At 38.1% G+C, this 68845-nt stretch overlaps 3 protein-coding genes and 1 long non-coding RNA gene across 5 annotated transcripts; all 4 read left to right on the top strand.

Annotated features, from left to right (window-relative positions):
* The first annotated feature begins 8125 nt into the window (after positions 1-8125).
* LOC117397384 (uncharacterized) lies at positions 8126-13935 on the top strand. The gene is made up of 3 exons (XR_009311132.1): positions 8126-8331; positions 9310-11919; positions 12428-13935. It is a non-coding gene; the product is annotated as an uncharacterized LOC117397384 (long non-coding RNA).
* Positions 13936-23733: 9798 nt separating this feature from the next.
* On the top strand, positions 23734-41534 carry LOC131707342 (tetratricopeptide repeat protein 12-like). Of its 2 annotated transcripts, XM_059009835.1 has the most exons (22): positions 23734-23873; positions 24112-24213; positions 25081-25259; positions 25485-25515; positions 25674-25751; positions 25863-25984; positions 26141-26200; positions 26662-26733; positions 29650-29710; positions 31341-31529; positions 32776-32845; positions 33463-33551; positions 34102-34270; positions 35330-35422; positions 36525-36588; positions 36897-37031; positions 37155-37259; positions 38237-38305; positions 39036-39137; positions 39379-39478; positions 40489-40714; positions 41043-41534. In XM_059009835.1, exons 2-22 carry the CDS (start codon positions 24159-24161, stop codon positions 41110-41112), a joined length of 2139 nt encoding a protein of 712 aa, XP_058865818.1. In that variant the 5' UTR covers positions 23734-23873; positions 24112-24158; the 3' UTR covers positions 41113-41534. The 2 variants fall into 2 exon arrangements, with proteins under 2 accessions (XP_058865818.1, XP_058865819.1); XM_059009836.1 differs by lacking the exons at positions 23734-23873; positions 24112-24213; positions 25485-25515 and having other exon boundaries at positions 25139-25259.
* Positions 41535-42177: 643 nt separating this feature from the next.
* On the top strand, positions 42178-51494 carry LOC117397082 (uncharacterized). The gene is made up of 6 exons (XM_033995611.3): positions 42178-42417; positions 43124-47459; positions 47734-47967; positions 50207-50363; positions 50560-50686; positions 51017-51494. The coding sequence occupies exons 1-6, from the start codon at positions 42276-42278 to the stop codon at positions 51166-51168; spliced, it is 5148 nt and encodes a 1715-aa protein (XP_033851502.2). The 5' UTR covers positions 42178-42275; the 3' UTR covers positions 51169-51494.
* A 1244-nt stretch (positions 51495-52738) lies between these two features.
* LOC117397141 (ankyrin repeat and protein kinase domain-containing protein 1-like) lies at positions 52739-62591 on the top strand. The gene is made up of 9 exons (XM_059009769.1): positions 52739-53073; positions 54141-54423; positions 54777-54928; positions 55572-55621; positions 56066-56221; positions 56660-56781; positions 57342-57384; positions 57784-59040; positions 61976-62591. Exons 1-9 carry the CDS (start codon positions 52886-52888, stop codon positions 62221-62223), a joined length of 2499 nt encoding a protein of 832 aa, XP_058865752.1. The 5' UTR covers positions 52739-52885; the 3' UTR covers positions 62224-62591.
* The last annotated feature ends 6254 nt before the right edge of the window (positions 62592-68845 follow it).

Raw genomic sequence — 68845 nt, 5'->3', positions numbered from 1 at the left:
AATGTGTTCACCAGTATTTAATATACACCTGCACATTTTAAAAGAAGAAAACACCAAACTCCTGCTGACTAAATAAACTGGTGTCCTGAATGGCTCAAACCAGCCTTAGTTTATTATTATTATTATTATTATTATTATTATTATTATTATTATTATTATTATTATTATTATTTATTTATTTATTTATTTATTTATTTATTTATTTATTTATTTAGGTTAATTAATTTTCTTTCTTCACTTGTAAACCCACTTTATTGCAGTACTCTTTTTCTGTATTTTTTTTAATTCTATTTAGTTTAATGGTGGTCAGTAAATTACTCCTGGTGATAAAAAAATATATATTTCACTTTAAACATTTCTACCATAATTCAGCTAAACGTCATTCAAATATTGTTTAATTAAAGTGCTTTACCCATGAAAAAAAGTTTTCAGTCGGAAACTGTGGACTGTGTCTACAGCTGAGGATTGCCATCATTACCCGTTCCTGTAATTTTACTTTTTAGCAGCTGCCATTATTATCAAGCATGTGTTTAACAAGGGCTCCATTAATAGCTTCCATTCAGTTGATGCTCCCCATTATCTTTTGGAGAGACACTCTGAAGACTGGCCTCGTGGTCTGTTATTATTTGCAATGTCTTGTTCTGAGCTCACTGGCTGACAAGTGTATGAAAACAAAACTCTGGACTGTTGGTTCTTTCAGTGTTTTCAGTTGAATTGCAGAATTCTGTTTTTTTCCAGAAGTGATTTGGAGTGTTGTTCAGTTCCATGTAACAGTGCATGTATTCTGCTCAGCAGTTGTGTATATGGAAAATTGGGAAACGTGCCCACTTTCCTCTAAACCAAGTGTGGACTGTTTAAAAGAAGCCTTGGAGTCTAGGTTTCTAGGGTGGTGAGTGTCTGTCAATACCTCTATTTAGTTCTGTGTGTTTTTTTATTGAAAAGGGAAAAGGCTGATGAAGAGAAATTTCGTAAAGTGGCCAGATGAAGGAACGCAACCGTACTGATTTTGAGAAGCTCAATATGGGCAGTTGATGCCAGAACCTTAATTCTGCAATGCATACAATGTAACCATATTTCCTAATTGCTTTCAGATAGATCATTTTGCAATGCGAAAACTTGCATAACTTATCTGTTTTCAGGATGTTTTGTGCAAAAGCCCTTCTTCTTCTTGGGCTGAAAAAACAGGGAAGGGCTTTTTCAGGAAACATCTGAAAATAAAATATTTTGTAATCTTTTAAACCTTTTCTTTCATATACCTTCAATTTTGTACACTGCAGTTGGGGATAACCCTTCAAACTTCAGTTTCCCATGGCTAACACACTCAAGTATTAAAAATTCTTTTCATTTGATTTAGATGAACAGGAGATTTAAAAGTCCACGTGGACGAGTTTAGACTCGAATTGGTATCATGATTATAAATGTAATTGGAATGTTTTGATATATGTGCGTGGTTGGCTTCTATCTAATTGCTGTTTGATCTTAATTGAAAAATGATGGGCTATTCATCTATCAATTAAATAAAGAGTCGAAATAAGTATTAACAAAGTGGTATATGAAGATTTAAACTTGCCATTGACTTGTTAATTGATATTATGATTGAATGTAATTAACGATGACCTGTATAAATGAAATTTATAATTAAAGTTCGGGGGTGGGTCAGACACCAATCTCCGCGTCACCAAATCGAATCATTCAATTTACACATTAGCTAATTTAAATTGTTAGCCCTATAAATACCCTCTTCACTTATCTCTCAGTTGCGTTTTGATTTCATCGTAACCCACCACCTCCCCATCTCCACCTTTCTTAATAACAGTTTTTATGTTTTATCAAATGGGGGTCTCAGCCTCGTCCAGTCGGCCAGGCAGCGAACCCTCAAACCAAGTTAGGTTTGATGCCAAATGAATGTGTATATACAGCATACTTTTCTGTTAAATCGCATACTCTGCATTCTCTACAATAAATATTTGTACTAAAACATTTTGTGATTGGTGTTTGTCCCGAACTACTGAAAGACAGTTGCTGCTCATATTTGATCATTGTATTCACCACCTGAGGAAGACTTGAGTCGAAAAGCGTCGTGGAGGTGGAGGTGGACTTTTAAATCTCCTGTTTGTCTAAATAAAATCCAAATCATTTTTCATTTTATTTAGACAATGGCGTAACTCAAGAGACAATTATTTGTGCCATAGACTTTTACCTTACTGTGGTCGGCACCTTTGTAAATTGAAGAATTGTTGTGCACGAAAGGTTACATTTTGACTTTTGATATATATATATAACCCAAAGAGCCTGGGATATAAACTGTGTCTACAGTTGAGGATTGCCATCATTACCCAGTCCTGTAATTTTACTTTTTAGCAGCTGCCATTATTATCAAGCATGTGTTTGACAAGGGCTCCATTAATAGCTTCCATTCAGTTGATTCTCCCCATTATCTTTTGTAGAGACACTCTGAAGACTGGCCTCGTGGTCTGTTATTATCTGCAATGTCTTGTTTCCAGCTCACTTGCCGACTGGCTAACAGGTGTATGAAAGGGGGGTGTTAATGCCTGATATACAAGTGGCTAGCAACACAGAAACAAAACTGCTAGACAATAGTGGAACATTTTCACAGATATATTACTTCCTTCATTTTTTTTAGTTTTTTTTTTTAGGTTCCTTTCAGTTTTTTTAGAAAAGTACCATAAAAAAATTAACTTTCTTGCAAATATATTACTATGGATTTCATTTTAACTGGTGATTTCCCTTTAAAGTATACTGTCATAGTATTTGCACACCAACTTCCAAAAAATGGATCTCAAAACCCCTTACAATAATTGCATTATGTTCCTCTTGATTGCCTGTATTGACAGATATGTTGGCTAACACAGGATTTAAGGAATGTGATGTAAAAAATAAGATTAGGCAATTCTGTGTCAGTAAACGAACCATCTGCAGATAACCTAAAGACGAAACAGACACCCTCTACCATGGCTGTGAATTCACAATGAGAGCTATGAGTCTGGTGAAAAAGAGGATGACCATGGCATGTATAAACATCATGTATAGAAAAGCAATGAAACATTCACAATTTAATAAGCACATTCTCTAGATATATGCAAACATGTTAGTGTGACATCCAGGGGGGTGGATAAACAGATAGACAGACACTGCCCAGAATCTGATCCTCCAAACACCCAGGATACATAATGTTGATGTTTATATCTTATTTTTTATAAATGCACTTAAACTTGGCATTCACATAGGTGCAGATTTGGGTGGGCATGTGTGTGAACTGGGTGGGCCATGGCACACCCGTGGCTACGCCACTGCTTATGTAGTTTCATGAATAGTTCATTCAGTTTTTTGCTGCCCCCAAAATTTTGCCACCTAGTTTGCCAAGTGGTTAAACCAGCCCTGATCGGGTGTTCTGTTTATTTGTTATTTTATTAAGCTATTTTGATATCCAAAAGCCTATGGCTTTATTTTATTCAAAACACCACAAATCGCATTATTGCTATTGTTATCAGTGGTAGTAGTACGCAGTACAATTCCCCTGTTAACCAACGATTTGAAACATGAGGGATACAGTTCCTATATTTAAAACACAATCCAAGAATACTAAAATTGCGATGGCTTAAACAAAAAAAAAAGAAATCAGAGGAACATTTTGACAGTATTTTGACATTCAAAACCGTATGTCTTTATTTATACAAAAAAACAACATTTACTCTGCCCAGTCGTAATTAAATATGTTTGACAAACTCTTTTTTAAGTGTGCTCAGGCGGGCAGTGAAGCAAACAGCTCACGCTTCAGAGATCACATTGGTTGTGACTGGGGTTGACAGTGTTGCAGGTGGCTGATATTTTTGTCTCTCCCATGTCGTTGAATAATTAATTTCGGGGTTGGCGGGGCGGGTTCAATCCCCTAAAACCACACCCCTAACTATGCCACTGGGTCTACCTACCACTTTCCAGACAGCGCAATGCTGTATTTGTTTTTTCCACCTTGTATATGGAAACCAACCCGGTTTTCTGAAAACTCCCTGTTGAAATACATTGACCTGTTGTAGGAAATTTTAAAAAAGTATTTAAAAAATCTAAGATGTCAGACGACATGTGTGACTTGCTTGCAAAGCACTTATTGTTATTCATGTCTTAGCAGACACCCTTACCCAGGCTGACACTTGTAATAATCAATCGAAAGCTACCAGTTTTGTTTGCCCATTCTTTTCTTAATCCTCAATGTTCTACTCTTCTCAAAACCATTAACATTTCTTAGATATAGGAGTTGAATTTTTTTTAATGATCTTAATAAAAAAATCCAGCATTTGCTTGGTTTATTAAGAAACTAATTAAAATAAGTACAATTTCTGGATGTATTGTCATCTCAGGGACATACTGTAGCATACTAGTGATCCTTGTGGGGTTAAATTAGTTCCTTAAGTTACACTTGCTTAGTCTTGAGGTCCATGAGAGCTTTGAGAATATTATTATTATTTTCTTAGCAGACGCCCTTGTCCAGGGCGACTTACAATTGTTACAAAATATCGCAGTACAAAATGCCACCTTACAAAATATCACATTATAAAGTATCACGTTGCAGAATATCGCATTACAGGTAAGAGCAGTTATAAAGCACAATAAAAATCGATGGCAAGTAAGAGTGAGATAAAGAATACAGTAGCTGATTACATATAAGAAAGAGTCTGACTGAGTCGTTAACTTATAGGAAAAAAAAAAATGCTTTTATGAGTAAAGTCCAGTAACAGCACATAGTAAGTACAGTACATGGATGATACACAAGCAATAAAAAAATAAACAAAAACGTGAACAAGGATACCTATAGGAGTGAAATCATGTACGTGATATGGGGCAGCAGTGTGGAGTAGTGGTTAGGGCTCTGAACTCTTGACCAGAGGGTTCAATCCCAGGTGGGGGATACTGCTGCTGTACCTTTGAGCAAGTTACTTTACCTAGATTGCTCCAGTAAAAACCCAACTGTATAAATGGGTAACTGTATGTAAAAATAATGTGATATCTTGTAACAATTGCAAGTCGATAAGGGCGTCTGCTAATAAATAAATAAATAATAATAATAAAGATACAGTGAATAGTTATAATTAAGAGCAGTAGTAGAATACAGCAGGGTATGGAGCAGCTCAGTGCAAGTACATGCTGATGTAAGTACTGGCACACACACACACACACACACATATATATATGTTTGTGTGTTAAATACATTTTCTTGCCATTCTCCTTTCAATAAAAGCAAGACTTTGCATGATACATAGTCTGCTCTAAATAGAAAAAGGGGCCAAAATCAGTGATGGTGTGTTAGGGGGTCATATTACTAGTTGCACCTAAAACTGTAAATGACAAACAGATGTATGTTAGTCTAAGCGCCATATTAGGTAAAAGATTTTGTGCCCACCCCATGTAGAAAGATGTTGCTAGGGGTTCTCTAGAGACTCTTGGGAAGTCACGCTGCTGAACTCAGACAGGGGCCCCTTCCTGTGAATAACAGATTGACGGAGTGAGCATTTCCTTTTATAGCTTCACAACAAACCATGATATTGCCACGGAGTCAATACCCTTTCATTCGGCTGTTGCATTTGGAAAAGTGACCCCAGCGCTTGTTAATGGAACAGTGTTTACAGCAAATTTCAAAGTGCAGCGCTAGTTGGTGTAATCCCCATGGTTTTCAAACACACCTCATGAAATGAATCTACATGGAGTCCACAGAATCACCTTTGACCTAATTTGGCAGGAACATACATCTGTTTCACATTTACAATTAACATAAATGAGTAACATCCTGCTGAGTTTAACGTCCCAACCCAACATTCTCTGGTAAAATTTCAAAAAGCCATGTGGGACATTGTGAAATATAACTTAATCAAACGTCCCACAATTTTGGTAGCCATCTTTGGGGGAGAATTTTTAACTTCATGCCCGTCTGTTATTGGTCTCTATTTGCCCACTTAAAGGCAAGTTTCATAGCCTTGGTTATGTTAGTAGCAGGTTCCTGAATGTGTTCATGGGTTCAGCCCAGTTTCTTCTCATGCTGTCCAGAGGTATATATATTAGCTCAAAGAGCCAGCTGCCCAACGTTTCGATATGTTGTACATATCTTTCATATATATTTGGCAATGGCGTTTTTGAATGAAATATTTTCTAAGTGGGCTAAACAACTCAAAGTGATGAATCAATGTGTCAAGCAATCCACAGTATCTTGTGCCCAATTCATCGTTGTTTATTTCTTAAAATATCATTTAATTTAAGCTATAGACAGCTCTGCTTCTGAAACTGAAGATGGTACACTTTCTCCAATCAGAAATCTAATCGTGTTTTTAGATTATTGCAATTCACTGCATTTTAATGTTAGTGTGTTGTAAAATGCTCAAATAAAGAATGCCATACAATTACATCACAGTTGAGGCACACCAGAAGCATTATAGTTAACTTCTGAGACAAAAACCCATGCAAGAGTTTAAAAACACTTGTCCTTTCTTTAGCTTGTATCTGATTGCATAAAAATACTTTGAGATTATGAGCCCAATTCAATTCACTTTTAGCTGGGAAAAGGGGTTTTAGGAAAATACTAAACCATGCCATAAACAAAGCTCTGAGCTCTGATGCTGCCACTTGGATTTTGATTTCCAGACTATGATATGTAAAACGAATCCAAAAATAAATTCAGTCTTTTGATGAATGGATTTACTGTATACAACGCAGGACTCAGGTCATCTCTCAAGGTGCTTTAGTCTAGACCCGCCCCTTACAATTCAATCTGAACAAATCCACATTGTTAGCACAATGAAGCAAATAGCTTCCATATGACTTAATCACACAGCACAGCAGAACACGGCATCTGTTTCTAGCAATGCCAGTCCTTCTTCTCACTGCATTTCAGTATGAGACAGATGGCCTCACAGGGTTACAAACTTGCTTTCTCAATGGAATACACTATGTGGCACAGAAACGATCTCAAAGTCTGAAGTTATTTCAAAAGTTTTAATTTTGCACCATGATAAGAGCAGCCCATATGCAAAAGGACTATAGAAGGCAAACATACTGCAGAATTCAATTTTGGGGTGCTGGTTAATTGACCCTTGTAAATGCGTTTTAGAATGAGGACACAAGGAATACCGATTAGCCAGAAATCCCTCTTTCCTGATTCAATAAAAACTGCTTATACAGCAATGCAATTAATTTACAGACAGGGAACGAAACCAGAGCGATTTTTCCATCTAGACCAATCAACTGAAATGTTTTTGTGTGACGTTATCTGCGCTATATATATATATATATATATATATATATATATATATATATATATATATATATATATATATATATATATGTACATGTGATAATACATGTACATATAACGCGAGGTTTCCCCCAGCCAGTGTAAATATGAAAAAACGCGGGGTTTACCGCTTACGGCTTTCCACTTTCCGCTACATACAGCTCCCAGTGTAACCAGACCTCATTAATTTACTGGAAACAGTGCTGCACCTGAGGGAGTAAAACTTAGAAACAAAATAGCTGTTTATGTTGTTATTATTGCACTACAACTGAATGACTTTGATTGACACAGAGTACAGCAGAATGCTGGCGTTATCTGTTTGTCAGCAGGTACTTATCTGCTTTATTGTGCATTCCTATGCTTCACTATGGAGCAGACCAAACTGTAACCATGAACACGTGTCCCACTTTAATTCACTGTGCGGGGCGGAAAACTGCAAGTAGACTTGGCGTAGAACATTCGCTTGGGTTTTTGGTGACGTCATTTCTTAACAAGTTCTGCTCTTCTGTGAATGCAATTTATAAACATCAGGCCATAGTTGGTTGGTTTTGGGGTTTTTTAAAAAAAAAAAAAAAATTTTTTTTAGTTGTTTTGGTATCCATGTCCTGGTGGTCGAGTTTGTTTTTTATTGAGATGAGCAGTTTTATGATAACGATGAGTTGTAAAACACAGAACTTTGATATGAAAGTATCGTTTTATAGGTCGTAAAATAGGGTAGCAGTAAAATAAATATACAAAACTATGTTACAACCTCGCCCAAGAAAGAAAGAAAAAAAAGTCACGTCTCCTCCTTCTCAGCCTCCCAGAAAAATCCACGCCCCTAAGTACAATAAATTCAGAAGTTAGCCAAAATCTTTGTTCGCTTTTTGTTTTGCCCCTCTGAGCATCTCAGTTTGCTTTGCAGAGAAAGCTGTGTGAAGATGGACGGAACCCAAGCTCGAGCTAGCGTGCCGTCATACCTGGTCTGGTCCATTTTCAACCTTTTGTGTTGCTGCTTTCCACTCGGTGTGGCTGCTGTGGTTTGCTCATGCAGGGTAAGTTGCAAAGCAAATAAACAAGCAAACAAAACGCGTGTTTCTTCAATTGAAATATAATACCATGAAGTTGTATTTGGTAGGGGTTATTGATGGAAATAATTGCCTTATGTAGATGGACTATATAAGACAAGTACAAAGAGAATGTGTGGGTGTGTATCTATCTATCTATCTATCTCTATCTATCTATCTATCTATCTATCTCTATCTATCTATCTATCTATCTATCTATCTATCTATCTATCTATCTAGTGCAGCTGTTTTGCGGTATTTAAGTGTGCAGTGTAAAAGTTGGACTGGAATACGATATGGAACATTTCGTTGTATAATAATAATAATAATAATAATAATAATAATAATAATAATAATAATAATAATAATAATAATAATAATAATAATAACTGGTTTGCACTTTTAAAAGTTGAGTTCATCACTATGCTTCTATTAGTTTCTATTTTTTATTATTAAAATGTTCAAATGTAAAGTAACATATTATGACTATATATACATATATATATATATATATATATATATATATATATATATATATATATATATATATATATATATATATATATATATATATACACTAGCTGAAGTACCCAGTGTTTATTTCATGCATGACCAATTGGGGAACGGTAGCCTTATGGTTTCCTATCAGGTACCGATCTTGGGTGTCGCACAATGCGCTTATTTATTTATTTATTTATTTATTTATTGGTTTTGTGGGTTTCCTTAATTTGAGATACATGGCTACTGTAGTCATCTAGCAATGGGGGTTACTAAATAAGGTACCCCGGGGGTCAGAATTCTGGATCCAAACATAGCCCTTGAACTTCCCCTGGATGAAAGAGTCTCCTGCGGGGTCCGAATGCAGAAAGGAACAGACAGACAGATCAACTTTCTTTATAGTTTACACATTAATTTACATGTATAGATATGTACCTATCCATTTTAATACCCCTATGCTTCATTTAGAGCGAGAATGCCAGCGGAGTTGGAGACATGGCGAGAGCGCAAGAAGCATCTCGAACCGCCAAGATTCTCAACATTGTTGGACTTGTGTGTGGGATCATTTTAATCATCATCATTATTGTAGTGCAGTTCGTCGGGGCCAAACATTAAACCCGCCGCTGATCCACGTTCAACAAGACGGACTGGCTTTGGCAAACCCCTTTCCATGACGAACTCCCCCGCTTTTACCTCTTATGTACACCGCGTAATCACGAATCCTGTATCTAATGTGGGATGGGAATAAAAGGGGACCATTTGTTTTGTATAGCTTATTGTGTTTTGTCTGCGTGATTTCTAAACGATTGCCTATTTTTTTAAACCACATGTCTTTAATAACACATGTCGTTTTAAATAAACGAGTTATGTGCTGTAAAAACATTAAAGCTTGTCTTTCTTTTTAAATAAATATTATTTGGTACGTGTTTTATTATTATTATTATTATTATTATTATTATTATTATTTGGAAAGTCTCAATATTGAAAAGACAGCGAGCATTTAACCGATCTGAACACAGTTCCGATTGCTGCGGCACAACCTCGCCCTCTTCCAATGCGTCATTATGACGTGCCATTCTAGAATGTGAGCGAGAGTCAGTACATTTCGTTCTTATAACTTTCAGAATTACCTTCTCACGACAGTAATAATTAATTATTAACTACAACATTCTTTCACCATAAAACAAAAAGGTTGCTTCATAGGCCCACCTTTGGAGACCACATGTAAGTTTATAATAGTATCTAACAGTCTTGTGTTTGTACAAGCAATTACTATTATTATATTACAGTCAGTACCAATCCAGTATCTTGGGACTCGTTTCTATATACCAATACTTGTAGTGTCGCTAGTAAGACATCAGATTATTATTATTATTATTATTTATTTCTTAGCAGACGCCCTTATCCAGGGCGACTTACAATTGTTACAACATATCACATTATACATTATTTCACATTATACAGATATCACATTATTTTTACATACAATTACCCATTTATACAGTTGGGTTTTTACTGGAGCAATCTAGGTAAAGTACCTTGCTCAAGGGTACAACAGCAGTGTCCCCCACTGGGGATTGAACCCACAACCCTCCGGTCAAGAGTCCAGAGCCTTAACCACTACTCCACACTGCTGCCCAGTTTCAGAATGTAAACAGCGTTTTTATATAACGTTGCGCACACTACTTGATTGTATTAGGCTACCTGTCGTATTCCACCGACACCTACTTACCTGGCTATAAATACGACAGATGGATCACAGCCATTTCACTCAGTAACCCTGAGAAACATGGCTGCGCTACTTTATGCTGTGTATTTAAGACAGAGGGCATCGGAAGATCGTGCGGAGCATGTTTGACGTGGTTTCTGATCAAGACATCACAGCGAAGCGCCGCTTGCAGAGATGTGTGGGGTATGTGACGGTGCCCTCCGATCGCTATTCCACGACCCTCTCTTCTGCTGATGAGAGCTTGTACAGTGGAGAGCAGGGGGGGGGCAAGCTATGTTATGTCTCATGTTATGTCCCGCTAGAAGCACTTCTTTCAATTATAGTTTCAGTTCCAATCAAAAAAGAGGTCCATTTAAATGACACGGAATGCACCGTTCCTCAATTTGAAAATTGGAACTTCTCATTTGTATTAAACCCCCAGGGCAAACATGACCACAACACATTATCGCTTGATCTTCCCTTTTCTCACTGCGGTTATTAAAGGCTATATTTTGGAAACCACGTGTGCGGTTGTGACACACATATTTTACATATTGTGGGACACCTGTAGTGTGTGACTGGACACACTAGAGATGACTCGGTATAGTACGTTTCATTGACACACACAAATACACGTTCTGTTGTGAAACGTGGAATGTATCGTAATAGGTAACAGTTAAATACAATAACGCGTATTAAAAAAAAACATGTCATTCATTAGAGTTTACAATACATAAAACACATATATAAAACGCACAACACCGCCATGCAGTGCTGTATGCTGGATTGAGGTACAGCATACCAGAACATTTGTATTCTGTATTTTTTTAACTAACGTACATGCGAACTTCCCAATGTTATGCTTTTATGTCTCCAGTGATGTTATAAAAGAGTGCAAATCCGTGGTATGACTGACTGGTGACGTGACTTATTTAACAACAGTGTGATAATGACAAGAGTGAATGACACACCAGGGCAGAGGGTGGCACTATCAGGCGTGACAAACACGTTTCAAGGGTTTGTGTGCGTGCCTGCGTGCGTGTGCGTTTTTATTAACTTGCTACAATAAATAAATAAATAAATAAATAAATATGGAAAGTTTTACTGATTGGATTCTGTCTAACTCTCCATCACATACTCAGACAGCCCACTTAAAAAAAAAAGGTTGTTCCATTACCCTGAAAGCAAAGGCATAATATTATTTTGGCTCAGATCTCATAAAAGTGGCAGAATAGTACAGATCGCATTTGATGATGGAGGAAGTGAAAGAGAGAACCCCACCTGCAGAAACCTACCTGCTCTGGTCAATAATAAATCTCCTGTGTTGCTGTTTCCCTCTTGGAGTCGTCGCTGTCATATATTCCATTAGGGTAAGTTGAACTTTAAACATATGTTATAATGTACTTCTGTATGTTCATTTAACATGTGTGTAAAAACATAAACGCAATCTACTGTTTCTGCCTTATTATTATTATTATTATTATTATTATTATTATTATTATTATTATTATTATTATTATTATTCAATTGGGGCAAGGCAGATCGAGAATGTTTTAAATATTTAAATGAACAAATCATGTTTTTATTAAGTAATAGATTGTTATTTTTATTATTATTACTACTATTGCTGTAATTGTTTTGGGGAGCACAGTAAATTAATGGAGTAAATGAAAATATTTCCGTGGTTTTGTATATTTGTAACTTTTTGCATCACATTTACAATTTCTCATCTATTATGCTTAACATACTCTTAATGTTTAGAATATCACAGATATATATATATATATATATATATATATATATATATATATATATATATATATATATATATATATATATATATATATTTGCAATGACATGTCACTGTGGTTTGTTTAGGTGGAGAACGCTGTCTCAGTTGGAGATATGTCACGAGCGGTGGAAGCATCTCAAACAGCCAAGATCTTAAACATTGTTGGAGTGGTTACCGGAGCGCTAGCATTGATGCTGATCTTTGTTATGTATGCCGTTGTGATTACCCGCCTCAATCAGTGATTCATACAAACCAGGAATTGGATCTCTACTTGTGCGTACCTGTCTTGGTGTTAACTTTCTGCATGCAGTAAATACCGCGCTGTTTCCTTGCGACGCTTCTTCCCTTTCGGCTTTGCTGAAGAGCACACACCTTTCCACACTTTTTTTATTGTCAACATTATCAGTGTTAAACATCGCTTTGGTGAGAGCTGCTTTCGAAGTGTTTCCAAGCTTGAGTGCTGTGCAAGTCCCGTCATGAAGTGGACTGGGGGAAGGGAACTTTTGGAATTTGTGGACGATTGCGCTCAATAGAGTAACACTGTGAGCAAAAGCCAGTGGTTTGAAAACACCCTCTCAGTCGCTCATGGGCCTCTTTCAAGCAGGAATGCACCACATTGTGTGTGCGTGTGTGCTTGTGCGTGTGTGGGGGGCTGTTTGGACGGATTCCATGTTGCCATTTGATATTGAGTCTGAGTTCAGTCATCTGCTAGTTTCCATGTAGCAGATTGAAAACAGCCCAGTTTAAAGTTAGAATGGAGGGCTGGCAGAACTTACAGCATGATTTTCAAAAGGGGCAAAATAAGAACTAGGTTGCACAGTGATTTCTAAAAGCTGATTTGGGTCACTAAGTATGTGGCTTTCAAAGGGTTTCGATGAAACAAGTCTTGTATTCACCTGTTGATGCTTTGAAAATACAACTCAAGCGACGTGGTTACATTAAATCACGCTTTTAAAAACATTTCGCGACCTAGTTCTTATTTTGCCCCTTTTAAAAATCATGTTGTTAGTCCCTCCATTTTGCACTAATGTTTGAAGTCACCTGATCTAATGCAGAGGATGCAAGAGATTGTTCTAACTGGGGCCTCCAGAGTTTAAAAGGAATTAGCTACACCCCCTCCACCAACACAGAGAAAACTATAAATCAGCTACAGCTATAGAGACAATCTTCTTACAATAAGCTTATCTCATATTGGTATTGTTTTTTATATTTTGTTTGGTAATTTCTCAAATCAGCTGCTCAAGAAAACAGGTTACATTTTAATATCCACTGCATATAGTGTTATTTTAAAACAAAAATTGCTAAGTAGCACAGTTGAGTTTTGCGATAGGAAAATGGACTACCGTACACTACAGCAAGTTGTTCCAATCTTTGTTGGAAGTTTGAATGTTTAATTTGACATTTCCTGCTCGAGCTCAACATTTTGGTGGTATATTTTGCCGCATTCAATTTGCTTAATAACTTATGGGCTCTATAAGGAACTGTTAATTGTGTTGTATTTATTTATGTAAGTGTGTAATTGTTTGATGTTTGTAATGTATAACAGATTTTATTGGATGAATGTTTTGTAATTTATTAAACTGTGTCATGCTTTTGTCAGACTATAATGATTCAAAGCAACTTTGCACACCTTCAATATGAATATATAAAATACATTGTGTTTTGTTCTGCATGGGTGATAATAACAAAAACGTGTTACATTTTCTTTAAATTATAATCGCGTTGTGTTGGCTGCCCAGCGTGACATTAAAAGACTCAATAGTATTCAGAAATATGAGGTGTACCGGTAATGTGTAGCAGTGTTAGTAAACTTGCTACAAACTGTTTTTGAACTTGTAGTTTACAAATCCCTACAGATAAGAAAGATTTAACTGTGAGTTTGTAAACACAGCGTAAACCTCAAGTGTAGAACAATCACTAAACTCTACCAAGCAGTGGCAAAGTACACTGGAAACAAGAGCAGAGTCTGTGTGTTACAGAAAAAATCAGCCCAATAAAGGGTTACAAACCACCTGATTGAAACGGCTAGCTGTATGTTTAGATAAACTTTACTTTATAACATCTCTTAGATACAACGGGGAAGAAAGCTTAATGACTGAAGAATTCAGAAAAGCCCACAGAATTTGCTGACAAACTGCAGCTTTGGTGGGAGTTCACATTGAAATGCCTGAAGTTTATTTTAACTTGAAACAAAGCAGAGGAAATTGCATTCCGTTAGACAATTTTGTTATCGCTACTTGCAGGAAGTTGTGTTGATAAGGTGCCATTCATATCCACTGCTCTGAATCCTCGCACAAAAGTGGGGCTACTCCAACATTCTTTCCATTTTCGAAGAATGCAGAACTGGAGGCAGGCTGTTTGTCATTTTAGCCCACCAATCACATGCAAAAGATGAGGAATCCACCCCAAACATCTTTTCTCCGTTTAGACCCTAATTAATGGAATTCTGAAATGGCAAGACTGGTATGGCATTTAGACCCACTGCACGCCCTGGGTATAGCTGTCTGTATCTGCAGATTTAGTTTGATGCTGTTTGCCTACATTTCTAATAGAAGTCCCAGCTGTAGGCACACATAATTGATCTTTCTTTGCAACCTTATTATTCTGTCACTCTGTAAACAAGCATGGCTGTGGCACGGGTTACCGATTCATCCCCTGTAAAAGTCCTATGCAGAATTCCTATTGAAACCGCATGTATTTGAAATAAAGGGGTAAACGCAGTGCTTAATATGATAACATGCTGTTTCACAGCAAAGTGAAACCTGTTGTATCTTTGTTTTTCCCAACTGGACTGATTACATAAACTTGAAATACGCAAAGGAACACAAGCTGAGGAAATTGCATTTCCTGGCAGGCGAGTTCATAGGTTTAAGCCCCCTTACAGTAAATTGTGTTGAAATATGGGGCCCTTTATATTCATATTTTACTGCAGCATTCTGTAGGAGTGCAGAACAACAGGGTGTGGGGGAGGGGGGGGGGTATATTTTAGCCCACGATTACATGCAAAAGACCAGGAAGCCTCTTTTTTTTCTGTTTAGACCCTAACCCCCCTTCCTTGAGACTTTGGCATGTCACTAAAGCATGGCCAGGGCACAAGTTATCACCTCATTCACTGTAAAAGTATTCTGAAATATCAGTGACTCCAGAATTCTCTACAGCACACTTCACGTAGTCAGACACGGCTCTCAGCTTTAGCTTAGTCTTTTAAAGAATGCTTGGAATGACTACCTTCACAGGGGTTATCGCCATGCATTCCTGTGAAGAAAGCCTAAACACATTGAGCCTGTTTTTCTTACACACTATAAAAATCTTTGTTGAAGTGAGGTTGATAGGAAAGGATAGTAGACAGGCAGATGTAAACCAGACACATCATACACATCAACCAGATTATTCAATAACGGGCTGTCTAAAATTATCAGCAAAGCATACACAGCTTTTTCCACTCCTCCTCCCCCACCTCTTCCCCTCTACCTAGCGTTCATACAAATGATAACAACATCCCAGCCTAAGGAAAACAAGCACATGCATCATACGAAGTGAAAAGCTGAAGAGGGAAGTTTTTGAGTAAAATAAAAATAAAAAAGGGAGATGGTACTTTATACTGTTTGTCATTCAAATTATCGCCCATGATATAAGCTGTTATGTTTTATTGATAAACACATTTCAGCAGAAAGGAGACTTGATAGGCCCAGTTTTAAATTTATAGAATACAGAGAAAACGTTTTGTGACTCTTTAGTGATATTAAAAAAACAAAGTGCACACTGGCCACACCCCTGTAGTTCTTATGACTATTAAAGACATTACCATTATCCTTTAACTGAGGGTAACAATTTCAATAAGTGTCTGTAATTCAAATGTATTTAATTATGAATGAACACCTTTCAGGGGGATGCTTATAGATTATGGGGTATGTAATTACATGGTAATTACATGGTAGTAGCAGCTTGCATTCCCTTACATGTTTGATGTCTGCTAAGAAATAAATAATAATAAATAATAATAATGATGGAGGTCTTCTCCTTACCCTTTGGATCTTTCTGTATATATTAAAATATGTTGGCTGGCTTACCACAAGTAAACACAAATAATCTGCTAATGATTAAAACTAGAAACACACCAGTTTGTTTAAGGCTCAATCTAAGGGGTTTTTGTGTTTTGCAACATTATTAGAATCGGTCTTCTGAACTGCTGTCACATTGTGAGTTACATTAACCCTTTGACTACTGGAATGGACTAATACAATTAGGGCTGGTACAAGAAAAAAAAAACAACAAACAACTCCACTGTGTGTCAAGTTACACACAACCAGTCACAAGTTAAAGCAATTGTGTGGCTATTGTTTTAAACATTTCATCAGGATGATCTCATGTGCTGGCCCCCTTCAGAGTAAAAAAATAAACTGGTGTGTGTTGGAAGAGAGGGGTGTGTACCGTGATTATACCGTTCAATTGTAAGTAACGCGCTCCCATTGCATGACTGACTCACTGTTTTGGATCGGATATGTGGCTATTGGTTTCATCACATGCCAGCTGGCTGCACCAAGCTCTTTTAGCAATCAGTGCCTCCCACCTGCTGAAACGTTAAGCCTGCAGCGACCATTCTAAAGCCCAGAAATACAATGCAAATTTTAAAAACATTCTGCTGTTAATTCTATCTACGTTGGCTTTTACAGTTTTGTGCGCCTGTGCTATACATGTAGTTATGTTTTTTTTCAAAGCTGTTGTATGTTTTGTTATTTGGTACATTTTAAAAACAGCTCTAAGGGTTAGCAGCAAGGGCTGTTAAATAATTGTATTAAGCAAATGGTTTTATATTGTTGAAATTGAAGTATTCCTTCCAGATAGTGTTTGACACTGAACCATAAGATCTTGAACCTTTACAGAAAGATGCAGAAAATATATAGCGTGGTGATGTATTTACAGTAAATAAGATTGTCCTCCATAATGCATATAGGTGTCAATAATAATATATAGGCTTTCTGTGGTTCTAGGGGCGGGGCTCAGCTTGCTACGCTAATTCTATTGGTTCCCTAACCTATATAGTCCAGGCTCACCTTCCTCCACTTGCTCTGCAAGTCTTTCTCCTCCACCTCCTTTGTAACTGTATGTCCCTTCTGGGGGGTCGGTGGTCCTCCATCACCCGGCCTTGGTGACCTCTGACCGTCGTCGGAGATCGCACCTCAAACGAGGGTGGCTCCTATCGGTCCAGAAGGCGAGATCCAGGGCCAAACAGTGAATCACCTCACACCACACTTTACATCTTACAATGCTGGGCTTCAATCTTTGAGTTAAACAATCAAGACACTAAACAATTAAGGTCGAAACAAATACTTGGGAGTAAAAATATCCTTGAAGGAGTGAAGACCCTGCATTTTACAAACATGTATATATGTGTATATATATAGTGTGTGTGTGTGTGTGCGGGGGTTTGTCTCCTCTTTCTCTCTTTTGTAGCTATGTGAGAATGTGGAAGGATTAGAGGAAATGGGGCCCTGACTGGGGGGCAGCAGCTTCCTTTTACTGTTTACTGTTTATTCCTGCTCTGTTCCCAGCTGTTCTCCTTCATGCTTGTCTCTACAGAAAGAGCAAGTTGGAAATGAATACAAGTACCGCTGTGGATTACCTGTGTGAAATAGATGTTCTGAAAACGGATTTCTGTGTGCATGTAACTGCATTTTAGGTAGAAAAAAAGGCTGGGGATGGGTGGGAGGGGGATGCAAGTTAACATTTGTTGCTCTGCATGCATTTGATGAAAATTAAACAGTCGTTAGTTTTTATTACTGTTCTGCAGCACTTTCAAGGGAGATTTTCAACTATTCAAATATAAATTAGTTAATAATGCAACATCTGCCCAGATGTCTTAAAAACATGTTTACATGTTGAATGGAAAAAGATCTTAACAGAGGATGTGTTTATAAAATGAAATGATGCACTTGGCATGGAGTCTAAGTACTCCAGTAAAACCCTGTTTATATTATATTATCTTAACTCAGTACCAAAGATATATGCTTATGGAGGGGAAATTCGGGTTGTTATTGGAGAATTAACAATCACAGGAAGACAATGCCCTTACTAAATCATGACTAATGACCAGCAACAGCATTCCATAATGCTGAATTTACGCTTTCAATGTGACGTTGTGTATTTTTGGTGCATTATTAAAAAACGCATTGAGTTCATTGCGCGTTACCACAGGACCTGCTGAATCTTTACTTTTGGATATACACTATATATATATATATATATGTGTGTGTGTGTGTGTGTGTGTGTGTGTGTGTGTGTGTGTGTGTGTGTGTGTGTGTGTGTGTGTGTGTGTGTGTGTGTGTGTGTGTGTGTGTATGTATGTATTGATGTCAGGACGTTTAAGACAAAGGCACTTCTTTAGCTGTGTAGAAAGAGATGTAAACGGTGGATAAATCGCGCGGTTCAAATCCCACATGTCCTCGGGGCCCTTATGGGCAGAAGTCGACCTTGCATTTAAACCATGTTTCACTGAGCAGCTGGCGCCTGCTGCCATCGGTTGCTTAGGTTCATCAGATTATAAAATTAGATCATGTTTCTGCATGTCATGTTGAATTATTCTAAACAAAAACAGCAAACATTATTATAGGGGTGTATTTCAGTTAGAGACGCCAGCATCCCACGCAAACTATAAATCTATTTTATTGACTAGTTTGCGCACACCGGCTTCAGTATAGTACTTATGGCTACCTTGTATCGAAACCTGTTACTAAAAGCCGCCAGCAAAGCGAGACGATTGGGAATGAATGTTACACTAATTCAACTGGTGTTCCATTCATTGAAGCATTCATTTAATTGCGTTTTTCAGCCAGCGCCATGCACGAAACCACTGCAATGCATCCCACTGGACTTCAAAGCGGATTGTTGTCTGTATTGTATTAAGTTAGGGTTACCATGTGGCTCCAGATTAACCGGACGCTGGGAGACAGAACGGGATTTCAAACTTGCCCCTAAATTGAAATAAATGAAGGTGTAAATGAACCATCGTTAACTACAGTTAATAATGGTGCTTAAATACCCGCATGCGCGTCAAATAACTGTATTAAGAATGAATTGCAGCCAGTCGCTATTTTTTTCTGTTTGTTAAAATTCAATCGCCCGTATTATTCTGCAAATACAATCGCATCATCATCTCGTTGCTCTATCGATAAATTAGCTATTCGTTCATTAAGATCTGATCAGAAGCAGCTGATCAGTGTGACTTGTTTGCTGCGCCCAAGCAATTCCACCACAGCAGGATTAATCTCAGCAAAGGTGGAGCTCATTTATACGTGAATTACTTTCAATTTAGGGGGAATTTTGAAATCCCGGTCTGTCTCAAAGCGTCCGGTTATTCTGGAGCCATATGGTAACCCTAATTAAGTCACCAGCAAATTATGTCTCACGATTTTGATTTAGTTAAAATATTTCTTTTTTTTTTTTATAGCCCATTGTCTCCCTCTTGTGGACCAATAAGATATCTACCAGTATATTTATGTCCCGCCTCTTCTCACTCATGATTGGACACCTGTATAACAAGGGCCAGATCCTTGACTCCTATTGGTTAAAATTACTCAATACTTTCAGCTCAGGTAGACTTTCAACAGTTTATGTCCCGCCTCCGCTCACTTATGATTGGACTGCCGCGGAGAAAATGCACATCGCCTATTGGTTAGTCGCATCGCAGGCTCTCATGAAAACATTAGAGTACGTTTCGCAGGCATGTAAGCAGAGAATACCTTGAAGCCCCTGACGTCACGCCCCTGATAATACACGTATTACATATATTAACTAGACCTGTGCTTGAGACATACATTCATGTTACTGTATGACTGTCGAGTGAGTGTTACACAGGCATGGCGATAACGATAAACAATTACATGTAAATGCATATACATTTTATGAAGCTGTGCTTGCAGGAGTATACACTTTGGTAGGGCTGATGTTAAAGCATTGAGCCAACGAGGTAATGAACTGGCATCAGTTGCAATGTTATTGTCTCTATGTGATAAAGACGCATGCTGGGTCATGCTTTTGTTATGTCTCGATTAGGTTAATGCTTTGTTTGTAAGGACTTGCGTCACCTCAACGTGTCTGCAGCGTTTCATAGCCATCATTGCACGGATGGCTGCTTTAGCCTTCAGATCTGCTTTGCAATGGTACAGACGTGGCAGAAATCCGTGGCTACGGTACAGTAGTGAGTACATGTCATGTATTGATTTAATGTACTATGAGGAAAATTATGATTGCATTAAAACTGCTTCATATATCCAGAGAGCCCAAGTTCTTCAATGTGAAAATGATCTATGTTGTATCGCTTTATTTCACAGGAAAATCTTGGCTTGTATTGGCAGTTCAGATGTATGATCCTCGCCCTTTAACACACAGATCCATTTTCAGTATTTTAATTAATCTGAATGGCAGTCACAGCATTGACTGAAGATTATATTGAATCTGTCTTTTCTGGTGCATGTTTGCATTGGTTGGAGCTGACAGATTTTACACTTCGATTAAACTTGTTATTCCCAGCACGGATTAATATGAAAAAAGTGAATGAATGAATAATGAATTGTGAGGTGACACGAGAACAAGGTTTGATCATGAAGATATTTGAGCCCCGTATCGATCTTGTTTTTATGATTTAATTTGAATTGTAATACACTTTTCATCCCCTAGGTGGGGATAGACGCTAAAGACAAACCACGGTGGATACAAAAACTAAATACAATAATAATACAAATAAATCACAGTTTCAATAAAATTATATATATATATATAGAGGTAGTTATCTTGAAGTGCATTTAAGTTAATTCAGGCTGTGGACTTCCAAGTGATTGAAAATGTTTTTGAAGCCAGCCTCACCTTGCAGTACAGAACGCAAACACAAGGGGCGCTGTTGGATTACCAGCTGACTATGTGAACAGAAAACATGAGGGTTCCTCTGGTAAATGATCTCATTGTACAGACAAGACAGATCTTATAGCAACCTGTGAATCAATACTGCAAATATACGCAGGCAAATTGGATGAAAATAGTTTTTACCAAATTATATTTTAAACTGTTTATTACAATATTAATAGGATACATTTTAATAAACCAGTGTGCCAATGTATTGTATGCCCTTTTAATAATCCAGCTATACATTCTTAATAAATCTGGGTGGAAACTTAAGGAATCCTTATTGAAGATGCGCATCGTCCCTTTTCAAACGCTTTTCTGCAAGAGCGTGCACACGCTTCTGCCTTCGGGTCGGTGTTACTGATTATCTCAAAGCAAGTGGACTGTTGTGTATACTGTTAAAACACTGCGGTGTTCGGTTCACCTCAACAGCTTAACAAAGCTGCTATTTGTTTGAAAAGTCTGTGCACAGAATATTTCATTAAGAACAACTCTAAACAACAGCAATACTAGTGATTAATGAACCCTTCCCATGGTTCTTGATAAGAAGCAGCTGCAGAAAGGATGATTTATTGCCAGCATGGTCAGTCTAGTGTTACCGTTGCTCCTTAGAACTCCTCAACACAGCGTCCCCAGCACAGAGAATATAAAATCGGGTTTCTGAAATACCCACAGCTCAGTTTTGGTCCTAAGGACTTCAGAATTGTCCCTGTTGAATAAAAAAGATATTTTGAAATATTATCTACTGTCACGATTCTTCTCAGAACTTAATAGACAGACAGGCCACACAGTCAGCTTGCTGAACCCAAAACACAGCTTTCCGAACATGGAGAATAAGGGCATCGGCAGGTATGCAGACTAGAATACAGGTAGAACACGGAACACGCGGTAACACAAGAGACGGTGTACTGGATTATTACCAGCAACCAGAGCGAGAGTGTGACCCCGCACAGAGGGCAGACAAATAGCCCGTACCCCAGAACACAATACGAGAGGCTAATGATGTTTGATACACCCCTCGCTAAATCGCTAAACCGATTTCCCCATCTATTGTCAGGCCTTGAAATATATTGTGAAAAGGTGACAGAAGTGGAGCTCACTGCTCTTTTACATCCTAATTGGGATTGCTTTAATCCACCCTCGTGTGCCGTGCTTTCATCTAATAATCTGATCGATAATACTCAGTTTTAAACTCCAGCCGCCAATTACCTGTTCCAAAGTAGGGTCGAGATGCCGTGGGATTTACCTACAGACTGATACACTTGATGAATTATCAGCCTGAACTGTCAATCAGCCACTTTCATGGGATAAACACCAGTAAAGGCCACCAACTGCAAAATTTACATTTGGAATACACTGACTATGAAGTAAAAAAAAAAAAAAAAAAAGTCATAGAGTCATTTCAAGATACATTCTAACCAAGAACCCCCAGGAATATGCATGTTTTGACACAGCAAGATGAAAAACAATGTCTGTAAAGCTATATTATAATTGATGTAATCTGACCTTTAAGATGTTTTTTTTTTACTCAGAAAACAGTGCAGTCATGCATTTCTCTATAAAGACATAATTATAATCGCTACGTTTTATTCGCCTGTTGTTGAACAGCAGTGTAATTTTACACATATGGATAGCTATTACAATGCATGTTGCTTTAATCAGGGTCTTTTCTAAAGACCACGACCATGTATCAGTTTTTACATCCTAGAAAAACCAGCAATCTGTCCCTTGATACTCTGACATTATCATAGGGAGATATCACTCATTTGTCAGAATGGAAGTACTCCTGCGGGCAGTGTTATTTGTTACATGGATACCCAGCAGTTGAAAACCTAAGCATTTTCAAAATGATGAATAAGATATCACTTTATATATATATATATATATATATATATATATATATATATATATATATATATATATATATATATATATATATATATATATACACACACACACACACACACACCTTGCAGGAGGACGCAATTATACACTTACAGGAAGGGGACAAAACATTTTTTTCTTTTTTTTTAAATGTATTTCATGTCGCCATCCCTCAATATAATGTCTCTAATCCCTTCCTTCAATGTTGCTGGGGATTAACTATCATCAGAACGCCCCTTAGCGTTTCCACTTTCTGGCACTGCTTTCATTATCCTGCTAACCGAGCGATTACAATCACCCCTCTGTCAAGTCTATAATATGTTCCATGCTGCGCAACAGAACTGAATTGCAGGATGCAACACCCAGTCGTGCAGGTGAAAATATTAAAACAAAGATTCCATGATATTTATTGTGTTTAAAATAATTATACAATGATGTCAGTTACATATACAAACCCCCTGCCTCTGCCACATATGCATGTTTGGAAATCATGTTAATAACTAGTTTCATCACCCTTTAATCATTGGTTTTACCAGATATATGCAAGATAGGACAGATAGGGGCACTATAAGGGCACTACCAGATCCCCAGAATCCAACACTCAGAATAACACGCGACTAATCTGGTAACCATGGTAACCCGCTAAGCGTCCTGACTCTTAGGCATGACTTGTAGTTACAAGTCTACACTGGGCAAAAACTAAAAGGAAACACGTCTTTAGGTTAAAGCTATACAAGAGACGTCGTTCAGGTACGGCACAACTTTCTGAACATAAATATAATGGAAAACGTGCATTGAACGAAGACGTGCAACGCAGACAACATACCGGTGCCTCACTTCCGGGATTGTGTGTACCAGAGTTTACTCCCTTTCTGTGAATTTTTAAATCAGGGGCTAAGAGTTTATACACGTCGTACACCTGTCCACACAGTAACGCATGATATAGCCTACAGTTTAAATTAACTTGTTTTAATAATACTGTTTGCAGGGGATTACGTTTCAGATCGTTTTGCGTTGACCAAGAAGAAGTAAATTATGACAACGGAGGCGGCCGATCTGGAGAAGTTTCTGAAACAGGTGGACCAGATAAGTAAGTAAAGTAACTAAACTCAAATCTGTCCACAAAGCACAGGCACAGGGTTTCATGAGCAGTTTTCTTAAAGGAAGACATTTGTATTAGTACAGGGTGTGTTATGATGTAGTTCAGCGGCTTGTCATGTTTCACCAGAGTATGGCGAACAGGAAAGGCACTAACGTGTTAATATTGTTAATGCTGTTTGATGTTTGTCGGGGTACATTAATTTGCTACCCGCTGCGCATTACGTTCTGTTAGTCCTGTTGAATTTTGTATTAAAACGTCATTCTTCGGTGTCTGCTTGCTGCATTCTTGCATAGTTAAGCCGTGTGTTCACTCAGCTTTATTATAAAGCTTTTGTGTTTAAATCCTGTGTTTAAATTCGTAAAGGGGCTTTAACTAAAGCTGCAGGGGCGCAAGATGGCCCGTTTGCCGTAGTTACTGATTATAGTTGGCAAGAACAGTCCTATGTATATTTTTTATTTAACCATATTGAACGCACCTTTAAGTCTGTAACGTTATACTGTAATGTAGTTATGAGCTGGGTTTTCGGTGGATTTATAATTGCTGTTATAGAGTGCAATGGTGTTTTTCATAAGGGTTTAAGTATTAAAGCTTACAGCTCAAAATGCATCCTGTTTCTGTGATTGAAACCTGGTTTTGGTTAAGACCAAATACAATACAATATAAATGTATTTTTATATGTTGCCCTTCGTTCCATGGCATTCCACAGCGCTGTACAAAGTAAAATATACAAGAGAGCTCATATGTACAATACACCCCAGCTACAGCTAATTATATAAAAGCACATTGAAAAAAAAAGCATGGGTGTGCAGATTAATTAATAACAAACTTTTCTTGGTCTTTTGCTTTCTTTCCCAGGTGAGCTGGTTAAAGAGATGAACTCCAGCGATGCTGTTTCACAACAGAGAGCTGCAGAAAAGGCAGATCAGCTGATCTCAGCCTTTAAGGAGAACGGGGAAACAGAGGAGCTGTGTAAAACGAGACTGAACAGAACCGTAATAAACAATAAACCAGAACGGAATGAAGCAGCTCCCTGTGTAAGAACACTGTCTTCAAACTCAAACCCGTGTGACATAACAATAAGAAGAATTCACAGGGCGAGTTTAGTTACCATAAAGATACATGCATGTGTTTTAGTGTACCAGTATTACTGATAACACTGCCACAAATTCCTAATGGCTAAAGTCAGCTGCTTTAGGATTTCAAATGAACGCATTTCTGTGTAATATAGGAGCAGTTTTAATTTCCAAAATGTTTTTCAGGGTTTACGGAATGATGCTGACACTAGCCAAGGTACTGTGCCCTTGTATGCAAAAAAAAAAAAAAAAAAAAAATCATTTTGCATGCTATGAAATGTGTGCTAAATCGCATATTGGACATTTTGCCTATAATGTTTGTAAGATGAGTTAATGCTGAAGTTGTATCCAGTAATATATATATATTTCTTTTAGAGAACTTCATGAAGCTTTTAGAAAAGGACGCACAAGAAAGATCTGAAAGACGAAAAGAAAACACAATGTTGGCTAATGGTGTGTAATTATATGCATGCATTATTCTTTTGTCTTTTTACTGGTGTATTACCCTCTGTGCTGACGACTTTTGTTTAATTCATTATAAAAAATGACCACTCCTTTTTGCAGCATTAAAAGAAATGGGAAATGAGGCGTTTGCCAAAGGTGACTATGAGACCGCAGTGCAGCGTTACAGTGAAGGACTTGAGAAACTGCGAGACATGCAAGTCCTCTATACCAACCGGGCACAGGTTTGTACTGTACAGGAAAAATCAGCTTTGTTCATGGGTTAGAGAATTGGATGCAGTGTAGGGCACAACAAAACCGCAGCACTGGCTGTTATAAAGAATATGATCCGTGCTTTCATATTTCTATCTTGTAGTGATTACATTCTTCTATTTTGCAAGGCTTATATCAAGTTGGAGAAATACAAAGAAGCTGTAAACGACTGTGAATGGGCGTTAAAAGTAAGTACTGTATGTCTTTTTTAATTAACTTATTATTAATTTTATAGAGAATCGCCCAAGGCTGGTCATTGATAACAATAAGGAACACATGACTGCTAGAGTGGAATAATACGCTAGCGCATATTTGATCCCATATACGTGTCCACTGATGGTTTCACATGATGTTGATGATAATAACACATTGTACGATCGCTTTGTAATTTCATTTAATCACTTTCTTTTTGTCTTCTCTCCTTTGAAATCAAACCTGAGAAACCGAGAATAATAACCCCTATCGCGAGACTGTATCCAACATAGTAGTCCTGCCCTGATACAGTAGAGAACAGGAGAGATGCAAGCATGTGTGCTTGTTAGCTGGAGTTTATTGTGATCCAAATTAATTCCATCGGGAGACTTTTAACTTGCTCTGCAGCTGCACAGTGTACTTGAATGACTGTTCATTATTTTTTTTTTCAAAACAGTGCAATGAGAAGTGCTTAAAGGCATATGTACACATGGGAAGAGCTAACCTCGCATTGAAGAATTATGAAGAGGTAGGTTTGTATGATGTATTCTCTTATAATAGTGATGTAGGCATGAGACAGACTGTATGTGTCAAATTGGCTTCTTCAACAGCTCTTCCAACCCTTCTCTTTGGTCCTCTGACAGTCTGTTTCCTACTTACAGTCCACCCATTGATTTCCCCTAAGTGCTAACTAAGACTAAATACTGTAGTCCTTGTCCTTTTTTGTGTGAAAAAGTTCCCAAGAAAAGGATATTTAAAAGTTTTAAACAGCTGTCTGAAACTATGAGACATACTTTTACTTACCGGTACTTAATCATTTTAACCAACCTCTGTTATTGTTCTGTCATCACTACAAACATTTCCCAGTACAAACCCTCTCAATAAAAAAAAGAATACTTTGCTGCTTAGAATGATGGTCTGAAAATCCAAACTGAATTACAAAATCTAAATGTGCCATATACGGTACTGTGCTTTGAACAATGACTCGGACGCAATTAGTTAATCAGGAATTGTGTTTGCCATATTAATCACTTCTCTCAGCACAGTTTGTTTAATTGAGTATTGCCCTTTATTCCTTCATAAAAAAATCGTGAATTAAATTGATTAAAGTATTTCTTTGTCCCAGTTGATTGGTTCTATTTAGCATTCTTCCCATGTGCTTGATGTCTGCCCTTCAGTTTCCTGTTTAACAAATTTAAATCCCCATTGCTTTTCACTTAGTGGTTAATGTAATTGTCCAGTGAAACGCGTTTTGTGGGTAGCTAGAAGTATCTTGTAATACAGAAATGATTTTAGTTACACAGCTCACATATTTGTGATCATCTTTCCCGTTTTTGTTCTGTCAGAGCTTCTCCTCTGGGCTAATCCAGCATGACATGCTGAGCTTAGTGTTTGACATCAAGTCATTTGCTTACAGGAGCATTTTTTAAGATTGGGTGTTTTGTAGAATTTTAAATGGACACATTTTTGAAGGTTGAACACTTGCTTTCAACACAAACTTTTTTCATTGCAAAGACATCCCAAAATATACCAACATATTCTTTTGGATCTGAGGCTATTCCACTGTCGACCGTGGATGGGAGTTCCCAGGGGGAGGCACACAATTGGCCGAGCGCCGCCCGGTGGGGGAGGGGGGAGGGCTTGGGTCAGCCAGGGTGTCCTCGGCTCACCACGCACCAGCGACCCCTGTGGTCTTGCCAGGCACCTGCGGGCTTGCCTGTAAGCTGCCCAGAGCTGCATTGTCCTCCGACGCTGTAGCTCTGGGTTGGCTGCATGGCAGGCCTGCAGAGTGAAAAAAAGCAGTCGGCTGACAGCACACGTTTTGGAGGACAGCGTGTGTTCATCTTCACTGCTCCCGAGTCAGCGCGGGGGTGGTAGCGGTGAGCTGATCCTAAAATACAATTGGGTATTTCAAATTGGGTGAAAAATGGGGTAAAATCAGTTGGCGACTACTAAATTAAAAAAAAAAAATAAATAAAGCTGCCATGTTGTGTAAGGTTGTGACTTGATCCTCAATCATTCTAATAAAATAATATATCGTCTCTTGATTTTAAACTTATAACAATGTAAGGAACAGTTATTAATCTTCTTGTGAACTAAAAATGTGACATACTGATCCATAATTGAGAAAGCCTCTGACATTCAGACTGAACTGATGGTTTGCAGTGTGTCAGATACTATTATTATTATTATTATTATTATTTATTTCTTAGCAGACGCCCTTATCCAGGGCGACTTACAATCGCAAGCAAATACAAATACATTCAAGTGTTACAATATAAGTCATACAATAAGAACAAGAAATACAATAATTCTCAAGTGTGACAAACCACAATTCAATAATACAGCAGATAATAGTGAAAGTTACATCAGGATATGATTAAGATACTATACAAGATGCAATGTGTAAGTGCTACAAGATAGACAACGTTCCTTATTTTAATGGAATTAAGTGCTACGAGAGTCTATTACGTTGATATAAAACAACATACAGATACAATATATAAAAAAAACACACACTTTTAATATGAAATAGCACTTAAGATTTAAAACAAGTGTTTCAGTGCTTCTCAGTGGCTTTGTGTAGGAATGCAAGCTCTCTCGCAATGGTCTGCTTGCAGTTCAAATGAACCCAATATAAAGGTAGGAGATGTAGCAGTTTAGAGATGAAGTTGAAATATTAGCAAACCCTGAATTAAACAATAAAAGAGAGACCAGTAATAATTGTAATAAAACTCGATGGATTTTTAAAGCAGTGGTAAGCATTTCTTTGACAGTGTGAATGAAGTGTTATTATTTATATCAGTTAAATACCACCATTATTGCTTGCTATGCTCTTTACAGTCTGTGCAGCTCAAGGGATGGATGCCTTGTATACTGTGTAACAAACTGATCACTGCCGAACAGCTCCCAGTTAAAGTAAAAAAAAAAAAAAATACCCACAAACGCTACACAATTATGTAAACTAACAGCAGTGTTTAATGATGTATAGTTGTTTCCTATCTGGGATCTGACGGAAATGGATTTCTGTGTCCCTCAGTGGAGATACAGCCATAAGCATGTACTTGTATAAAATTTAAATCAATGGGTGGGTCAGCCACAGTTCATTCCTTTGATGTATAATGCATTTTTCACCAATGAGAATAGAATAATTACATGGCTATTTTCCCTTATGCTTTCCAATACATTATTTTTTTATTGTTATAAATTGCCATAAGTTTCAACCAAATTAGGATTGACAGACATTTCTAGTTATGAAAAATGCTTATGTGTGCTGGGAGAATAACTTCATGAAAGCATTCAAATATAAGAATAAAACTACAATATTTAAACATCGGAAGATACAGCCACTATAAAACATGTGCTACTGTAAAGTCACATTTTGGATTTTTATTCCAGCACAATATGAATTACCTTGTTGTTGTGTGTTCTTTTTTTTTTTCAGGCTCACAGATGTTATCAAAAGATACTGGAAATTGATCCGAAGCAAGAAAGGTTGGTAAAAGGTGAGACCAAGCCCACCTTGCCTTGCTAAAGTTGTATTCTAGGTTTTTGCCTTCATCATTATGTCTTTGAAAATAATTATATAAAAAGTCAGCCCCCCCCCCCCAAAAAAAAAACTTATCAATCAATCAATCATTAAAATAAAACTGTTATAATCAAACACCATCCCATTGGCAAATCTTGCCTGTCTCTCTCTTATCTGAATTTCACAATTTAAACAAATCTTCGAAAAGCCTATTCTGCTTCCTTATCTTCACACCAGCATTGATAAGAATTCACAGAGGATTAGTTTTTAAATTTGTATGGTTCACAGGGAATAGCAGATCTAATTCTACTGAGGTTTGCTGGAGGTGCTTTTTAGTCGGAATAAACAATTTGTTCTACCATTTAATTGAATGCTGTCGCGGTTTACTGTCTGGTTATATGCTTGGGGACAGTTTGAAAGCTACCAAGTTCTTTATTATATTAAGCATTTTACAGAGAAGGAAAACGTAGAAATACTAAAAGAAACAAAAAAAAAACTGTCTAAAAGAAAAGAGAAAAACAAATTGGTTCAATAAATACTTAAATATATTGAAATTTAAAACCGAACATAACACTGCAGATTGGATTTTTATGTTCAGACGTCTTGCTTTTGAATGTGGCAGCTGTTTTAAAATTGGGTAACTTTCTCTTAATCTTTGTATAAGCCAGTATAACAAAACCAGTAAACTCAAACTGAAAATATTTCACTTGACTACATATGCCTTTTGTTAGCTGGAACATTCTCTTTTTTCATTTGTGATTAACAAAAGAGCTTTCGTTACATTCAAACAACGACATTTCAGACTAGCCAGGTATGTTTTTGTTTTGAATAGCAAGCACAGCAGGCATGCATGCCCTTGTACCATATTGTACATGTTAAAATAATTCCACTGTAGGTAAGGACCTTGAAAGCATACCCCACATGAAGAGCAATATGCACAAGTGTTGTACTGCACAGAAAATCAAAGGGCTCCTGCTGTTTACCTTACTGTCATAGTAAAGCCAGACCACAGGGGCTATTATTAGACCAGAACATGTGAAAACCACATATATTATACAGCTATTTCCTGGTGATTTGTTCGATATTTTCAGAGAGTTTGTGAACGGGTTTTGTGAAATGTATATGTGTTGTATCCATTCTGTTTCACTGTTCTTTTATAATTTTTTTTCAAATCCTAATTTTTCAAATCTGGAACTTCATAATATTGCCACTCCAGATTGTACTCGAAGTTCTGTTATAAATGATATAAAAATTCATAACCTTTTATACAGCACCTGTTAAAAGGTTCTGCATATTTAATTTCAGTGTATTGCGTGTGTGTGTGTGCGCGTGTGTGCGTGTGTGTGACTAATCCATTTACAGCTGATGGTATATTGATTTCTCCTCCATGCTTAATTATTTTAGTAGAGACTTTATGTTGTATTGGATACTAGACATGTTGTAGTAATATTTCAAGTGCAATGAATAGAAAATGTATGGATCTCAGTTACACAGCTGGATTCAGGGTCTGTTCTTAACATTAGTCATTCTGTCTTTGCATCTGAGTGAATGCTAGATGGATGCCAAAATTAAACTGGTTGTTTTAATAACAAATATTTTGCTTCAAGATTACACAAACCAGGTGTATTGTGAAGAGAAGAAAAATACCCAGGAGAAGAAAGCGCTGGAAGAATTTGAACAAGGGAAGGAAAATGCCACTTCGGTGCTTGAAGTTCTTCAGAAACTTGCGAAGCCTGATCAAGTAAACCTTTACTATGCTGGGGGCGTGCGACTTCTGACTGAAAGAATTAAAGATTGTAAGTGTTAGAAACTAACAAAAGTTTATAGCCCAAGCAGACAAACGTTTCGACTTGTGCCTTCATCAGCCAGACTTTCCCTTTTAACATGGCATTGACTCGTCATACAAGTTGCTTTTTTTAATCTTAGTTTCTTTTGAAGTTGAAAGCATTTCTGTGCTATTAGAGAAACACGCTTCATAAGAAGTTGTTGAATTAACACACTCGGCCTTTCTTCTTCTTTTCAGTCTGTTTGTTTTGAACAATGCCTGCCAGTGTGTCTCAGGGCAGAGCAAGGTTTTTAACATTTATTCAGCCTTGCTGGAGACTAGGTTGAGTGCCAGAGTGTATTACATGGCATGCTGCACAGTTCTGAAGGAGGCTTCAATCATCCTGTCAAGTCTGCTATTCGGACAGCTTTGTACTGTTATATAGTTGCTTCCGTATCCCGCCACGTGTTTTATTCAGGATTTGTACACTGTGTTCTGTTTTATATTGCATGTTCACAGAACAGGAAATTAAGCCGCAGTAACAGAAATAGACCCAATTCAGCAATCTGCTCGTTTGTAAAACAACACGACTAATGTAATATTTAAAAAGCTGTCTTCTCAGCGTTCTGGATAGAGAGGCTTATGATAGTCAAAGACATAATCCATGTAACGTTTCATTGCTAGAAATGCTCAAATAAAATAAGAACCTAGGAAAATGGGCGAATAAGAAGAGGCCATTCGGCCCATCTAAGCTCGTCTGGTTCGTAGCAGCAGATTGTCCTCGGTGTTTCTCCCTCAACGACGTAACGAGGTAGCCCCTTCCATACCCTCCCTTCTGTCATCTCTGTGTAATCTCCAACTGTGTGCACTATGTGGGTTTAAGAACCTCAGATCCAAACAGCCCTGCATCCAAATACTGATGCTGCGGCAATAAGTAATCAAAATAGACACCTGCACTAAAACGGTACCAAACCGTAATGTATTTTCTTTGTGAAACCAAAATGAATGTCTCTATGTAGTTTACGGTCTAGTGTTAATAAAGTCTATTGCCTGTAACAATAGGCAGTAAACACTGTATATATAAAACAGGAAAGCAATGAAACTGTTGTGCCATAATTCATTTTACGTGCACTGACGTCTCTCCATGTTTTTCCATGACCTTGAATTTTGGTTTTCGGTTTCGAAAAATCAGCAAGAGCCTTCATGAATGATAGATCTGCCAAGCAAGCCACAGCCCCACGCTTCCCTGGTTTGACGTTATCTTTAATTTATTCCAGGCACCGAACAGACATTATTCAAAATAAACAATGGCTTCAGTATCATCAACAGCAATACCATTGTACAAAGGTAAGGGGATCACAGCTGCCCTACTACAGATGAGTTAGATCGTGAAGAACTGTGCAGAATGGACAATTAAAACGTTTCAGTACAAGACAGCAAGGTAGTTCTGAAAGTCACTTTGTGAGAATTCTAACATACAAAGTGAGCTCTTTGCAGAAACACTGGTGTAGTATGTCTTTGATAGTGGTTCTTGTAATGGCAGACGGCTTGCTTCATTTGCACACACACAGCTTTCATTGGCGTGTTATCCACAGGGAAGGTATAAAGTCATTTTTTTCATTCAAAAGCATATAGTACTCTAATTATTGTACAGCGTTGTGTTTTTGACAACAGCATGATAGTTTAGTATTTACGAATCAAAGTCAGGAGAAGAATAATTGTTCTGCTGATGAGTTCAAACCATGCTTGTATAGAGGTAGCCTGTACTTTTCACATTGTCTTTAAGAATTGGTAATTAATCCTAATACAAACAGAATGGTATTCAGGATAGTCTATTATAGTAAATGAACACATTTAGTGAAATGGGAATGGGATTAAACACTTCAAGCTATCTTTTGTCATCACCGGTTATAAGAGACTAGAATGGTATGAAATGAGATTAATATGAACACTGTTCTTCACAGGAGTCTCTCTGTAAAACCACAGGAACCTTTTAATGATGAACTGTGCATTTCTGTGCTGATACTCTGGCAGGCAGTTTGCAAAGGAAATGGTAAGCTAATTGATTTCAGACATCTGGAACAGCATTCAGTCTGCCCAGGCCCTGTTTCTGAAACTAGGCTACCTTGGGGTTGGAACTGTGAACCAAAATAATGTACCTTCTCTGAGCTTCATGTCTGTTCCATATTGTAAATGTTGGAAACCTCTGAACTTTCATCCACCAATCAGGAAGCTGCATTGCATGGGCACGCCCACAGAGTAGTTGATTGCGGAACTTTCAACTTCTAGCTTTAAAATAAGCAAAAAAAAAAAAAAAAAAGGAGAGCAAAACATTGAACACAACACGTACATAAGCCTTCCATATTTGAGCTTATTTGAATGGTAAACTTCCAGGTTGTGGTGCCCTCTAATCCGTTTTCTTCTGCTTGCAGTATGTGCCCATGAAAGATGCAACACAGAAAGTTCTCTCTATTTAACCCCAGCGTGTCGGTGTCAATGAGAGCTTCTCCCAAGGACCTTCCTCAGTGCCGTTCAGTATCCATCTATGTCATCTTGCTCTTTCCCAGTGGTGTATTGATATAAGGAATGCTGTTGTTTTCTAGAGGAAAACCAGCAGTTACTAATGCAGTGGGCCGGCACCACTGAATGCCTGATTGAACTGCTGGCGTCGGAGAAGCCTGACATCCAGAAAGAGTGTGTGGCTTTGGTGTTGATGTACTCACTGACTGAACATGGAAGGGCTTTGCTGCTTCAAAACCTGGATCAGACCAAGTACAGTTTATTATTCTATATCTGATACATAAGATACACACAGTTTTTCTTTCTTGAAGCTTGTGTCGGCATTTGAAGCAGGCGTCAACTTTTTCCAGTGGCAGGCTTCAACAAAAACATTTTTTATTTATTCTTTTCTTCGTTTTCATGAGACGACTGGGTTGTATGTTCCAGACACGCATGTCCATTAGCAGACCCCTCCACTGCAAATCTATTGAAGCCGTTGAGTTTGTTTGTTTCTGATGGAAATGTAATGCTTGTGACAGGAGAGTGACAATGGTGTCATTCTAGCGTCTCTTGAGAGCACTGCAATCACCTCAATCTGGACTTGTCTTTCAGTCCTGCCAAGACTGTATTATTGTGATAGGGAGTAATGGTGAGACCACAGAAACGAATTGTCAGTGACAAGCGAATCATTCCACTGCGCCACCTTAAATCCCTCAAAAGCATTGTGTTGCATGAGTTCTAAAGAAATATTACCAGATTACAGTTAACCGCGAGTTCAGAGTGGCTTTTGAATTTATTTAAAAAAGTATATTCATACGTTAATGGGAAGATCAGAAAATGATATCTCTATCTGACATTGTAACTTTTAAAATGACATCCACACAATTATTAAACTAACATTGAATTAAGTAATAGAGCCGGTATGCAGCTCTGGCCACAAGTTTTGCATCACCTAGAATTTTAGGATCGAAACATAATTAAAAAATATGAACATCATTTTGATCTTTTATTCAACATCATGTAATCAAAGAAACTACAAAATGATATCGCAAAAGTCTACCGGAAGCCATAATAGTAGGACAGTATTTGTCAGTTTTTCGTTAAGTAGAACTACAAAACGTTATGCAATTCGATATGTTAACGTAACGTTATTCAGCAGATTTCCTTTGACTTTATGAAGCAAAATGAGCTAATTCTAAAGGGTGATTGATGCAAAACGTTTGGCCAGAGCGGTAGAGATATTTCCAGTTCGACTGTGTATTATATTTTCAATAAGGTCCGTGTGGAATACCGTTTCACAATGTACTCCTGAATTTTCATTTCTTTTTTCAGGCTACTAGAAAGGTTGATGGGATACATGCATCATCAAGATTTGATCGCAGCAAACGCTGTAGGAATCATGGCCAACTTAGCAGCTGACAAGAAGTAATATAGTTTTTGGGGGTTTTGAATGTTGCTATAATTGAATGTTATTGTGATAAATGAGATTTGAATACACATTATGTTTAGCTGGTATAGTGTGTTTGATGTCTGTTTTCTAGTATTTGCATGGATTCACAAAGTTAAGCATGAAGATGCACTGCACCTCTATGGCAGAAGTTTAGATCAATCTAAAAACATGTTTTTCACAACAGAGATGGGGTGTAACTAAAGGCTAGTAGTTTTTGGCAGAGATATACAACATTGTACCTTTCCAACCTGTATGTAAGTGTACCACAGCATTTCTGCATGGTATTTCTGCAGTTTTATCATGCTTTTCAAACACTATACTGTGCATTTACCATAGTTTGCCATGTGGATTAATGTACTTTACCATACCGAGCTGTATATTCCCATGCTGTCACTATGCTTTATTACACTTTGCTATGCTTTTACTATGGGAAACTTTTATAAGGGAACCCTGTTAACGAGAGCATAGTAAAATAATCAGTAGCATTGCTCAGCCAATGTAAATGAGTCGCTCAGTGTTTTTCTTGCCTTATTAGGACTGCAATTAAAGCAATGAATTCCAATCAGCAGAATACTATTAATGAGTTGTATACTAAATGCATATTGCTCATCTGATACTGCTTGAGTAAGATACGTTAAGAAATGAAGTAGCTTGACATTTGAATCTCTTGGATGCTGAACCACATCTGCTGATGTATTGCTTGACTAAATGACTAATTAAACACAACGAGAAGCCCTGCAGAGTACATGCAAAGGTCAGAGTGTCCACGTCTATATTTTAACAATGTGAGTTAATAAACACTCTAATTACAAAGTAGAGGAGCAAAGTTCCTTTCAGAGTGGTTTAATTAGTTCTCACGTTTAACATGCGTCTGGAAGGTCTGTTAACAGTCCTTGGTAACTTGAAAGTCAGATCTGATTATTTTTGCAATAGCTTTGTTGTTGTATAAGTGCGTTCCCTAGACTATAAGTTGATCAAATCTGTCTAGACGCCTGTGCATCAAACTTGGTATTCAAAGTTGGTATTCAGTCAAAGCTCTGCTTTACCTTCTAAACCTTTTTTTTTCTCTTTTTTTAGGTTTAGAGTTCAGTTTAGACCAAACTTTGCAACAGCTGTTATGCCTCATTTCATTACCCTGCTGGTAAGACCTTTTAAAAAGCTGCTGCCTGATTATTAAAAAGGCCAAGTCTGGCAGCTCAAGGGTGTCGTTCGCTGCTTCATTATTGTTGCTATTAGCTCCAGTTGCAGGGCCAAGTTAGCTCCCATTTCTTCAATCTTGGCTAATTGTATAGGCGCATATGTTTATATTGGCTGATCCCTTTATTTTAACTGTGTTTTTTTCTCACACCTGTTAAACATGTATACATCTCTAACTGTTTGGTGAGTTAAAGGGAACATGTCACAATTAAGACGCGGTTGCTTTTACCTTTCTTATTCATACCCCTCTAGAGGAACCTCTCATCCGCTAATCGCGCCGTGCTTCCTCAGTGCATTTCAACAGTGAGCAATATGGCAGGAGACGAGGGCATCCGGAAACAGCTGGCAGACTCCGAGGAATGCTGGGAAGCCTGCCTAGGTGCCATGGTAACAAACTATAACCCAAGAAATGTCATTTTTCATGTTACTGAAAGGAGGTGGGGTAAAGAGTGTTTAAGTCACACCTTGGGTACCAATGTAAATAAACTTTCCCATTTTCTTTTTTGTCAGGATGGCTATCTGTCTTCCAGTAAAGACTCTCAACACAGAGACATTGCAATTGCGCTGCTTGGCTTGATGTTGAATCTCTCCCTGGAACGCAACACTGTTATTCAGGTTAGAAATACTGCTTACTGTGATTCCAGTTGTACACAGTGTATCGGAATCTGGGGGTACACGGAGGTAGCTGTCTGTGTGTAAATTATCTAGGTTAATCAGTTGTGAAGGAACTTGGTTAGGACATTCTTTTGCATGTAGGTACATAGTATCAGCATACAGGGTATGCAGAGACATCTGTCTGTCTGTCTGCCTGCATGTCAGACATTTTATGTTAACTCAGTGAACATGTTAAAACTTCAATGTAAAGCCATACAGACAAATTAAGTTATGAAACAGTTTGTTTATAGGCACCTTTTATTTATTTATTTATTTATTTATTTTTTTGCGGTTCCCTCCGACGATGGTTCCAGTTGGATTTGTAGCTGGATTGCGGTGTTTACGCTTCAACCTGTGTAGATTTGAGTTTTTCTTATTCTTACTGTGATTGGCTGCAAAGACAAAGGGGCTAGCCAGAGATTGGATAATGTTTGTTGGGTTGTTTTTTTTTGTGTACAGTTTCCTAGTAACTCAGGACATTGTGTTGTGGGAGATGTAGTTTGTTAGTGGAAGTTTTAGGGGAGGTGGGAGAGGAGGCAGACACCATGCAGCAAAATTGCTATGAGTATTTTTACGAGTTCAATTTAAATTGAGTGCGTATTTGTGATTATTTTTTTTTACTGCGTACAAACGGCAGGTCCGCAGCTTAACTGGACTGCTGGCTTTTCTAATCTAATTGTGTTAAAGAATGTATTCTTAAATAGTAAGCACCTCTGTCAAGGTCTCATTTCTGTCCTTTAGAAACCCATTGCAAAGCAGAGCCCTGTATCATTGTGTAAATGCTGAGATCACTCCCTTTTAAAGAACTTACCTTGGGCATGTTTTTTTAAACGGAATGCTATGTCCTACTTCTGCTCTAACTTTTTTCCTGACAGTCACTAAATCTTGTGTGCCGACTCAGTTAGTTTTAATAGTACGTCCCGTGTTTTTCATTTCAGGGGCAAGCTGTTAATATCACCGCTCGGTGTGTAACCCTGCTGTGCTGCATGGATGGAGATATCATTACTGTAAGCAGAACTCCTTTCCTATCATGCTTGTTATCTTTGGTTTATAATTAAACCCATCTATCTGAATTTAAACATACATGCACAAGGCTGTTACATATGCTGTGGACAGGGTGGATAATGTATATGTTGGAGGGAGGGGGTGTGTTTCCACAGGCATGAGGATGGTATAGTTGACACATTGCATTATAGAGGGCACTGCCACTGAATATGTCAAAGTCATTGGTGTACAGTTCTCTATCCATACATTTAATGTATGGGCCTCTTATCTCTGTCATAAAGGTGCATGCAGAGGGGTGTGTGGTGTTTTAATTGAGTGTGATTATAACAGTTCATATTAGTTGTTGTCTTTTTTTTTTATTCTTGTTATGTGATGTGTGAACTGCTTATCTGTGCTTTGCAGTAAAAGGGAACGATCCAAGTGCAACTTCTGTAGATGCTCTCTGGACTCTCATATTACTTCTTGTTGGGCCTCCTAAAGTCAGTACCCTGAGTTGCATACAAAAAAATCTGCAGAATGTGCACAATTCACACATGACATCCTGGACAAAGTTCTGTAGAACTGGAATCCTAGGATCACCAACGCCAGAGCTCAATTTGAAAACACAATGTTCTGTAGAACTGGAATCCTAGGATCACCAATGCCAGAGCTCAATTTGAACACCATGTTCTGTGGGGCATTGCTTGTGAGCTTATGTCCAATGTCAACATGTGCTGTATGTTGTTGTTCCAGAAAACCACCCGTCTACTGAGCCACATTCTCCCACAGTCCAATGAGGCAGTGGATGAGGCAGTTAAGGCCGGAACAGTGAAAAAAATGTTCAAATTCCTTAAGGTAATGCGAACAAGAGCCGAAACATATGCTTGGAGCCTTTTCCCTCACAATTAATTACATTAAATTATATTATATAGTATATGGTTTAAAATAAAATAAAAGTGAGTTGGTATGCCTAGATAAACTAAAGCCACAATCCACTAACAATGCATTTGAGTTTAGTGTCTCGGTGTAAATGATTCCATGTCATTGCCTGTTTTTATTGGCACACATGTGCTAACTACTCTACTGTGAATTTCAGGCAGGAGGCCAGGTGACCGTGCGCTATGCTGTCATGACCCTTGCAGTCTGTACCAAACAGAGCAGGCAGGCTTCAGAAGAGTTGGTGAAATTGGATAAAAGTAAGTAGTTAAAGTGGTCCTTGCTGATTCTTTGGGGGAGGCGGTTATTTGTCTTTATCTGTATTTAAAACATGCAATGCAACTTTTTTGTTATCCAATCCTTTGCACATGTACATGTTTTACAACAGCAAATAAAGATGTAGAGGTGAAATTAGCTGCATTTCATAGTCCCCTTAATCTTCATTCTACAGTCACTGTTAACAAAGACATTTAAACAAATTATATTACTTAACATAATATATTACATTAAACAATATTATTATTATTATTATTATTATTATTATTATTATAAAAGTTTTAAATTACTCCTATTAAACATATTCGACTATGGAGTCAGCCCAGTTTCACAGGTGTAATTAGTTTTCAATGCAGTTGCTTTCTGTACCATATGAAAAGACACACAATAATGGGCCTTGCTCTTAAAGATGTATTATCCTGGGTTATCACTCCCTCCCTTCCTGTTGTAAAGGTGGGGGGGTGCATTGTTATAACAAAGGAAGAACCGTGTAGAAGCACAATTATTGCCCTTTATGTCCAAACTCACTAAATAATTAAAACAACAAAATAGGTAAAACAGACATTCATCCCCCTCCCACCCCACCAAAGTTAGAGGTACGAGCGTCACAGAAAAGTAGATCACCACGACCTTTATCCACTGTGTGCACATGTGAAAATATCAGTTTGACATAGACAGACTGAATAAGCGGTTCTCTAGAGATACATGAACAGATCTGATACTCTGAATAACTTGTGCCAGTGTGGGATAAATAGTGATCCTGCTCTACAGTATATGCTACTTTCCTTGGGAGCCCATTGCAAAAGTAAGCCTTGTGGTAATAACATAAAGAAACTGGTACAATTCCCAGTTGATGATCCAGGCTTGCTGTTGAGTTCATTATGAATGGGTCAGATCTCATGGTGTTCACTGTGTAAATACATCTACTATGAGGAAACGCATAGAGCATTAACATAGAAGTGTGTTTGGTTATTTTTGTTTTATTTAACAACAGAGTTCTGCACATTGGTAAAGCTGCAGTCTGTGGAGGATGAGCTGATTGTGGGCAATGCAGTTCTCTGCCTGAGTCAATGCATGGACGTACCTGGTGCAGCCACAGCCCTTCTGAACTCTGACATTGTGAAGATCTTATTAAAACATGCTGGAGGAGACGCAAGGAAAACCACAGTACAGCAAAACGCAGCGATCGCTCTAGGGAAGCTGTGCACTGCAGAACCTCGGTATGCATTTCACTGTCGAACCTTCAGTGTGGTGATGCTGTGCTTTTTAAAACGTGGTGTCCACACAACGATTATTAATCGCAGTCTCAAAACTCACAGCTTACTGTGTTAACCTGCGTTAAAAGTTGTCAATTTTGATAATGCGAGATTCACAAGGGAGAGGTTGTAGAAGATTGACAGTTATATGTATGCCAGTATCGTGTTGTGTGTTTATGTAGATATTTGACGTAGTTGGCAGTTTTATTTACAAGCATATAAGCAAAGTTTTGTTGTGCTGTCATGGAATGTTTCTTGATTCTAACTTGATTTGCCCTTCTTGCTTTTACAGACACCTGAGTCAACTTCGGCAACTTCATGGTTTAGAAATTCTTAATTCCTGCATGAAACACATCAAATAGTGTTTTATAAAACTGTATGTACAATGTGTGTATCTACTTTATAATGTGCTTACGTTTTATTTTTTTAAAACTGCATCTAAAAAATGACAGTATTGTATTTATTGTGCAAATGTAGTTGAAATATTCTTTAAACAACATGTAATTTTTCCTATACTGTAAGTCATTTCCAATAGTTTGCCTTTCTCAGTTTTGTATGATTATTCTGCAACTTGCTATAATTTTCTCCCGGGACACCACATTTTTTTTTTTTTTAATTGTTTTATTGCAATAAACGGTTGACTGAATAACCCAAAGGACTGTTTCTGTTTATGTATCATTATTCTTTCCTGAATTAGTATTCCTTAGAGCTTCACGAGTTGGTATTTTGCATTTATTGCGTTTTCACATTGTGCGGAAAATAAAAGTGATGACGTGATATATTCTTTTACTTGGTAACTTTCTGTACCTTCGTTATTTGTTTTACTCTGTATCCTGAAAACAATGGAGAACATTTGTGTTATGTTCATGCTGAACTATGGGGACATATGTGTTATGTTCCTGCTGAACTGAGTGACTTGACTCATTATTTTAAAGTCCCTTTCCATCATGTATTATCCTAACGGCACATTGCAAACAAATAACATCTTGCAGGCGATTAACATAGCAATCTGTGCACATTATGCTGTTAAAATCAGCCATTAACAACATTAGGGATGTCATCTGTAAAGGCATGCAGCACTTACTGTGATGAATGATCTCTGTCACAGAGTTGCTGAAGCAAAACTAAATAATTTAGATCTGTAGTCTTGTGAGGATAGTGTGGTTGTTCTGCAAATGAGAAGGTGGGCATTGTATTATATGTCTTTCATAGCCTGCACATAAAACAGCAGCAGGGGCATACAAACTTGTCATAGTGACATAGTAGCAAGCAGTTTTCACCTCGGCTTGTGTTCCTACAGCGTGTTCTTATGCAACACCTTGTTCTTTTGTAACACTAAAATAACTTGGCTTCACTTAAATGGCTTTAAGAAGTAAAGAAAAATAAAGCTTTTGTGATTTGTAAGCTCTTTTTTTGTCAACGCTTGGATTGTGTGCCGTCACTGGCAGAACATGTTGGCTATAACTAGCGTTATTGTTAAAGCAATCCAATCCTTGTATAAAACGGGGGCTTCGAATACAAGACCATGCAAATCGGAGACGTGTCGGAAGAGAATTTCAAATCGAGCGAAACAGATGCAGCGCTGCAAGATGAAACTGTGAAGCTCTCCAATATGAAAAGCAGACTTTATTTCAACTTATTAATCATTGGACTGTTTCAGCTGACAGGTAAGAATATAATTATTTTTTTAAAAAATTATCGCCGATATTTATTATATACAGCAAAAATTACAAGTTGGCACGTTGCAATGCTTATGAAGAATCGATATTCAAAATAGTTTTGTCTATTTTGAATACTGCATATGCCAGTAGCCAAATTAGCCTTGTTAAATGCTCTGTGATTGTTTTAATAACATGTGTTAGACTGTATGCTTGCATCTGTTCCTAAAACTGTTGCAAGTGAAAATAATGCATACCAGCCTGCATGGTGCTAATTGCAACATGTTGTAAAATCAAACCATGTATGCTGGAAAGTTATAAAGAATTCTCCTTGAACAATCTTGTAGCACTGTGTCTGTTGAATGTATACCTGTCATGTTACTTGATGCAGCGTGCATGTCAAGCTTTTAAAGGCTTTGTAAAACTTTTAAAAAGTAATATGCACACTGAAGACCATTGCAGTAAATTCAGGATTGGGTAATGTTTAAATCATTAAAACATCTTGGTACACAAAGCCAGATCCTAAATAGAATATGTCTCTCTTTAAATCAATGGCATAGACCCCTTTATCTCCATTAAATTTGCCTTTTTTTTTTTTAGTAGAAACATACAGATATACTTTGATATTTAGTTTCATATTAGTCAATTCTGATCACCAATATATTTGTTTTTCTTCCTTTTTTCTTTGACTTTTTTTTAACATTTCCTATCACAGCTACTTCTGAAAATGGACTCAAGAAATACCAGACACTTTCTCCAGAAGACAATAACTTTGAGGGAATTAAAACTCCAATAGCACAAGACAAAGCACCCCACAATGCAATGCAGAAAGCAGTGGTGCAGCTAGAGAATCAGACTTCCGATCCCCAGATTGTAACTTCATCATCAGCTAGAATGCTGTTGCCGACACAAAGCAAAAGCCATAGGCAAGATAAGGCTGAATCTATAAATGCAACTACCAAAGAAGAAGTAATAAGTGCAGTAGTAGGAAGCATTTTGACAAAAGATGGATCAGATTTACTCAGCCAGACTGATGATAGTACTTTAACTTCTCTCGCAAGCATTGGCAAACTGCAAAATCTCACACTAATCTCTAATTATGAAGCAGAGGTTTTGGCATCAACACTGGGATCCAGTAAGTCACTGATAAATGGGAGTCCTACAGAGACACAAACTCTGTTCGATGGAAAAGAAATTGAACACGTTTCTTCCGCTCAGACGATGGCAATAAGCAATAATCTTGCAGCCTCTGTATTTTTATCTAAAATACCTGCTTCTTTCACAGAACCTAGTCCAAAACCAGCCCCCACTGTTTATCAGACAAACAAACCTGATGTGATAACTACAGCTACAGAAAAGCTGACAAGGACAGAAGAGCCACCTTTTTTGCTGGAATCATCCAAACTAGCAAACGCAATACATAATGGCGTTACCCCCCAGCAGGAGGAATTACACACAGAAAAAAGGATTAGAGATTTTATAGGTTTAACAACCTCTGAGGACAAAGCAGGTGTAGAATTGATTCCTACAACTGATAAAGTGCACATGCTGACCATAAGTTCAGTTAGTCAACCTAATATTCTGCCAAATTCAACTGGAACAGTAAGTACAGAAGTGTTCAAAACTACCAGTACTCCTGCTGATAATACTAGGAAATCTACAAATATAAAAACCTCAATGTCAACCATTGAAGTGTCTGACAGGCCCACAGCTTCTGTCATGCCACTTACAACTGCAAGTATTAGACATATGCTTGAAGGGCATCTTGATTTAGTAGATGAAACTTCAGATGTAACCACAACAATAACTAAACAAAGCCCTGACACCTTATCGACTCTGACTGTGACAAGCACTCAAATATTGCTTCCCACTAAAGGTAGCTTGATGTCAACCGCCAGCTCTGAATCAATTGTATTACCACGTGTAACAAGACCTGTATTATCTGAAAACATTCAGAAATCTAGTGCGCCGTTCAGTAAGGTTCTGTTAATGTCAACGACTTTTTTGTCATCTACTCTTTTTCAAGATGCTTTAACAGACCGCACAGCTAACAGATTTCAACAGGAAACTGCTGTATCCAAAGCAGCGAGTACAGCTGTTACATTTCTTTCTCTCGAACAAGATATTTTGAAAAGCAGTTCAAGAAGTGCTGCAGGCTTCATAACAACTGTACCTTTTGTTCAGGACAAATCTTCAAAGAGAACCCCACCACACACCAGCACGGAGACTGCTATACCAACCACCTTCACCATGACAAGTGACACAAATGTGAATACAAGTGCCGACGGACTGCCGAGCCATTTAAACACTGGGGATTTTAGACATGTTACAATAACACCAAGTACCGACAGTCGAAATGTAATCATACCGAAAACAGAGGGACAAGGCATTAGCAGTGTTTCAACAATACGAAATGGAGCTGGGGTGCAGAGTAATGTGGCCAAATCAACCAGTGTGGCTCACATACCTGTTAAAATCCCCCCATCACTAAGACCCCACTTGTTCATCAGCAGCACTATGCCTGACGTTCACAGAGGAGCGCAAAATGTAACACCGACTATGTTCATCATTTTGAATCCCAAACCAGGCAGAACAAGCAAGCCTGTCAGCACTAGTTCAAATAATCTCTTATTACTAAACAATCATTCGACAAGCAGTATTCAACAAGAAGTGAGCAGTTTAACTTCTAGATGCTCCAACTGTGTTACAACAACCCACTCTTCCCCTGTTTCTTCTCATCCACCTGAAAGACCTGTTGCCAAAGATCTGTCAAGGAACACCACTGCAGACTCCTTTGGTAGTTTCCTCCACGTTTCTTCAGAGGAGCCCAACACTTCTCTAAGTAGAAAACCACTGTCCTTTCAGGCTCTGTCAGATGTTTCCACACCAGTGTTGCATTTAACAACACCAGTATCACCCAAGCCTGTATTTTCTTCTACCTTACCCAAATTAAATTTGATTCAGGAAACACCTCATCACAAGCTTGCACCCCCAGAAACGACAAGAGGATTATTAAACATTGAGGAGGTCTTCAAAGACATAACTGGCCTGGGCACTGTTAAAAGTATTACCAAAAAGCAGACAATATCTTCTGAACCCTTCTTGTTACCGAAAGCAACAATGCCTTTAAACACAGACACTACATTTAGAATTGAAGACGCATCAACGTTACCTACTGCCAAAGCTCCTTCTCTAGTTTCCGACGTACTATTCAGCAAACCGAACAGCACTGATGTTAAACAGCAGCAGGATTTACCCTCGGTGCAACTTCTAGAACTGGACTTGACGGTTGTTCAGGCAACTACCCAGCCAATGACTTTGCCTGCCTCTGAAATTGCAGCTTCTGAAGTTAAAATCCAAAGCAAAGAGAATGTCACACCTCCAGTCACATCCAGTACAGTTCAAGACATGAATAAATCCAACAGTTCTCCCAAAAGGACTGCCTTTACTTCCAAAGCCTTTGAAATCAAAGAAAACAAGACAATCATTTCAGACTTTAGTGCCTTATCGCTCCATAAAGAAAGGACTACACAAATTAAGTCTCCCACACCAACAGTTCCAGTTTTTGCTGATCATATCAAGTCCCAAGCCATAGAAAACACAAAAGATGCTGGTCTGACAACAGCAGTGAGGTCAACTCTCAATCTGACCCAACAATTTATAACTGAAAACATAAAAAAGCCCAGTACTGTCAACAATAACAGAACACAGATCAAGCCAACAAAACCTCTTACAATGTCAACTGTCAGCAATTTACTAATCAATACCTCAGTACCAAACTCTACAACAGTTACCTTTCAAAGAACTGGGGCAGTAAAATCAACAAGTATAATGACTCTGCACGCAACATCTAAAGAGCAATCGATAAACACGGGCATGCAGGCTATAATATTAAACAATGTTTTTACATCAGGTGCCACTGGTCCTAGTTCACCTAAAAGAAACATCAGTTATGAAGACCAAAAACAAATCAGAGATGTGACAACAGGTCAGATGCTCATGTCCCATAATACAATACAAGAGAAGGTTTCTATTCCCCAAGCTCTGAATGCTGGACTTGTCCATACTGTTTCACTGCAGGGTGCCAGTGTCAACACTAAACAATCTGATGGCTCTTCTCAATTTCCACACACAGATACGCAGTCTGAAACTGAGTTTCTTCAGCCTCTCTCTGAAATATCAACACCTAATAATCCTTCCGGAATTGCAAAGGTTTTAGGTCTGCAAGATACCACTGGGGATAAAACAGCAACTGCAGGGTTTGAAAGAAATCATGAATTCACAAGTATGTTAAATAAATTAAGCTCTGCAACGCCTATTCCTCTAGTTACAATCAAGATCGACCTGCCTACTCCTAATGTTGTCCAAACACCACAGAAAGAACTATTAACCGTTAATGCCGAAGACAAAGCGACTCTGCTTACCGTAACAAGATTACCTGAAATATCTGGAGACTTAATTAACATGACTTTGCCTGTCTCTGGAAAACCCCAGTTGGTAACTTATTCACAGAAACAATCGACTTTGAAGGAAAATGCTTTGACCTTGCCCGTTTTAGCAGATTCGATAAATGTAACAGATAATGTTTCACCAGAAAAAGGCACTTTTACACATTCTCCATCACATTCCCCATTGGAGGGTTTTAACAAGCTAGAGTCCAGTGCTTTATCTAATCTAGTATCTTATAAAAACCCAGTCTCCATTTCTAAAGAACCCTTTCCCACACGCAAGCCTGACATTCAGACATCTGGGATGTTAGAAAAAGAAAGCTCTGCTTCTTCAGATTATATGGATTATATAGAGGAACACACTGTAGAAGCACTAGCAGAGGCAGGGCTGGAGCCAAGGGAAACATTGAGACCTTCTGCCCTCCTTACTGCCACTGAAGTACCTCCCATGCAAAAGCTGTTTTCAACAACCACTTCCAGAATGAAGCCAAGCTTGTATTTACCAGCAGCCACAGTGGAAGGAACTGAACTGGAACCCGCTTTCTTAAAAAGAAACAACGTTCAACAAATGTTCATGATGCCTTCTGCCGTTTTTCTGAGCGGGTAAATAACATTATTTATTCATGTATTGGTATTTATTTATTTGTAAATAAGATGAAATAGTCCTAAAATGAAAATGAGGCTTTGTGTTTCCATACAGTTTTATCTGTATGGAACCTATGAAATAAATACCAGTATAGTCTTAACGTTTGCACTGCAAGTGACTTTTGTATGATGATATTGATCAGTGAACTCTGTTGAAAATGCAGGTTGAGGCTACATGCGTACTGCACTGTAGCACACATTCTTAACCATGGCTGTTTTGTTTGTTCTTCAGCTTTGCTGTTGTTTCCGATGATATATGTGGCTCTGGAAACTACGCGGCTGAGATGAACCTCAATCTGGGGAGAGAGCTAACCCCAGGCGACGTCATTCCTCCTCAAGGAAATCTTAATGTTGATATTAATCTGAAAACTAACAACAGTCAAATTCATCTGGAGATAAGGTCATGCTGTCTCTCGCCTACCGCTCAACCAGATGAAATCAATAGCACCTGCTGTACATTCGCAAGGTGAAAAACAGAATAAATAAAGAAAGACTGCACAGGAAATAGGAAAAAGTCAAACAGTGAATAACAGCACATTGTTAAAATACAGGCATTCAGAAGCTCATTGCGTTACTAGACTGTCATTTGTTTTGTTAAACACAGGCTCCCCCGAGTTTACTGTACTCTACAATGGTGTTTATCTTGCCAGATGTAAGATGCATCTAAAACTATATTGCACACTTTTGAATGCAGGCATCCTGTGCTATAAATATAAATACTGATATTTGCAATGGGAATGCTGTGTGATTGCTTTGCAAAATAAAATACTCCTGCAGTGAATGGCCAGGTTAGGACCTTAACAACATTTCAGAAGCCCTTTGCAATTTTTCTTTTTGTAGTCTAGATATTCTTGAATCCTTTCTTAGCATTGGCTAGATGCCACGTGAGTTCTGGTCTCTACTTTTTCACTATACAGACTCCTGATTGGTTGTGCTATTAGGAAGCCCGGCCAGGTGAAATGACAATGAAAGTGCAAGACTATCTAAAAGCAAGGCTTGCAAACAGAGATTTCTTTAACCTAGAGTAATACCCTATGTCCTGTTCTAAAATGATAATACATGCGTTGTGAACTACACATTTAAGACCTATAGTGAATGGATATGCATGGAGCGGAGAATTTCAGGAATGATTTTGCTGACTGCGATCACCTTAATGACATCTAATGCACTGTGTGCTGGGTCTGTTTAATTTGAATAGGGTTTTGCCAGTCTATCGCTGGAATTATTAATAGCATTGCTTTGTTAAGCTGTCTTCACACTGTTGTGTTTTAAGTTGATTCCACTGTTTAATATGTGTTCAGCAGAGTTTTGAAAAGTCAGCTAAACGGCAAAGATATTGGGTTTTCATTTACTTTCATATTACGCAAAGCTGCACAAGGCTGGGACACTTCCGTGGGGATGCAAATGATAGATTTACAACCTCGTGAGCTACTGCCTTACTGAATCTTACCAAGCTTTTACCCAGGTTCTTATCACTGAGAAACAGAATTACAAGGATGGATGGCAAACTAAATATACCTTCTACCTTGAAATTCAGATAGTTGAAATGATCTGGCATTCAATAATTGCTGAACGTGAATAATCTCTTCAAAGTTGAAAAATAACCAAAGTTTATCTCCTGGTTCCTGGTTCAGTCAATGCAGACACAGTTGTTTGGGGTGTTTACTGCTGCAGGATATTTGCAGCAAGTGGCTTAAGAGGAAGGCGTGGGATATATTTACTATAAAAAGGATGTGCTTATGAAGGATGAAGGGCAGCAGTGTGGAGTAGTGGTTAGGGCTCTCGACTCCTGACCAGAGGGTCGTGGGTTCAATCCCGGGGTGGGGGGGACACTGCTGTTGTACCCTTGAGCAAGGTACTTTACCTAGATTGCTCCAGTAAAAACTCAGCTGTATAAATGGGTAATTGTATGTAAAAATAATGTGATATCTTGTAACAATTGTAAGTTGCCCTGGATAAGGGCGTCTGCTAAGAAATGTAATAATGATAATAATGAAGGACAGCATCGCTGGCAAGGATCAGGCATAGTTCCTCCAGTCACCAGGAGAACTCCTCGCCGCTCTGCTGAGAGAGGTGGTGAGCTGTCGGGTGTTTTTTTAATTTTTTTATGCAGACTAATGTTCACTTGGGTCTCAGTTGAGAATTAGCCTATGACATCACTTCACCCTTTCTGAGATATATTTTATTAAAACATGTTAATTTACTGTAGAGTTAGGGAGTCTTTTTCATGTCTTGTACTGTAGAATGCCTGTCAACTGCCCCAGGGGCATATCGAAGAGATTATTTTAGTTCACGATTCTCTCAAAATAGTGAATTAATAAATAAATAAATACTGTTCAGTTGCTGTAACTATATTGACCTTTAAATGCTTGATTATCCTTGAACTCTGAGATACCTCAAGGCAGATGGTTGTATTTACATGCGGTACGCTGTAACATTTAGCAGCTACTTCTAGTTTTACCTTTGCCTAATTCTCCCACAAACATTCTGAACCTAATTACTTGACTGAATGGCATTTGACTGTGTGAAAACTAAACATGTGACTGAAGGTAATACGTCAATGGAAAACCGTACTGTTCAATTGCCCTGCTGATAAACAGCTTATTATACAGGGAGAGAGAGAGAGAGAGGTATATCTTAAATGACAGAGAGAGGGAAAGCGCACATCATTAAAAACAGTGCTTGTATTTGTTTTGTTTTTACAGGTTGCCTTTAGACTCCAAGGATATTCGATTACTCCGAAGCGGGCAGTCTAAAAGAGCCAGGTTCACCATCCAGCTCTTTCAAATGATCAATTACTCAACGGCATACTTACATTGTGAACTAGGCATCTGTTTGAAAAACCACACTGAATGTGAAACTGTAAGTCTGAGTAAACCTCAAACTATTCACCTTAGCAAGATTATCTAAGGATTTGAAGACTGGGGGGAAAGCAGTGTGTAGGGTCCTTTACACTCTGTGAGTCACACAGTATTAGGTACAATCAGCTTTGATCAGACCTCAATAGAGAATGATTTTGTCAAGAGCGTCTGTTGTGAATGTTCGTATTATATTGCAGCAATGTTTTAAACAGAGGAAGCTGTATACAGAACAGGGAGCGATACAAAACATGAGGAGATCTGGCAACCTGATTTCCTTTGGTCCCATGCTGAAGAGAAGTGCCGAGCCCTCTCAAGAACAATATGGTATTGGACTTTTCAGATGTTATTTGATCCTGTTTCTCATTTTACAACTTAGGACTATTTTTTACCAAAAGCAGCATGCATGTATAACATTTTAAGTAAAAGCTGTTAATAATAAAAGTGGTCTTTATGACATGTGTCCTTTTTGGGTGCTTTTTGCAAATAAATACTTCTAAATAATACTTATTTATTTGCAGAGAAGATTTTTCTCAAATGTTTTGGTTTGAACTTTGCTTCCCGAACAACAGCAGAGTACTTTATAGTCTCACAGGTTGACTACATGTCTGTATTTCTTATGATACTTATGCACCCATTTTTGTTTCTTTCTCATAGGTTCAACAGCAATGAAGAGGATCATTATACTGTTGGGGTGTGTGCTTGGGGGTTCTCTTTTGACGTGCACGTTCCTGTTCGTGTGGTTAGCCCACAGAAGGAGAGCTAGAAATGCCTCTATGTTTCAATTGGGTTTCATGGAATTTGCATAAAGTGTTTACATTTACTTTTTTGGTTCTTCTACTGATTAAAAACGGTCCATCAGCTTACCCTTATAAATGACTGTCTTAATGTATACAAGTTCTTGACAACGACCTAGGCTGAGGAGATACTGGCATTGACACTGGTCTCGAATTCAAAGGCTCCTGGCTTCAGGAAGGACATAATCTTATGAATCTACATGAATATGCCCTTTTCCTAGTTTGATTCCAGCCACTGGGCATTGCAGAGGTTTAAGCCATTGTTACATGGTGCTACATATGTGCTTGACTAGCACAGCTTTTTAAAACGATACAGGAAAAAAGTAACCTAAAGGGAATTAAAGTGCTTCATTACCACAATGATGTAACATCACCACCATACTGGCTTTGCACTTTGCTGTCACTTATAAACTATGTACCCTTATAAAAGTTTACCACTGCATTTTTACATGGTTTTGTTTGCAGTTCTACCATGGTTATACTGTACTATGCATTTACCACAGTTTACCATGTTATTATTATTATTTATTTCTTAGCAGATGCCCTTATCCAGGGTGACTTACAATTGTTACAAGACATCACATTATTTTTACATACAATTACATTATTTTTTATATACAATTACCCATTTATACAGTTGGGTTTTTACTAGAGCAATCTAGGTAAAGTACCTTGCTCAAGGGTGTCCCCCACTGTGGATTGAACCCACAACTCTCTGGTCAAGAGTCCAGAGCCCTAACCACTACTCCACACTGCTGCCCGGTGTTTATTAATATGCTTTACATACCACCCTATTCTTTACAATGCTTTCCTATATTTTCACTGCTTTATTACACTGCTACGCTTTTACTATGGTAGACTCAGAAGGGTATGTCTTACTGGATGCACTTTTGAAAAAAAAACACATGAAAAAGCAAACATGTAATTTCAGTGTCTGTCTCTCTCTCTCTCTCTCTCTCTCTCTCTCTCTCTCTCTCTCTCTCTCTCTCTCTCTCTCTCTCTCTCTCTCTCTCTCTCTCTCTCTCTCTCTCTCTCTCTCTCTCTCTCTCTCTCTCTCTCTCTCTCCCTTCCTTGAAGTTAAATTCTGCTTTTTGAAAGCAGCACAGGAAAAAATAACCTCAAGCAAATTTAAGTGCTTACTAATACCACACACACAACAGGTAAATAACATAAGGAGGTTGTGTGGTCCAGAGGTTAAAGAAAAGGGCTTGTAATCAGGAGGTCCCCAGTTCAAATCCCACCTCAGCCAGTGACTCATTGTGTGACCCTGAGTCTTTTGGGTGAGACATATTTGTAAGTGACTCTGCACCCTAGTCTCTGTAAGTCGCCTTGGATAAAGGCGTCTGCTAAATAAACAAATAATAATAATAACATGCATTAATTACATAGTCACTTCAAAAGTTAAATCATGTTTTTGCTAATGGATTGAAGTATGAAAAACAAAGCCTATTTCAACAACAATATCACCTGAAGGGAACTTGAAGAAAATGCATATTAAACAATGCAGGGAAGCTCAGAGTAAGTAATACCAGCCCCACCTCCTAACTGGTTATAACCTGAATCACAGCCGTCTCTAAGTTTGAAAACATGCAAGAGGTTCAGGTTACAAAAATTCTCCACCTCTAAATATTTCCCCATTCTCTTACAAGGAAGTGTACTCTTAAAATGATTGAGAGCTTGGGAGTTCCTGGCATATGCAGAGAACAGGTGCTTGTGAGACCCAGTTTCCATGGCTTTGGCTGAGGATAAGCAATTGAAAAACCTGAAGATTTTTAATAAAGGAGACTTCCATACAGACTGGGTCAGGATTGCGAGTGGCGGGTTCGGACACGTTTATAAAGTCAAGCACAAGTTATGGAGGGAAACATTTGCAGTGAAATGCTGCTCGGGGGTGTCTTCCGACTCCGGTTTGTACAGGTAACAGGTGCTTTCCCGTAACTGTCTTCAGATTTGCATGGGGCAGCTTGTGAATTAGAGATTGCCATTTGTAAAATAATGTATGTTAGATTTTATTTTATTTTCTCTTGCAGGTTAATCGTATCCTTGTGTTGGTAAATTGACAGGATTTTGTTCTGTAAATGTTATTATCTACATATATGTGTATGGATATGTTCATATATTAATTTCCTTAATGGGACTAACAGTTCTTTACACCAGACAACCTGAGGCTTGGGACCCCTCCAGAGGTCAAGATTTGGCCCTTTCTGTTTTTGTTTAAACAAAAATTAGATCATTAAACATATATGGGCCTTGAAAGTAGAAAGCAGAAAATTCAGCTTCTTATAACCGAGCTGAACGGTTTTTAAATAAAAGAATACTAACTAAAGAATTTAATCATGAAAGATATTAAGGCTTCTTGTTTGACAAAACAGTTCTTTGTTTAAAATAATAATGTATTTTCTTGCTTTCTAAGACATTACAGAGGTTTAATATTGAGGCCAGGTCTTATTAGGCTCCATGGTGACAGGGGGAAACTGATGTTCCTTAAGGAATGTAAACAAACACGATCTGCTTTCCGGTAACAGAACACCCTCTAAAAGGCTGATTTTAACAGACACCACTCTATATTTTAGTGTACAGTTGAACACATTTCTAAATGTATCCATTCTTCACACAGTGTGCCTGTTTGACATGAGAATCAGGTTCCATGCTCGCCTCCCTATGGTAGGGGACGATCTCACAGACGTTTTATATTCCACATGGTTGTCTGATTAGCTCATTGGTCTCTCTATCACACTCAGTGTTCCTAGTAGGACTACACTCTGCTGGCTTGACCTTGTATAGCTGCTACCCTGCTACCTGTAATCAGCAAATCATCAACCCTTGACCTGGTACATGCCCCACATCGGTGGTGGTTCTGTACTGTGTACAAACAGCATAAAGCAGGGAACATGTATTTTTAAAGGGGACACACAACACATCTTGATCAACAGCCTCTACTGCTTGCATAACTGCCTTCCATGCAAACATTTTTTTTTTTGTAGAACCATGATAGAGGAAGCTTCCAAGATGGAGAAAATGAAGTTCCGATACATTGTCCCTGTCTATGGGATCTGCAACGATCCTCCGGCCATAGTGATGGAGTACATGAAGAATGGCTCTTTGGACCAGATACTCCCCACCCACAGTCTCATGTGGGCCAAGAAGTTTGAGATCCTCCACGAAGTAGCCTTGGGCATGAACTTCCTGCACAGCGCTACTCCACCCTTGCTTCATCTCGACCTGAAACCCGGGAACATCCTTCTAGATGAAAACCTGCATGCAAGGGTAAGGGAAGCAACGGGTGCAGTTCCTCATTTAACAAGCATTGTGTCGACAGCCCTAGCATACTTCAGGGGGTAACTGCAAGCTACTCTTCTACTGTCTTGTATATTGAGACATCTTATAAACACTGCCCAGCGGCAGGACAGAAACCCGTGCCCGGTCACATTGTCAGGACATACCCCTATACGAAGGTAAAGGACCTTTACCCCTTATACAATAACTCTGTCTCTGTTTGCATATTCCATGGGCTTGGTGAAGGTCTGGAGGTCTGCAAGATGTTTAAAGGTTTCTTTAAACATCTATATACGTATATAAACGTGTGTGGACAAAATCTGACGGCTTGTTTTCTGTCCCAGATTTCAGATTTTGGCTTGTCCAAATGGAAGGAGTGTTCGAGCAGGATGGAGTATATTGAACTCTCTGCGATCAGAGGAACGCTGAGCTACATCCCCCCAGAGATGTTTCTACAGAACAGCAAACCTCCAGGAACAAAAAACGATGTGTACAGGTAAGTGCTTTTATCAGGGTATGCCAAGGCCACCTGCTGTCTGGCTGTAGGCAGTCTAAGACAAGAGGAGTGTTTCAGGCACCTGGAGGAAAGATTATCAGTTGCAGCAGATGCAAAGCCTTCTCGGAGCTTTACTTTAGAGTCAATTTCCACATTTTAAAAGACACACATTTGTCTTCCAGTGAAGGAAGATCACAGAAGTGATCAAGTTAGAGACACAACATTGCAAAATAAATTAGCTAGGATTAAAAAAAAAAATGAAGAAAGTACCTTGTTAGCAGAGCATACAGCAACAACAGACGTTCAGTAGCTGGAGGTGAGCTGGCACCTATTCTGCATGTGCAAACAATTCCCTGCAGTCTCTCTAGAGCATATCCTCTTTTGGGCAGCGTTTTGTATTAGCATGCATTTCCATAATTGTAACTCTCTTTAATTAGAGCAACAAAAGTTATGCCGTAAAACTGGAAGTTAGAGATGTTTAAGATGTTTAACTTGCATTACACAATTTGGAGGCGTGGCTTCATGGTTACTGTATACCAGCTGACTTGTGTTACATTATGATTGGTACAATTCATTCTTTGAGCCACTAGTGAATTTTAATTTTAGAACAGTCACAGTAAATGTCCTGCTTCTATTTTTACAGCTTCGCCATTGTGATCTGGGAAGTCCTAACTCAGAAAAGGCCATATTCAGGTATTGAATAGAAATTGTTCCTACAAAAACATGCGTTTACAACATGTTGGAGCAAATATATTTTGGAATGGTATAGTTTGGATTAAAATGTGACCTAATTGTACTTGAGCAAAGCAAATTAAAATGATTTAGAAAATATAAAATTTAGAAAAAATAAATAAAAAACACAGCTTTAAAACCTGTGGTGTTATATGATTATGCAACCAAAGCTCTGGCTATAAGAGAACTGATTAGCAAATGAGTCAAATCCTAGGGTTGAAATTCTAAAAGCCCTTCAGGAAAAAAAAACACATCTAGAAGAAACAGAGCCACTGTTTATCAATCCTGGTGATTATTTCCTCAGGATCTGAGTTATTTTAGTTGTGTTCCTTTCTTAATTAATGTGGCACATCTTTTTCTAGAGTGTGATTTGCATTCTCACATGATGAGTTTCCATGTACTCAGGAGCCAATATGATGACGGTGATAGTAAAAGTGGCAGCTGGGAGAAGACCCTGTATGGAGGATGTCCCAGAGGACCGGCCACAGGAGTGCGAGCAGATGATTAACTTGATGCAACGGTGCTGGTGTCAGGAGGCAAGGCGGAGACCATGTTTTGCAGGTAACAAAAAAACATGCGTTAAGATGACATGTGCATGGAATTTTTGGCGCAGAGCTTAAATGACGAACTCAGTCAGGTTTGGTGCAAATCAGTGCTTATTATCATGAATGTGATTAAACCCACCAAGCCCATTCCAGCTCGAAAGGGGTTACATGCTGAATAGAGAGGATTCTGGAATTGAATCCAATTAGATTGTGCATATAAACAGGTCAGTTCAAGAGTTACAGGTAGTAACTTTAGTATGGGTCTCTTGGGGTCCTATTTTGAGGATGTAAAGGCAAAGATATATCTAATTACAATTTTTTTTTTTTTTTTCAAAAACCATTTCAAGATACTTTTCCAGGACTCTTACTTTGTGCGCTCAATGGCAAGGATAATTTCTTAAGGTAAATTTATGAAAGGAACATGCAATTCATTGAACATCTCTACTTCACCTAGACATTACCAAAGAAACAGAGGTCCTCAGTGAGATGCTGAAAACACCAAACCTGGGTCAGAGACCAAATGAAAAGGCAAAAACACACCAGCTTCTGTACTGCAAAACCTCCAACAGCATTAAAGTGAGTAGACCTGGGGCTGCTGACTTTCTGCCCGGGAGATTTTGAGTCGGTCAGAGTGACAACTTCAAGTTCAAACCCCAGTTAACCTTGCAACCTTGTTTTGTGGATAGCAGAAGTTATGTCACGGCTTTTAACTGCATAACATGTTGATTTTGTCCAACATGAGAGGCATTTGGAAATGGGAACATTTAGCAGTAGTTTTAATTAATCATAATTCTTATATAAAAAATGTGTTGATGATGTCAACTTTTGTGAGGTGTAGGGCAGCAGTGTGGAGTAGTGGTTAGGGCTCTGGACTCTTGACTGGAGAGTCATGGGTTCAATCCCTGGTAGGGGACACTGCTGCTGTACCCTTGAGCAAGGTACTTTACCTAGATTGCTCCAGTAAAAAAAAAAAAAAAAACCCAACTGTATAAATAGGTAATTGTTTGTAAAAAATAATGTGATATGTTGTAACAATTGTAAGTCGCCCTGGATAAGGGTGTCTGCTAAGAAATAAATAATAATAATAATAATAATACTGCTGTGTGTATCATCCATTTCGTAAATCTCTTTCAAAGGTACCTAAGATGGCACCAAACACAGAAATAAGCAATGAAAGTGGTGAGTAATGTTTTATTTGTACTTCATATTATTATCATGGACGTACAATACCACAGTAATGAATTGTTATTGAAGAAAGCCTTGTGCCTGTGTATGTTGTTGTATGCCATAATGACACTGTAAGCAAAATATTAATGATAACGCTAGTGGTAGAGTCATTATTTGGAATGCCAATGAAACAATACACAAAAAATAAGACTGGAAATACGATTTAATACCATGGTACTATATTAGTAACTTTTTTGTGAGGGTGAGCAGAGATGGGAAACAGGTACATATGAGCAATAGCTGGACCTATAGAGCTGCTTTGCACATCCAGTCTGTGAAATGAGCTGTGAAATGTGATGTGAAATGACACTTATGAAAAGTCATGTAATGGTTGTTTTCATTCTGTGGCAGATGAAGAAGGATCTGAAAAAGACATCATTAGCACGATGAGAAAAAGAGACCTCTCTATTTTTAAGAAGATGCTGAAGGAAGTACACGTGACCATGGTTTTTGAAGACAACTACTCCTTGCTTCACTATGCCGTTGCCACGGGAGACACAGAGATTGTAAAGCAAGTTCTGAGTTTTGGGGCGAAGGTAGACTCCCAAAGTGTCAATGGGTACACACCTTTGATTATAGCTGCTCTATATAAATATCCAGACTTGTGCTCATTATTAATTGAGCATAAAGCAGATGTGAACTTGAGTGATGAGGACAAGTGGACCCCTCTCCATTTTGCCGCTCAGAATGGTGATGACAAGTTTGTGCGCCTCCTTTTAGACAGCAATGCAGATGTGAACGCCAAAGAGCGTGACGGTTGGGCGCCTCTTCATTTGGCATCTCAGAACGGCCATGAAAACGTTGTCCGGGTCCTCCTACTACGCCGAGCCGCCATTGACCTTCAGGAGAACGAGAACCGGACAGCCCTTCACATTGCAGCCGCTTTCGGCCACATCAATATCCTCAAACTGCTGCTAAGTCAAGGAGCCGACCTGAACAAAAAACAGAAGGGCTGTCAGACAGCACTGCACCTGGCCTCGGAAAAAGGACACTTTAGAGTTGCGAGGCTTTTGGTGAAAAGCGGGGCAGACCTAAACAGTACGGATAGCAACCACTACACTGTCCTACACATGGCTGCTTTAAAGGGATACAATGGAATATGCAGACACCTGCTCAAGCACTGTGCGAATCCAAATCTCAAAACCATGCAAGGGTGGACACCCTTGCACCTCGCTGCTTTCAATGGCCACGCAGTCACGGTTCGGCTGCTGAAGGAAAACCACGCGAAGCTCAATGTCAGGGGAGACATGGGGTGGACACCTCTGCATTTGGCCACTCGCAGCGGCCAAGAAGAGGTCATTTCTGAGCTTCTTGAGGCAGGGGCCGACCCCAACGTCGCGGAGGAATCCGGGTGGATGCCGCTCCATCTGGCTATCCAAAGAGGGAGCTTTCTCAATGTCCTCAAGCTGATCGACCATCGTGCAAACGTCAATGCCAGAAACAGGTTCGGGTGGACTCCTTTGCACATCGCAGCACTGAAGGGGAATGCCCCGATAGCAAAGGCTTTATTAATGAACAGAGCTGAGCTAACCGAGGATTCAAACGGCTGTACTGCACTGCAATTAGCAGTAAGAAACCAGAAGGAGAGCGTTGTAAAGTTGCTTGAAGGTGAGGAAGATGCAGAAGACGGTAATGCTCAATTGACATTTAAATAACACACATACTAACTTTGTTTCCATCAAGGCTATATTGTCGAGCTCTCTGTTTTAGTCTGGATATACTTATGATTCTTAAAAATCACGGCGATCTGTACAGGTCATTAACAGAAGCAAATAAGTCACACATACTATGAGGATCATTCACAAAGCAGGTGCCTTTTTCAATCTCACGGGAAGGCGGCAGAATCCATAACAGTCGTTCATCCAACAGCATTGCCTGTAAACTAACCAACTGAGAAAGCTGTCACATTCAATAGATACAAGACGTGATGCTTTTATTTAGCAACGTTGCTAAAAAAACAATGGTTATATAGTGCAGGGTAAGCAGCACAGATCTGAAACGGACCCTTTAAAGCCCTGTATGCTGGTTAATCTGGGAGGATATCTATTATGAACAGAGGGTACTTGCCCTGCACGGATCTAATGACTGCCTGACTTCAGTGCCACTTCCTATTTCTCCAACAGCAGCAGAGTAATTGGATTCTATGGAAAGGTCCCCATTGTAACTATCTGGCAAAGATCTCCCTGTAATCAAATAATATGTGAAAAGGCAGACCAATCCTTTGTCACAAGCTTTAGAGGTATTTGTTGTCTGATTAGTTTGTTATCTGAAAGAATTCTCTTGCAAGTGTTCAGAAAGCAAAAGCCGCTCTAGCTTCTGGGAGGAAGTGATTTTTTTTTACAAGTGTAGTTTATGAAATTTCTAGGCTGTATAAATGGTAACGAATCTGTATAATGAAATCTAAAGGCATGTATTTATAGATTACAGTGTTATACATTTTCAATCATGTAAGAAATCTTTTTTTTTTTTTAACTACAGAAATGAAAGCGAATTATTGCAAGATTATATCAAAGAATAATCCTCTGATTTGTGCTGCTGTTATGGAAAACAAAAACGAAATCATTCATTACATTAGAACCTACCACTGTGAATTTGCACAGGCAGGTGGCAGTTTCCCTGTGCTTTTCCCATGGCTGTTATGCATTTACATTGGTTTGCCAAGTTTATTTTGTATATGCATTGCCATATCTCTCTGGGCTTTACCATGCTTCCACTGTGCTTACACTTTGCCGTGCTTTGACTATGATAAGCATTATAAATGAGAACCACCTTATGAAAGGAAACGAGACGCTAAGACTACTGAGGATCGTTGCATTAACTGCCTAATATGCGAATCTCACCCACCATGACTGATTGCGAAAGGATTCGATTATCAGACTGAAGTGATTAAGGATGGTGCACGTTAACATTATCTGTCGTCACATTCTTTATATCATAATTATATCATTACCGTTAATATTTTACAAGCTCTAATTATGCCAGTAAATGTCTCCATAATTATTATGGTGTAACAAAGTGGAACTATAGATGTATTTAAGAATAAATCTATAAATCTCTCTGCTCAGGCGCATATATATATATATATATATATATATATATATATATATATATATATATATATATATATATAGTCATTTGAATTCAAATTGAACTTTATTAAAGACTTCCTTTCACATAAAAATGCTTACAGTTGATGCATATGTTAGTTTTCAAAGACCTTCACTTTAATGGGTAGATTGCACAGACATTCCTATGCAAAGAATGTTTATTTGCATTGCATAGGGAATGTCTGTGCACACAACAGAGATTACCAGGGACCTTGCATTCCTTCCTGAGGTCTTCCCGTGATGGAAATCTGCAATCCTGCTGCATCCGATCTGGGTTGTTTAATATGTGAAGCGCAATCACATTTTCAGCATGCGTTTGTCGTGCATTATATTTTCAGAGAGTCTTTTGTTTGTTCTGGGATTATCAGTTCATTCAAATGAATGTCACCCAAAGGGCAAAGGTTTGTCTTTTTTCAAAGGATTTCTTAGAAAAAAAAATGTAGAGAGAGAAAGCTAAAAAATCAAATAAAAAGCAAATGTAAAAAAGACATTTCCTTTATTTTCACCTTAGGATCTAAAGCTTTTAATGCTATTTATATGATTTATTTGAGAAGTAGTTGATAATAAAATATACACACATGCATTAACTGCTCAATACTTTCTCAGTACAATTAGTTTATGATATGTTTGTTTTAATTCGATATTAACTTACTATAAATCACAAAAATGAAGACTACTCAGGGATAGCTATTACACATTGCAAATCATTTTAGTTTTGATTTAGAATTATGCACGGTATTAGATGCATGGGATGCTATATGTACAACATAGTATAAAAAATTCTTCATTCTTTCCCAGCCCATATTGCACCATGTCATAATCTCCAAAATGCAGTTAAAAGAGCTTCTGCATCAACTACTCAAAAAGCATACATAATACATATTCCTCAGGTAATTCTGATCTTATCCCAAATGTCTTGAAACATATATAAGTGTTAAAATGGTTATTTTTATCCTGAACATTTTTTAGAACTTGCTTCACTCTTTTGATTTAGCTTGTAACCCAGCCTGACCAGTAGGTGTCGCTGTAGCGTTGTGAACTCCTCCCAGCCACCTTTCCTCTAATACAGGCTGGACTGCAAATGCCAGGGCTGAGCTCCCTGTGGGCCAAGAGGACAACTTTACTTGGCCGGGATTCGAACCAGAAAGCTCCTGTTTGCATGACTCACCCTGCTTTTACTAGAAGAGCCACTGGGAACACCCTCATGTATGTTTTATAAATAGTACATATACAGCATATGGTGAATACTGTATGGGCCACTGCAGCTATCACAAGCCGTTCCAAAACAAACCAGCAAACCACTGTGCAACACAACAATCACCGCGCCTCATGAAACTGAAGCAAGTTCCGGGGGCACACGTCACAGGAACCCAAAGAAATATTCTTCTCTCTTGCTCAGAACCAGTTGCCTCACTAGTTTTGTTTTCTCTCTGCAGATGCCCTTGATGTCAACAGAGATCCTGCTTCTCACTTTTACAAGGTTGAACACCTTAGGCACTCTTTAATTTGTATAACAGTGGAGCACAAACAGAGGATAAAACAAGCTGGCACTGACTTCACTGGGATTACTGCAGTGCCCCTGCGCTGTGGTGTCAGAAACACCACAAAGCACAGCTACAGGCTATACATTGCAGAGAATTACCCAATCTCCCAGGAGAGGCTCCCATGTCTCCCTAATTGCTGAGCCTGTCTTTCTGTATTAAACTTCTGTATTTTTGATATGCTTGGCTGAAAAATACGTGCTACCTCAGCTCTAATAGCTTTATTATTATTAATATTATTATTATTATTATTATTATTATTATTATTATTATTATTGATAATAATGTAAATGTAATCTGCCCAAGACCTGTTATACATTTTGAACATGTCTGACTCTTCAAATCCAGGAGGTAGGAGACCCTGAATCCCAATGACTTTTTGAAGTTGACATGCATCTGAATTATTATTTATTTGTAGCTTTGTTTAATATTTATCCCAGTCCACACCTGTCGCACCGCTTGTCAGAAGAAAGGCTGCAGAACTCCTTGAGGGAGTAGCTACGTTCCAATAACCTGCAATGCCCAATTCTATACATCACACTGTGCTTTAATCTTAAATAATGAACAATAAAACATTTTGAATGTGCATCAGATTTGACATATTCCATTACTGTCATCGTTTATTTTTTTATTTCATGCACATCTGTATCCTCTGTAGAGCAGCTCTATAAATGATGAGGTTATTTTCTCCATGACAGGGTGGAATTATACTTAATTTGCAAGTTATTACATCGTGAGTAGGGTGTCTCTTTTACTGATTGTATAAGAGATGTGGTCTTGTGCAGGCTGGGTGAGAGGACCACAAGGAAAAGCTGAGGGGTTCTGGCTGTTCAAACTGTGTAAAATGACGTCTCTTATACAATGAGAGATACCTTGCACACAACACATTCACTTAGTATAAATCACGTTATAAAATGTTTTTTTTTTTTTGTTTGTACAAGATAACTTTTATACCCTCCACCGGTTGTGAAATGGTTCAGTCCAAAATCAGCTGCCATGCCCTGAATAATGCATGTAGGCCTTCAGGTAGCGATTTCTGTGATATTTTTCTCCAATATTTAAAGCCTTAGGAGGATGTCCTTCAATAAACCAGTGGGAGATCCTTCTGCGGCGAATACAAACTGTTTACCACGAACAGCCATTCAGTATGCTCTTTATATCCTGATATAATTCATCATCTATATACAGGCATTGGGTTCAATACAATACATGATAAAGGATCATAAACTTTTCTCAATTCACTTTTTTAATTTCTCATCTACAATTGTTTACCTAAACCTGTCAGTATTCGGGGCAGTTTTTATCAAAACTGTTCAATGAAAGTAACAAATAAAGTAGCCACACCTTTTTTTAAAAATTCTGATAAACCCATCCCAGTGACTTCCAAAGAAAATAAGACTTGCACATTCTTGCCCCTTATTGAACTCAGCCCATTCTTCTGTGTGCAAAGTTGTGATAGCACTGAGTCAAGTTGCTTTCAGACCTTTAACTTTTCAAATAGATCAGACCCTGAGGGTAAAATCTGTCTAGTGAGTTAAAGAAGAGCTACTTTGAAAACAGAAAAATAAAGAGGCCATCGAAGTACTTGGACCAGTTTCCACATTACAATGAAGGGTTATATACCCTTTCCGCCCAGCCCCTCTTCTCCTCCTCTCTCCCCATGATGCAAACCAATGAAGACATTACATTTTTGACAATTTATCCTTAATGCAAAGATGTGTTGCTGTATGCAATATACCTTGCAACAAAGGCAGCATCATAAATCTGATGAATCTAATGAAACCCTTTCTGGATAAAACAAATTCTGTGGAGAATAACTCTAAGTTATTATCAGCCAAATAGCAGCTATTGATTTCTCTGTGACCTGCATCTTTCACAACAGATCGTAATGCTGAGAGATCAATACCATGATGAATGTGTCTACAGTGAGAAATATCTACAGTTAGAAATAGAGGCTATGTTAAAGAAGGCATATGAAAAAAGATGAACAAAGGCTATGTCACAGATCAGTCAACACACATTTCTTTAAATTGTGAGAGACAATTCAACTTCAAAGCTTCCAGTAGTTCCCGGATTGCATTAAATTGCACCATGCAGACCACTTTCCTTGGAATTGAATGATTCAGGAATTTGCATATGAATGCATTTTCATTTTTGTACTACACACACACACACACATTATATATAGGGCAGCTGGCTCTTTGAGCTAAATATATATATATATATATATATATATATATATATATATATATATATATATATATATATATATATATATATACACACACACACACACACACACAATGTTCTATTCATTGTGTAGAAGGCTTCAATTTTCCTTATGATTCATATGGAAAGTCATTCTGTAAATCATTTTTGATTGTGCCTACAATACAGAAAGATTACTGGCAGTGATATGGATGCAGCCCCACATGTAATATTCTAAGATCACGTTAAACATTTCTTAAACATAGCTATACATATGAGATGTTATTAGGAAAACAACTGGCTTCGCTATAAATGGCTTATACTTAATTTTGAGTAAAAAAAAAAAAAGAAACATGTAAGTAAATAGTATGTTCTGTCATTTAAAATGTGACAGATTACAAATGCAGGAGACCAAAGTGTCATTAATTTGCACTGAACAGGGCTTGTAAAAATCAATAAAGCAATAAAGATACTGCACATTATTACAACTCTTTAAAGTTTTCACACTTCCTACCTCATTAAAACAGTACCAGAACACACACTGTGGTCTGCTGTGGTTCTTTTTTTCTTTTTGAATGTGACACAGTTTTGATTGAGGTAAGAGATTATAAAATGTATTAACTACAAATAAATATTTTAAGTAATATTCAGTCATAACTGGTGAAAATCTTGGCCTCTGATTATCTGTCTGCTGAACATTTGAGAACGCCGCTCCTCGATTGAGGACTTGATCACGCTGCTGAGATAACCAACCACAGCACAATCACATACGACAGCAGTCATTTCACATTTCAACCCCAAACAAAGGTGACTTCAGCTAAAAGCATTCATTACAAACTAAACAGACACTAGAATCAAATCCTAGAAATGCACTTTTATGGATTGAAAAATCATTAAGCTGCATGTGGAGTATATCTTCCCATACATTATTACTTACATGTATCAAGATGCTAATTTACTGACATCTTGAAGACATCTAAGCATTAAATCAATGAGGGTGTCTATGGTCTAGACATTGCTGGCTGCCTAAAAGAATATCCCTCGGTTTTTGAAGCTTGCTCCAGGAGACTGAGTTGCCTTTCAAGCAGATCCCATGCATATTCTATGTACTGTATTTCAGGCTCAAGAGACCAGAATAGACAGCATACTCCATCCTGTGTTGTTTTTAATGTCTGGGGCCATGACAGAAACTCATCTAGACCCCAGTAAAGAAAATGTCAACCCCAGATTCAGTATAACACTACTGTAGCATGCTTGCCCTTCGAGACTGGTACAGTGGACTGATTTCAGAATTACATCTCACTGCTTCCCCACACCACAGTGGATTATACATAAAAAAAGGTAATGTTAATATAAATCTAGTCAGTCGACATGCCTTTGAAAGAAAAAAAAGCTTTTCTCTGGGTGAATATTACTATATAATGCAGAATCATGTTTATATATGTACTATATATGCAATAGTGCTCACCAGTGTGAATTTGCATGGTTACATTTGCAGTGCTTTTCCCTATGGTTATACTGTGCTTTTACCATAGTTTACCTTGGTTTGCCATGTTGTTTAATATGCTTTACCACACCTCTCTGGGCTTTACAATGCTTACCAAGCACTTTACAGTGCTTTCAGTGCTCTTTATTACACTCTGCTGTGCTTTTACTGTGAGAACGTTCTGTAAGGGAAAGTTGACTACTGGGAACGCATTAATATGGTTAAGGAATCATGTGATCTAATGATCCAGTAAAATAAAAACAGCTGGGAAGGACCAGTGCTTGTTTATCCTCATCAGGGCTGCTAGTTTGAACTGCTCAAGCTGATTTAAGAGCTGATAATTATGGCTGAAAAGCTGGACAATTGTTTTTTTTTTGTAAAATCGAATTGCAATTTACATAACCTCCCCTATCTCGCATAGCTCAACAGCAATTGGATTAGGCAGTGGTATCTTCAAAGCCTTAAAATGGAAACATAAAAGAATTATGAGAACAGCAAGTATAGAATAGTTTCTGAGATCTTTGACACCATATAAGATTAAACTGCTCTGGGAATATGAAGGTGTCAGTGAATAATTATCACATGTTATTGCAACTGCTGTTCACATCAGTAAACCAGCCAAGCTTACTAAATCATAATATGCAGAAAAGTTCAGCTGTTAAAGGTAACTGAGTTGTAAAAGTTTATTTTGTTCAGTTCTTCTTTATATATTCTTGGCTACATAAGAACTCAACTATATTTGTCAGTTGCTCTATAAATTACAGTGCCTTATGGTTTGTTTGCAATATTTTGGAAGCAGCAGAATTTGCCCTTGGATGATTTATTGGTCCCACAAAGCAGATATTTTTTAACACAACCCGGTAAGGTAACAGCCTTGTAAATATCAAAATAAAAATAGGTTTAAAGTTGTATGGGGCACTACACATTGGAAGGCTGTCATTGAAAGAGGTAGTTATTTTGAACCCTATGCTTCTTAAAAAATGCTCACATTGAAAATCAAGCTATCCCTTTCAATTAGGATAAATATATAATATAGAGACGTGAGGTTCAGGAACCTCAATCCCTCCTGCTGTCAGATGGGTGTAGAAATCCATATTCCACGTCACAAACACGCCACGTAATTCACACAATTATTATTATTATTATTTATTTCTTAGCAGACGCCTCTCTCTCTCTCTCTCTCTCTCTCTCTCTCTCTCTCTCTCTCTCTCTCTCTCTCTCTCTCTCTCTCTCTCTATAAATTGATTGCGTTGCAGTCCCGGATGATGTTTTGTAATGAGTTCCAGACCACCTGTGTAAGAGTATATAGAGATTACCCTCAGTTGTTATCGAACTGTTTTCCATTAGATACTGACCAAGGTATTATCATTTGAGAAGGTGTGCTTTGTGTACTTAACCATACTCAAGACAAAGCCTAAAACAAATCCATCACTCCAGAAACAGTTTACACTGTCACTTTTAATTTACTGGCTTTCCGGATTCAAGGGTATTAGAGGCCAGTTCATTCATTTTGTTTGTTTAAGGCCACTTCATGGCATTCAGGGACTATAATCACATTTTCATTAATAATGAATATACATTTACAGTGAAACTGTCACTGCTTATTCAAGGTCATGCACTGTAGGTGTAAATACACTGACAGCGGTTTTAGGAGAAAAAACTGAGACATGTATCAGATTCATATGAGAATGAAAAGAAAAATCCTCAAGCGTTTCTTGAAGAAGTGAAAGAGACCCTCAGAGACATATGAACCACCCCTCTTGGTCAGTTAACACCGTGAGAAGAATGAAAGGTTTTGTCGTGCAGAAGAAGTTTTGCTGCTTTTGCTTAACCTACTTCCCATTAGGGATGCATCAGAGAGCTGAAATTGGTATACCAAGGGCCAGCCTGTGGAACAACAGGAAAGTGAAGTTTCATTCTGAGGATTATCCTATCAAAATGTGTTCCTCTCATTTCTAGCCCCACGGGATGCTAGACTGCAATAACCTTTACTGTAATTACTGTGATAAGCACTTTTAATCTTACCTCGGAGTCAGATATAACAGAAAGCTATTTCCAGGCTTGCCTGCAACAGAAGGTCATCTGTAAGAAGTAGAACCTGACACACAAGTAAAATACTTGATTAAAGTCCACACAAGGGGTCTCGTTATGTAGGAAACTTGAGATAAACCAGACTATCTCCCAAGATAATAACTGAAACAATGCAAGCACCAAAGTGTCAGTCCAAAGAAATATTATGTATGCACTGATTAATACCACCCGTTGAAATAACAGAGATAAACACGAGGCCAGAAAAGATTTCTCATCCTGGTTTAAAGTTTTCCTCGTTTTCTTTTGAGACACGTATCACGCCTGTGAAAGGAGAGACACAGGCACCTACTCTGAAAAGCAAGCATATCCCAATTAAACTTACATCACACAGGTCATTGTAGCCTCTCTTTTTAATGATCAAAGAATTAAGAAACAATAGTGAAAGAATGGGAATACAGAGGTAATGTGATGTTCTCTTACTTGATTAACATATATAGTACTTAACGGCTGATTGCAAATCAGTATTATTAGCCATAAACAGAATGAGGCTGAAACTAAATTTGTGGCCTAGTTAGGAGCACAATGGGACCCAAGCTCATTGCTTTAAATGTAAATGCAGAAATAAGCAGCGGTCAGACTCTCATCAGCAACCAAATATATCAGTTTGTCTCAGACCGCATGTAAAGAATGTATTCAAAATTTTGATTAGCCCTCTAGATCCAAGCTCATACATTTATTATTATTATTATTATTATTATTATTATTATTATTATTATTATTATTATTATTATTATTATTATTATTACATTTTGCAGTTGTCTTTTAAAACAATCTCATTTTGCAATGTTAGGACAGCTCTTTAATAATTAGGAGCTTGACTCTGAAACACAGAGAATAGAGAAGCTGAGCAATGTTCTCTAAAGGTTGACAGAATGAAATGTTTCACAAAGTTCGAAATGATATCTACATAGTTGTACTAAAATAGCTTTCTTGTTTGGAATGGAGCGGTCCTTAACATTGTGGCTGTGGATATTGCTTTA

Source organism: Acipenser ruthenus, chromosome 39 (genome assembly GCF_902713425.1).
Source record: "Acipenser ruthenus chromosome 39, fAciRut3.2 maternal haplotype, whole genome shotgun sequence".
Classification (NCBI taxonomy): domain Eukaryota; kingdom Metazoa; phylum Chordata; class Actinopteri; order Acipenseriformes; family Acipenseridae; genus Acipenser; species Acipenser ruthenus.
The sequence above is the reverse complement of the archived record's forward strand: the minus strand, read 5'-3'. Positions and strand labels throughout refer to the sequence as shown.

What these genes read in the sequence shown, in the direction of transcription:
- LOC117397141 (XM_059009769.1), top strand. Translation starts at nt 52,886, where the DNA reads ATGGCTTTGGCTGAGGATAAGCAATTGAAAAACCTGAAGATTTTTAAT. An exon ending in ACAAAAAACGATGTGTACAG is followed by an intron (nt 54,929 to 55,571) that starts GTAAGTGCTTTT and finishes CTATTTTTACAG; the next exon opens with CTTCGCCATTGTGATCTGGG. An exon ending in AGAAATAAGCAATGAAAGTG is followed by an intron (nt 57,385 to 57,783) that starts GTGAGTAATGTT and finishes ATTCTGTGGCAG; the next exon opens with ATGAAGAAGGATCTGAAAAA.
- LOC131707342 (XM_059009835.1), top strand. Translation starts at nt 24,159, where the DNA reads ATGACAACGGAGGCGGCCGATCTGGAGAAGTTTCTGAAACAGGTGGAC. An exon ending in AAACACAATGTTGGCTAATG is followed by an intron (nt 25,752 to 25,862) that starts GTGTGTAATTAT and finishes TCCTTTTTGCAG; the next exon opens with CATTAAAAGAAATGGGAAAT. An exon ending in CATTGAAGAATTATGAAGAG is followed by an intron (nt 26,734 to 29,649) that starts GTAGGTTTGTAT and finishes TTTTTTTTTCAG; the next exon opens with GCTCACAGATGTTATCAAAA.
- LOC117397082 (XM_033995611.3), top strand. Translation starts at nt 42,276, where the DNA reads ATGCAAATCGGAGACGTGTCGGAAGAGAATTTCAAATCGAGCGAAACA. An exon ending in TGGACTGTTTCAGCTGACAG is followed by an intron (nt 42,418 to 43,123) that starts GTAAGAATATAA and finishes TTCCTATCACAG; the next exon opens with CTACTTCTGAAAATGGACTC. An exon ending in ACCTGCTGTACATTCGCAAG is followed by an intron (nt 47,968 to 50,206) that starts GTGAAAAACAGA and finishes TTGTTTTTACAG; the next exon opens with GTTGCCTTTAGACTCCAAGG.